Here is a 60,948-nt window from a genome sequence, read left to right on the forward strand (position 1 = left end):
GAGAGGTGGAACAGGATTATCACGATTTTTAAAGACCAGATTAAATCTCTGTAATTCAAACACCTATATCAGAAAGCAGATGCAGAAAGTCACACTTCCCAATGGCTGCGGCCTCCTGGCAGAGGGTGGGTCTACTCAGACCCTCCTGTCTCCACCTCAAATTCTAGTCATACCACAGGCAGAAGGGACCTCAGAAGTTATTCAAAGGGAAGCAGAATGAAAGAAAATTATTTCCCTTTCTCTGCACACTCACAAGGAAAAGGATAACTGTGCTCTACAGCACTGTTAGAACTCTTTGCAGCCAACAACGCCGTTGGACTCGCAGCCCAGCTGGGTGCTGGCCAAGACTGGAGCTGTGGGACCACCCTAAGTCACTTCACTCTCTCAGACAGAAGTCAGGAGCCTAATTCACATTCTCCAGAATATGAACTTTTCAAGTGCAGCACCCTGCTCCCCCACAGCAGCGCCGTGCTCCCCACAGCAGCCCCTGCTCCCCACAGCAGCCCCTGCTCCCCACAGCAGCACTCTGATCCCCCACAGCAGCACTCTGATCCCCCACAGCAGCGCCCTGCTCCCCACAGCAGCGCCTGCTCCCCACAGCAGCACTCTGCTCCCCACAGCAGCACTCTGATCCCCCACAGCAGCGCCTGCTCCCCACAGCAGCACTCTGCTCCCCACAGCAGCACTCTGATCCCCACAGCAGCGCCTGCTCCCCACAGCAGCACTCTGCTCCCCACAGCAGCCCCTGCTCCCCACAGCAGCGCCCTGCTCCCCACAGCAGCACTCTGCTCCCCACAGCAGCACTCTGATCCCCCACAGCAGCACTCTGATCCCCCACAGCAGCACTGTGCTCCCCCACAGCAGCGCCCTGATCCCCACAGCAGCGCCCTGCTCCCCACAGCAGCACTCTGCTCCCCACAGCAGCGCTCTGCTCCCCACAGCAGCACTGTGCTCCCCCACAGCAGCGCTCTGCTCCCCACAGCAGCGCTCTGCTCCCCACAGCAGCCCCTGCTCCCCACAGCAGCCCCCTGCTCCCCACAGCAGCGCTCTGCTCCCCACAGCAGCGCCCTGCTCCCCACAGCAGCCCCTGCTCCCCACAGCAGCCCCTGCTCCCCACAGCAGCGCTCTGATCCCCACAGCAGCCCCCTGCTCCCCACAGCAGCACTCTGATCCCCACCCCAGCCAGGCCCAGCCAGCTCCACCAAGCACATGCGGGAACGTTTTCCATACAGACAATACTCCCTGGAAGCCCCCCACTCACCAGATTCCCCAGAACGGGGAGAGAGGCGTTTGGGGTGCTTTGGAGGCACAGATTTGGAAACTATCAAGAAGTGGAGAACTGATAAAATACCTCAGGGGCTCTCCCCAGTCCCTCCCAACCTGCAGCCCCCCACGGGCCGCCTGGCTGGGCTTTGTTGCTGGGCTGGCTGGCTGGAGAAGCGGCGTGCACGGAGCCTGCCTGTCCCTTTCCACCCAGGACAGGGCTGCACCTGGGCACGCCAGGTAAAAAAGCAAAGGACAGACCTGCTCTCCGGCCTCCTCCGCGCTGGGGAGGCCGCGCTCGTCCTCCCGCTGGGATGCTGGCGGGCCGCTCGCCGTGCTCACCGGCTCCGCATGGAGCTGCCTGCCGGGAGCCTCGCTTGTTTTTTTCTCCTCCCTCCAGCCCTTCTTTTCAGGAGAGACAAAAAAAAAAGGGTGTGGGGGGGAACCTTCCTATTATTATTGTCCTAATATATTCTGGGGGCTTGTGGTTCCTGCAAGCAGGCGGAAGTGAAACCCGTTTTCGCCCCCTCCTCCTTCCGCGATGCTCCGGGGCTGGATGCAGCCCGGCGGCCGCGGGCCTGGGGCCGGGGGTGCGTACGCGGCCCCGGCTGCTCCCGCTCCCCGGGCGGCAGCGGCATCCCGGGCTGCCCCGCTCCCCCGGCCCCAGGCGGGATGGGGAGGCGCTGCCGTTCCCGAGACGAGGCAAAAAAACAGGAGGAAAATGGTTTTCTTCGCGCCGCTGAGGGGGAAATGTGCCCCACGCGGCCGGGAGAGCCGGTGCCTGCGGGCCGGGGGAGCGGGACCGCCCCGGGGCCACCCGAAGAAGCGGTTGCGGGGGGCGGGTGCGTGCGGAGGGCTCGGTGCCCCATGCCCGGGGACAGCCCTCGGAAGGCACCAGCTGGCTGCGGTTCCGTCAGTGCCGGGCAGTCCGGGCTCGTTAGCACGGGAGAAGAGCCACAGAGCTGCTCAACGCAGCGGTGTCTGCCGGCTCCTTAGTGACATCCTGTGGCACAGGGACATACTGCCGAGCTCTGGGCTTTACCAGGGACCCCACAGCGCTGGGGCAAGTCACACCTTGTCCCCTGAGGTGGGTGGGAGCAGCCGCGTCCGAGCAAGGACCTAAATTACTGTCGGTGTTCCCGGTTTAAAGCAGTTTGCTGTGTTTGTTTCCTTGCTGTGTTTCCGCAAGGTAACGGGCTCTCGGTTGCAGTGGGGATTTGTGTTTTATAAATGTGCAGCATCTTCTACAGTCCATTACAGAACGGGGAGCACTCAGATCTAAATGCTACAGTTGGCCTCATGCCTTGACTGAGACAGTAAATGAACATCCAGCGAACTAATGCAAATGTTAACTTCTTAATTCAGCATGTGTCATCGCATTGAAACAGACTTGAAGAACTAAGGCTGAGAGAGTTGGGGTGTACAGGTGGAGAAGAGAAGCTCCAGGGAGACCTTATTGTGGCCTTTCTGTACTTCAAAGGGGCTGATAAGAATGATGGGGACAGACTTTTGAGCAGGGTCTGTTGTGACAGGACAAGGGGTGATGGTTTTAGACTAAAGGATGGAGATTCAGGCTGGACGTGAGGATGAAATTGTTGCCCATGAGGGTGCAGCCAAAACTGCTGGTAACTGCTGGTAACTGTTTGGATGTGTGTGGGTGCTGGTGGTAGATGGGTTGGAGAAGGCTCTCCTAAGCTCTCCCTCAGGAGTAACTCACATCAGATGATGCAGACGTTCACAAGAGACAACTGGGACACTCTTTACTGAGGTCTCTGTTGTCCCCAGAAGCCACCTGCTCACAGCATCACGGTGGAACCTAATCCCTGTAGAATTCTGGTGCTGCCCCTTCTTTATTGTGGGAAAAGTGAAATGATCGATGATTTTGCCTGGTGACATGTTTAGGACCTGCTGTTCTGTATTCTGCAGATTCATCTTGTCCAGGCAGTATTTCTGCACTATGGAACGTATTGTGCCTCGCAGAGATACAAATATCCCAGATCTCAGTGCATGCAGAAGTAAATGCAAAATTTCTCAGCTTCATTTCTTCGCACAAAACCATGCAGAGAATGCTGGTACCCAGCCCAACAAACCTAAGCCCTATAAACTAACCAAGCTATTCCTCTTATGGGCTAGAGACGGAAACAGCTTTTTTCTATTTTAAAATACTTGGGAGGCACACAAGTTCCACAGAGATGGGAACCATCTAAATATATATAAAGACATAGTGAGATAAATGAATCCATCTGTTGTAATCTAGCAGTTTTATAAAACCAATGAAAAAAATTGACAGTTTCATGAAACCACTAAAGCGCTATTGATACTTTCAAGTTTTCAGAATTCCTCTCCAATGTGTATGGATGTAGGAAATCAACCATCCCCTGTTGGATTCCTGAAAGGAATAGAAAAGGAACAAGACTGTGCATGAAGCTGATGTAAACAAATCCACAATGTAATTAAAGCAAATTGCCATTAACAATCTAACACAGACTGTTACAAATCTCTCCTCACACCCCAAAATACGTTTCTGATTTCCATGGTATGGCAGCACACTCATTGCCCACTGCCCTTCTACCGCCCCAGGGATCTCAAAGCATCTCCCAGATGGTGCCTGAATGCAGCCTCGCGGCACCTCCGCTCTGTGTGTCCACGGGGAAGCCCAGAGGCACAGAGATTTGCTTATCGACTGACAGGAAGAATTAAAACACCTGGAAAGACGTAGGTGTCCTATCTGCACATGTGCCTTGCTCTTACCACTAGATAGCCCTTCCAGTGCAAGTCTGCTTGTGATTAGAGAAAGTTGCTCTTTTAAAGACTGCACGGAGCAATCCACTGACGGCTTTACAGGCAGAGAAGGGCAAAGCCAACAGTGTTTTGCTTCATCCCAATGAGTGATGCCTTTTCTCAGCTTTGTGTCTGAAGAGCCACGTGGCAGCTCTGCAACAGCACTCATGAATATACTGTGGATTCACACCAGCTTTTGTTGGTTTCAAATGTTCCTATTTTGGTACAGGCAGGTGACAGCCAAAGTTTGGAAGTGTTTGCCATTAAACGTGCGAGCATGTTCAGCTTCCTCCCTTCCCTCTCCTATACACGCACTCGTTCCATCTTGGTGTGATTTATGGTATGGTCCTGCCATATCTTTCTCTGGGTAAACCTCTGTGTGTGGAGTGCAGGCAGAGGGCGTGAGCCTGAGAAACAGGCAGCACAGGAGATTCATCAGCCTGAGTCCTGAAAAACTTCCTCAGTTAAAGCGCACAGATACCCACAGGCTCAGAGAGCCACCAAAATACACGTGTCCAACACCACCACCCATTGAAAAGGCACCGGCTGCACTACTCGCTGCCTCCAGCTACTCTCCTCCTGGGAGACAAGTAAAACTCGACAACAAACAGTCCCACGGCCCACGGCGCAAAGTCCTGACTTGGTGTTATTGTAGACACAGAGCATTCCCCACGCAACACACAGCTGCCCAGCGGCCATGGCCTTCACGTGCCATACAGTGAAAGAGGCAACAGCTGCTCACTTCTGCAGATGCTGCCTGGGTTCCTATCTTAATGTGCTCTACTATTTTCCTTTTTTTTTGCTTGAGTTTTTCTTCTAGAACTTGGTAACTGATGTCTCACTGCTATTATCAGTATTTCATTAATAATGTCCTGTCAGCGTGTATAAAAATTACATATTTCTCCCCATAAATGCTACAATATGAAAAACCAATCTGCTGTTAATAAAACAGAGGCAAATTCCCAAAAGAAATGAATGCTTTTAAAAACCACAAACTTGAAGTAAAAAAACCTCTCTGCTGCATTTGAGGTAATTACTGGAGAAAAATGACAAAGACTGTTTCTCCTCAAAACTTGGTAATTTTTACATCATGCTACTGATATTCTTAATGAAAAATGGTGCATTTATTCACCGCCGCTTCTTTTACTTTGGCCAATGCTGTAGCCAAACATCTGCTTGTTAAGTTAGCAGATAAATTGATGGTTAGCAACTCCCGAGTTTCCCAAGAAAATCTCCACAGCCATTTCCAAGACAGCCCCTCTCTAAAGCTTCGTGAGGATGCACTTAGGAGGGGAGAAGACTATGAAGAAACACAAAGGTCTAGACAAAGCATCCATGTGAATGTTTGGACCCTAAAAAGCCTCCATGGATGATGTGGGACAAGTTTCCAGCTGACGGCATTGCAGAGCTAAGAGTGGAAGTTCACTCTGAACTTGCCACCAGGGCTGAAGAAATCTGTGAGCGCAGGAAATGAAGTTAAAGCGGTGGGGAGGCAGCAGATACCTCACTGCTCAAAGGATCCATTCCTTCCCCTTCTATCTGTAGAGAAGAATTAATCATGATTATTGTAGTTACACATTCTGAGCCTGTTCCTGCTAAAATGCTGACCCACCTCTATACTGGAAAAATTCTGAGGAGGCAACCCAGCTTCACTCAGTACATCCCAACAGACGGAATCCTGTATACCCAGGATTGAAGAGACACATCCCCAAAGAGCCTCTTGTCCAAGCAGATACAATCCAGGCAATTGTTAGCAAGTCTCCCAGGTTCTTGCCTGATGTTGTCCCTACATACCGTGCCAGGGCAATGGAGAAGTGTCAGACCTTGGGACGCTCCGGGAGCAGGTACAAAAAAGGCCTCGTTATGCAGCCGGACTCCAGCGGCATTCCCGCCCGATGCCCTTCCTTTCATATCATTGACAATCGATTGTCAGACGCCAGGGTTGAGACAAAAAAATGCTACTGGCAAAAAAACTCCCAGCGTATTGACAGAATAATGATTTTTAAAAGCTCTAAAAGAAGCCACACAAATAGATGTGTAAATAGTATCACAGTATCACAGTATCACAGTATGTTTGGGATTGGAAGGGACCTCAAAAGCTCATCCAGTCCAATCCCCCTGCTGGAGCAGGAACACCCAGATGAGGTCGCACAGGAACATGTCCAGGCGGGTTGGAATGTCTGCAGAGAAGGAGACTCCACAACCCCCTGTGCAGCCTGTTCCAGGCTCTGCCACCCTCACTGAGAAGTTTTTTCTCAAATTTAAGCGGAACCTCTTGTGTTCCAGCTTGATCCCATTACCCCTTGTCCTACCATTGTTTGTCACTGAGAAGAGCCTGGCTCCATCCTCATGGCACTCACCCTTTATATATTTATAAACATTAATGAGGTCCCCCCTCAGTCTCCTCTTCTCCAAACTAAAGAGACCCAGCTCCCTCAGCCTTTCTTCATAAGGGAGATGCTCCACTCCCTTAATCATCTTCGTTGCCCTACGCTGGACCCTCTCCAGCAGTTCCCTGTCCTTCTGGAACTGAGGGGCCCAGAACTGGACACAATATTCCAGATGTGGTCTCACCTCACAAGGCAATTGGATCTGTTAGGCTGAGGAGTAGAAAATGACAACTCCTCCTTTTTTAAATGATAATGAGTTTCCTTCAGGCAAACTGCACAGCCTGAGGACAGCACCCTCGGACTGTCGCGGAGCAGGGCGGCGCGGAGGAGCAGCAGCAGGTTTCTGCAGAGCAGTGCCTGAAGCCCAGAAACGCCTCTGGGTGCCGAGACATTCGGGAAAATGGTGTGGTTTTGTCTGCCAGTGACGCACCTGCACGACTTGTTTTCTGCTGCAATAGGAGCTGAAGTGTTCATCATTTTCTTACAGGGTGGGGGTGTCGGACTGGGAGTTCAGCAGCACTGGTGTAAAAGGGAGGAACTCGCTGGGGTACAAGTGATGTTGGGATCAAGTTCTGTATCTTTCAGCGTGTCCTGAAAATAAACCAACTCCGAATACTGCTGGCTTGTTTTTATCAGACACCATTAGTTATTGTACAAAGGAAGGACATAACACAAGGTTTTGCACACTCTGTGCTGCTATTAATTGCTATCAACAAAGACATTCACCACAATGTAAGATAAATAACTGTGCAACTATTTCCTAAGCAATTCTTCCTCACCACCACTAAGGGACAGTGTTTCCTACAGTTCTACTAATGAGAATGACATACCTGCAAGTTCAGTTTTAATGAACAATGGTTGATGCCTCCTTTTAGTGTTTGAAGTGTTTTATATTCTGTGTTGTTTGTTTAATAAGTGACTTCTTCATGACACAGTGCATTACAGGCCCACTTACTGTACTTTCACTACCACCAGCAGGCTGCACTAATAAATCAAAGCAGCCTATTAGTAAAGGTAATTCCTCCTATGAACTGATAAGCCTAAGAGGATGGCTAGTCTAATATAACTGGTTTACAGTCAGGTTTTAATCAAAAGGCACAAAGGGCTTTGCAAAACACATCACTTTCTGCATACTAATTCTCTGCAAAATACACAATTTGTATCTGTGAAAACCTCAGAGACCATCCTCATCTGAGCTGGCAATTCAGTTACCGGTAACTCCGCAACCTGATGCTCTTTGATAGGTACTGATTCTGTCTCCATTTATACCAGAGACACTTCTGCCATTGACTTCACTCAGAGTGAAGATAACATCTGCTGTATTCAGAGGCAAAATTTCCCTAATGGTCCCATTTGTTCAGGCGTATTTTGTGTTCTGAAAAATAGTTTAATCAATTTGAAAGACTCTACCAAGTAACCTTCTTTCGATCTGTGTTTCTGAAAAATATTCTGGAAGCCCCACTCTTACCAGAAAGTAATTAATACACTATATGGCTGTGGCTTATTTTCAACAGGCAAAGGTTTTACAGGGTGGTACAGCAGAGGTACCTGGTTATCCTCACCTTCACACTCATGCAACTAAGAAATGTCCATGAGGTAGTTGCTACAGTGATAATATATGACTGTATCAAGCCCGGTGCCGTATGATTTCAAGACCATAATCCAACATCTCATTTGGTGTCTCAGATATTCAAAGACATTCAGATTTGGTGGCTACAAGATCAGTAGCTGTACAATCAAGCTGATACTGTAGCTGCACAACCAAAATCCGATCTCCCTGGCATCTCTTCAGTGAGAGAAAGCACAAGGTACATCATAACCAATTAATATGAACAATTAAAACATTTATTTTTAAAAATCATGAGTCCAATGAACAGAGGTTGTCCAGATCCAGCACTCTGCTGAATAGTATATCTAACCTTATCGACACGGATAATCAGGCGCAATTAACCCCCATTGGTTCTAGCAAGAAACAGTGGCATAACCAAGCAACAGATATTTTTTCTACCCCCCCCCGATTTCTGCCTGATTAGCTGTTCCAGTTAACGAGAGGCTCCGGACGTGGCTCACGTGGATTCCCTGCCACCCACGGCCTGGTCCTTGTGGCCACGCACAGCAAAGCACGGGTGACACAGAGGACAAGGCGCTGCACACAAACCGGCTCAGCTCCCCGACTCCAGTCACACGTATTGAATGTTTTGGATGTTTGCGCACAAGGGAGCAAAACCTGGCGGTTCCTGTATGGTCATTACCCAAGATATAAAATGTTTGACTTTTAATTAAGGTCTACAATATCAGTGTCACAAAATGAGTCTGAAATTTCAAGAGCAGGAGCTGATGGGATTGTAAAAAGCTCAGCTATTCAGTCGAAGGCCAATGCTCGGTCATAACCAGAGAAAAGTTGAGGTCAGGAGTCCAAGTTCAGGAGTGAAGAAAATAAGAAGCTGAAGGAAACATTATATCCTCCAATAATCCTTGCAGGAGATATGATTTCAGCATGAAAGGATGCGGTCCAGCTTCAAAGTTTCCAGGCAAAAATCATTCTACTATAACTGCAGTGTGAGATAAAAGCAGACATGTGATCTAGTAATACTGGCCCCTTTCACTGCTGTTTGTACTGGTGCTGACCCCCATATTAAAGAAAACAAACACTCTGCTTTTAATATTAAAGATAACTCCAACAGGTCTGCTTTAGAGAACCTTTCTGTATTAATCCACTCCTTGTAATACAGTTCGCTTTGTGTAAATTTGGAAGGTGGCCTGTAAAAGGAAAAGCAAACAGGGGATTGGCTCTATTTAAAACTTCTACCCGGCTTTTGGGGGGTTTGTTTGGGTGTGCTTTTTATTTTTGTTTTAGTATCAGCTTCTTCTCCTTTCTCTGTTAAAGAGTCAGAGTGTAATAGAAGAATAAGTCAGGCTGCAACCTCATACATGGTTCTCCCGTTTCTTAACTGAGGAAGAGGGAAATTTGGATCCTTCTGAGAGCTGAGCTACCTTAAGGCATGCATAAATTCGGGAAAGAGAATGTTTATGGCGTAGAACTATTGTTCAGCCGGCAGCACACCGAGCTGAAACCCAGGAGACAGGGTCTATTGTAATTCTGCTCTGTGCCTGACAGGCACCTCCATACAAAGCATTTCACAGAATCATTTCGGTTGGAAGAGACCCCCAGGATCACCAAGTCTAACCATAACCTGACCAACTCGGCACTAAACCATGTCCCTGAGAACCTCATCTCCACATCTTTTAAACCCCTCCAGGGATGGCGGCTCCAGCACTGCCCTGGGCAGCCTGTTCCAATGCCCCACAGCCCTTTCCATGAAGAATTTTTTCCTAATATCCAATCTAAACCTCCCCTGGCGTAAGTTGAGGCCATTTCCTCTTGTCCTGTCACTTGCTACCTGGGAGAAGAGCCCAACACCCTCCATGCTCCAACCTCCTTCAGGCAGTTGTAGAGAGCTGTGTCTCAGCTTCTCCATTTGTAAAAAAGATAACCTGAAATGTGCACAAGTTTAAAGTTCCTTCAGATAAGGCAGTGCAGTATAACAGCAGCGCCAGCCAGGAAACCACTGGCTGAGCGGTATTGATAGCCCTGGTCAGCAGAGCCCCCTCCCATCAGATGGGGCACAGACCTTTTGGCAGCACAACATACAACACCAAGCAGCTGAACTCCTGCTCCCTTCTCCCTCTTCTTCATGTGGCTGGATTCAAATGGAAAGGACTTTTTAGGATGCTACAACAGTAACAATTTTGCTCTCCCTGTACCTCCAGACAGTCATTTCCTTATACTTCAATCATGCAATAGATACTGTTAAACATCCCTTAAACTAGTTCTGTCAGCTAGTCAGAAACTGTGGCACACAAGAACCATAAAGCCATCAATTGCTGAGGTTAATGAGTTCAAGTAAACCGAAGTGAAATTTTCCTGCCTGCTTCCATTAACCATGCATTTGGCCTGCAAAATGTCTCGTGATCGATCACTGGTATAATATTTATATTTCTGGATGTGCAGAGGAGGGTGGAGCTCTTTGGTGGCTGAATCAGTAGGGAATTCTCCCTCACAAAGCAAAATGAACACAAATCACTTTTGTTATTCATATAATTCTGCTAACAGTTGAGGTTATTGAACATTACAGAATAACAAGCAGAAAACAAGGAAGAACAATAATGGGTACCCATGTCAACCAAAACACGAAGGCGTTTTTGCTGAAACAGAAGTTAGAAACATCTTCCTTTCTCTGTGTGGTGTGTGTTTGTCAGCTGCTGATAGCAATGGACATCATGGTGTACACCACTTCTCCCTGGGGAGCAGCTGGGTGAGCTGGGGTGCAAGGTAGGATGCTGCTGACCTGAGCGTTTCTGTGGCCAAAATAGGTCACACATAACTTTGCAACACTAGTAACGTCCAGATTCCAGTTTTCCACAGTGGAGTCCTCATGAACCGCTGGAGGACAGAGTTCTATGCTATGTATTTGCCCATCATGGCAATAATGTGAGGAGCAAGAAAAGAATTAAAAAATGAAAACACTGAGGGAACCATCTCCTCTCTGGTTCAGAGGACCACAGCTGCTCCCCAAACCATCTCCTCCTGCAGAAGCGAGACATTGGCCTTGGTAATTAGCCAGACATCAAAACCTTTGTCGGGAATTCCTCCTCCTGAGAGGCGCACACAGATCAGAAGAGGCCAGGCTGTCCAAACACCGCCAGCCTCCTCTCCCTCGCTGGGTTATTTTCCTTGTCCCTAGGAGCTCCAGCCAGGGGAAACTCCAGCCTTAGCAGAAGGTGGTTTGGTTTCCTCCCTGTTTTTATAGCAAGAACAAGCTACAAAGGCGTCATTTTGATAACGTCCAGTTCTTCAAAGTCAAGTTCTCTGCAGTACTGAAGCATTTGAAATTTCAGTTCTGCTTTCACTGCAGTTTTATCTAGCTACACTATTTCTAACATACCTGGAAGGCTGGTACCCCAAACTGGAGTGTGCCAGTGTCAAACAGCAAAAGACAACTCATGGCTCTTGATTCTCTGCTCATTCCAAGGAAATGTCGAGATCCTCGCCCACAAACAAGATACCATGTATGTTCAGCAATCAGAGGTGCAACATCAGTGGCCACCACAGACCCAGACTGGGTTTGCCAACTCCAGGAGAGACAGGGACCCAGAGGAATAAAGGTGTCACCTCCAGGAGTTGGGGTGCAGACAGATGGTTGCCAAACTCCTGCCCACTGCCGCTCAGATGCCAGGCCTGAACATACTTATAGGGAAATTGTATCAGCATTAAAAACATCGACACTGGATTATGCTTGGACACATGCTGGCAAAGTATTTGCAATGGGTTCAGAATAGCTGGAGATTGGCCACATCCACATAATATTCCTAAAGTTGGATGTTATAAAATGTAACAGTAGTAAATTAGGAAACTTTGCCAACTCCAAAGCACTGCCTCAAACTTGGGCCAAAACGACGCACTGGCACTCCGACTCTCTAGAGGGATTTCTCCCTCTGCCAAACGCTGTTGATCCGATAAGAGCCGGGCTGCGGAGCACAGGGATGGGGCTGCTGGAGAAGGCTGGGCTTTGGGAAAGAGCCTTTGTGACAAAAACTAAGGAAGCTGCAATTAAAAACTAAAGCTCTTGCAGATCTCTGGACAGAGAGCAAAGCAGCGGGGTGCTGGGGCATCTGCAGGTCTGGGCTGAAGAGCTTTCTGGACAGTGGGTGTTGCTCAGTCTGCTGCTGAGCTCTCCTTACCCACCGCTCTGTATTCCCCACTGACCAATCCACAGAGGAAAACGGGAAACTGAATTGCTATGGTGTGTAAAAATGTTCCTTCCAGAGAGACATTTGGAGCACGATGGAGAGGGGAGGGAGAGGAGACAGAAAGAACAAAACAAGTACTAAAGCGGAGACACAATCTGCTGGCACTTGATCTCCTGTCAGACCTCAGCACTAGTGCCTGTTGAGCTGAACTGTGAAACGTGCATTGATCTCGCAGACTTTGGTGAGGCTGTGGATACACGTTGCCCTGTCTGCCCACTGAGCCCCACGGAACCGCCGCAGCCCCTCTGGAGCAGCCGCAGAACCTCACAAGGACCTTCCCTCTGCTTGGGGATTATTCACCCTGATCTTTAAAAGACTCTCCCCATCTCTTCAAATTGAAGCGGGGGAGGATCTGTCTGATTGTTTCTGTGACCCTGGCAACTCTTCACAAGCAGAGACAGCTGAGTCACTAATATTTAGAAAAATAACATAATTGACTGTATTCAGCCCTGTGGAGGAACCCTGCTGGGTATTCACAGTTAAACATTAGCAACTCGGTCAGTTCTGGCAGCCTTTGTGCAGGGCTGCCAGGGCTGGAGATTCAATTAGATGACCTCCGACAAACCGATTTCCACTGCAAATATCTTAAAAAAAATACATTAAATCCCCAATAAATACAGTGAAATTGGAGGAGACAGCCTTTCCTACCTCATTGAGCGTCCCAAATCACCCTGCAGCCCCAGCTCCAGGTCTCGCCTGGATGTCACGTGTGCACGGGCTCTATTCTCACCACCTCCTAATGTGATTTAGCACTGTCTGCGGATTGTACTCCTTAAATCTGAGAATGTGACAGTGTCGCAGTTGGATGCAGATTAGGATAGAAAATGATGTGGAAAAGCTGAACTATTTGCATGTATCTTTATGTTCCTTTTCATGCGGTGGGGAGGACTATTCTTTCACTACTACTTTTTTATCCTCAGACGGCTTTTTTTCCATTACTAGCCACTGAATTATTTTGATGTAAGAGGAACTAAGACGAATTGCTAGATCTGGTGTTTTGTACTACCCACTACAACACACTGCAGCACTGCATTACACTGAGTTGGAATATTTACTTTCTTCTCAGTAATCCATACCAAAGTGACCAATGTACCACTAAGGCAACTAGAAATGAGATTTTTAAAGGTTGGTTTATGCACAGGGTTTTATGACAAGCCCTAAGACAAAACAACCAATGTGGACACTATTTGTTAACACCATCATAACGGAATCAGCTAACACCTTAATTACACTCTGCAGTTGCTTCTTATAATGTATAAGGCATTTCTAATTCAGCTTTTAAACATGCCAACTGTATAAGTTCCTGCCCGTCTCCTCAGACTACAGGATTTCATTTCAGCCAACATATCCTGCCCTGGTGAATTGGTTCTTAGCTCAACCTTTTGTTTGCTTTTTGCTATCCTAAATAGCTCTGAACGGCTACCAAAGCCTCACCTTTCTTGCACACATCAATGCTTTAGGAAATATCAAGAAACACAGCAGTGCTGGCTTGTCAAGATGACCCTCCAGAGAGAAGCTTAACAAAACTATGTTTTAAAATAATATATCCCATTGTTTGGGTTACAATCAGATATAAACTCAACAGCAAAAAAATTACAACAGGATAAGAGCCATTATGAAATGATTATCCAGAGAGCCATCAACTAGCATTTTCTCAGATGGCATTGTAATTATTCATTGTACATGGTGCAAAATATTATAGTAGGGTATTTACAGAGAGGAAACTTTTCTTTACATATAGTGTAAATTGGTATATGGAACAGAGACACTGCATGGAGTTTAGTCTGATTTTTTTTCTCAATGTTCCCTGCTGAGCAGTGCCACAATTAATCAGGCTTTCTAGGTTTTAGTTAATTGCTGGACCCCAATAAATTGGTTTGTACTGGCGCTGGTCCAGGTCTGATAATTTCACAGCCTTGGAAACTGCTGCTTGTTCACACAAGAACCTTGCGAGCAGGGAGCTGGGATAAAAGGAATAAAAGAAACTCTTGTTCTGTGAGGTTCCATTAATACTTGAAAAGCCAGCCCACTAGCAACAGTGTCTTCACTGTTTGTTTTTCCCCACGTGTTTTACACTGATGTTTTTAATGATGAAAGCAAATCCCCCCTACTTTCCTTATTTTAATTTTTTTTTTTCTGTAGATACTGGCTCTCAAAGAGGCATTTCTAATTTCACACTATCTTCTTGGAAATTTCCACTGTTCCCATTCTCTGCTGAAAATTCATTGTGGCTTTTTGACACAGCTCGGCTACTTTTTCCCTCTTTCTACAATTTTTGCTCATGTGAAAGAATCACCGTCTCCTGGTGAATCAAAGCCAGAGACCGGCTTTATGGACCAGACAAGAGAGACGAGCGGTCGCACAGCCCGGCCCAGCTCGGGGGAGGTCGCCCCACAGCACAACGCGGCTTTTCCCAAGTGCACGGCCTGAATTGCACAGACCAGCCTCACACTTCACAGAACCCCAGAATGTCAGGGGCTGGAAGGGCCCTGGAAAGCTCATCCAGTGCAATCCCCCCATGGAGCAGGAACACCCAGATGAGGTTACACAGGAAGGTGTCCAGGCGGGTTGGAATGTCTGCACAGAAGGAGACTCCACAACCCCCTGGGCAGCCTGGGCCAGGCTCTGCCACCCTCACCAGGAAGACGTTTCTTCTCATATTTAAGTGGAACCTCCTGTGTTCCAGTTTGAACTCACTCCCCCTTGTCCTGTCATTGGTTGTCACCGAGAAGAGCCTGGCTCCATCCTCCTGACACTCACCCTTTACATATTTATAACCATGAATGAGTCTCCTCTCCTCAGTCTCCTCTCATCCAGCTCCCTCAGCCTTTCCTCACACGGGAGATGCTCCACTCCCTTCAGCATCTTGGTGGCTGCGCTGGACTCTCTCCAGCAGTTCCCTGTCCTGCTGGAACTGAGGGGCCACAACTGGACACAAGATTCCAGGTGTGGTCTCCCCAGGGCAGAGCAGAGGGGCAGGAGAACCTCTCTGACCTACTGACCACCCCCTTCTAACCCACCCCAGGTACCATTGGCTTCCTGGCCACAAGGGCCCAGTGCAAGTGCAAGGGCTTCAGTGCAAGTCAACACCTTAGGGTCTGCTCTGAGCAATACACAACATTCTTCTCAATGTGAAAGACAGGTCCACAGCCATTAGTTCGTTTTACAGCTGGGCTCAGCTCCAGGCGGGACGTTGCGCGCTCAGCCCCGGCTGGCAGCGATGGCCCCTGGCAGGCCCCGGCGCCGCTCCGCCACACGTTTGGCTTTGCTCTCCCTGGAGAAGCCTCATTTGGCCGGTTCAGTTTTACTAATGGGTTTCAAAAGCTCTCTCACACCAGCAAGTTTCAGAGCAAAAGAATTACATAAGAGCCAAGGTGTTCGGTAACATTGTTGCTATTGCCTTTGGCTCACCAAGGCGAGATTAGCAGCGCTAATCGCGGGTTTATGAAAGTGCCTTTGAATTGCAATGGGAGCCTCATTGGGTCTGCCCTGGCTCCTGTCACGCCGCGGAGGACAGGACTGACGGGGTGAAGAAACGCCTCGGCAAGTGGATCTTTATCACGGTGTGACCCACCTGCACGACTCGTTACTGCCTTTCTTGTCCAGAGCTTTATCCTCAGCAAGTGCAAATCACGGTGATTCTTTCAAACTCCTGCAGAGTTCTACCAAGTGGGATTCTAGTCAACAATTCCAGTGACAGGGAGGATTGTCTGTTGTTTTTATGTGAACTATTCCACCTTCTGCTGTTTTCAAGAATGTGTGGTACTGGAAAACGAATGAAGGTGAAGCTCCTCCCAGACCTCTGAAAGAATCACTTGTAAGGATTGTTTGATGCTGGTTTTCACTTGCTGAAGATAGTAACTGAGATGCTGTTGCATCCTCTGTAGCATCACACTTTGGTAGAAGCAACTGTATGTTGTGCAGGATTCCTGCCCACAAAATTCTCCCCATACAAGAGTTAGAGGTGAGAGTTTGGACTGATGATTTGGACTTGATATCTCAAGAAAAAGAATGCTTCTTTCAGTCTCCTCAAATATGAGGCATCAGATAGGGATTTAGAGAACTATTTCCGACTACTTCATTGATATTATGTCTCCAACACACATTACATTTCAATACAAGATTAAATAATGCAAAAGAAATTAATTACTACTATTAATCATGGAAAAAGACAAAAAGCCAAATTTAGCACGTCTAAATATTTTTTCAAGGTAAATGAGATGGATTAACATACAAAGGGGATAAATTAGAAATCAGTGGTTTCTGTCAAAGCTTACAGTGCATCACTGACAGTAAGATGTACCTGGTCAAGAATTTCCCAACTGGAAATTCAACTCTCTGGATAAGAAGGCACAAGGAAAGACAGGACAGACAGGGAAATGTTCTGGGAATACCACAATGATCAGCCCTTCCCCAGTTTCTTTGTAGTTTGTGTAGATTCCTCGGGCTCTTTTGGAAGTTTGAGTAATAACTGACTCTACATATCTTGATGATGACACTTCACTGCTGTTTAACTCTCAGTAAACCCCTGAGTCCTGGTGTTTGGACACACCGTGATGAAGCTCACAGAGGTCATGAATATACCAAAAAAATCTGCGTTCCTAAAAATGATCTTGTGGACTTTGTTTGATGTGACGGGTACAAGAGAGAATTATAGGATCATAATTACAGCTGCACACACACTGCGGTGGTGATAGGTATTTTATAAATATCCAGAACGGATTGGATTTAGATTAGATTAGATTAGATTAGATTAGATTAGATTAGGTTAGGTTAGGTTAGATTAGATTCAGAACAGCTGCAGATGAGCACTTTGAAATCAATGCAAAATTCACGAGTGCCTCACCTTTGAGTGCATGTACATCTATTCTATACCTATACATCGATATTCTTGACACCCCACCTAGCAAAGCATCATCTGCTCTAGGATGGAATGAAAAATGGTGTGGTGCCCTTCTCCTGTATTTGCATGTTCACTCCTGGCAGCTCGTGTAACTCTCTTTTTACCTGTGTATTTGGAAGTGACATTTAGCAACACATATTTTACTTGCATTTTCTGAACAATGACAGATTTTCAGCAGAATGTATTGAAATCTCAGATTCACTGTATCCATCTGCCTCACTGCTAAATAAGTCAATTAATTTGTAGTGCTAGAGGACTGAAAGCCCACTGCGGATGAAGTCAGTGCTACAGAATGAAGAGGAGGGTGGAGAATGCTCATGACCATCCTATGCCATAATCACAAAATCACGCACATCTGAAGGCCTTTTTGTTCCACAGTGTATGTGAAGGCTGCTTGATGAACATCCAGACTGTATTCCCAGTCTGACAGTTGGAGGGCTGATCCAAACCACAAGAAGTAATTCAGAGATTTTTATAAAATCCTGGGAATAATATTTAGCATCTTAAGATACATTTTCCAAAGGGCTCTGCTGAATTTATAGGAATGAAACAAACAAACAAATTCTTTAGTTGAAGAACTCCCTTTTGTAGCTTTTCAGAAGTGAAAATTTGACCATAGATATTTTTTTCTTGAAATCAAAGGAAAAAATAAGACAGGGAGGTAAATGAAAGTTGTGTCATGTGTTCTAACATCTTTTAAAGCTCAACGTCTGCTCCAATTAAGAAAACTCCACATGGTGTATAAACCTGTTAGCACTGGCACAGATCTTTTATCCTGTTTTTTTTTCCCTTGCAAGAACTGAGAAATAATAGGATAGCCACGTACTGCCCAGCCACGTACTGCCCAGCCACTGTGCGGCACAGCAAAGCGATGGACTTCTACGGTGCCACAGTTTATTAGCTGCCGAAGTTCCATTGTCTTTAATGGGAATTGCATGGATAAGCCTGTGCTCCTAAAAACTTGGGGCATCCTTGAATCTCTAATGCCAGCTACTGGGAGCAATTCTTTCCTCTCCAGAGAGCAGCAAGCAGAACATGTTCGAGCAGTGAGTTCTGCTCAGCAGCACGAGGGGAATCAACTACGTACTCGATGCTTCTCTGGGGCTCTGTGTGTCACACGTGGGCAGCAGCCCCGAACGCCACAAACTGGAACAGCAAGAGGTCAGACAAGACACAAAGAGCACTGGCTTTAACTTGGACTGGCTCCTCAGTGGTACGTAGGCAGGGTTGGGAAACGAGAAGCAGCTCAGGCATGGGCGCAGCACTAGTGGGACACAAGGGCACTGGCAAAGGCCTGGAGCACAAGTGTGGTGGAGCGGCTGAGGGACCGGGGGGGTTCAGCTGGAGAACAGGAGCTGAGGGGACACCTTCTGATCTCTGAACTGCCTGAAAGGAGCTTGGAGCATGGAGGGTGTTGGGCTCTTCTCCCAAGTAACAAGCGACAGGACAAGAGGAAACAGCCTCAAGTTGCACCAGGGGAGATTTAGATTGGATATTAGGAAAAAATTCTTCCTGGAAAGGGTTGTCAGGCATTGGAACAGGCTGCCCAGGGCAGTGCTGGAGTCACCATCCCTGGAGGGGTTTAAAAGGTGTTTAGATGAGGTTCTTAGGGACATGGTTTAGTGCTAGAGTTGGGTTAAGTTACAGTTGGACTCGATGATCCTGAGGGTCTCTTCCAGCTGAAATGTTTCTATGATTTTCAGCTCACCAAGAGGCCACCTGTGAACATGCCACTCATGCACAATGTCCAGTGTGTGTCACATTATCCCGTGACCTAACAACCGTAACACTTGCTGTGACACCGTGCCACATGCAGATGCATGACAAGAAACAGGACGTACATGATGGAGAAAGAAGCAGACCCTGACAACCGTGAACTACATCAGTGACATCCCAGCAACTGATGCACAGCACAGCCTGAGCAGCAGGATCAGGACTAGGAGTAAGACTAAGGCATCCTGCCCTTGCAAGTCTGGGTTTCCACCATGCTGGGGGAAAAAAAGCCCTCAAACCCCCTCATTTGAGAGAAAGGCTCTTTCAGCCCATTCTCTGCAATCTAAATCTGCCAAAGAGTGGGAAAGGGCTCCATTTTGTGCATTTCTATTTTCAGCAAAGGTCTTACACCTGAACTGGTATCTCCAGAGACTGTCTGACACTGTCATCTTCTGAAACAGCCTCACAGAATGCAGTGGAAACTGCTGGCATCTATAGCAACTTTCCCAAGGCACTCTTCAGGCCAAATAAGGAATTTATTTTCAAAGAATCTCTCTGCAAAAGAATTCAGGTCACAGAGTCTATAGAAAATATTTGATTTCTCATCACTACCACACTGACGATGTGTAACGAGTACTGCACTGATTACTGGTGTCTCTCCCTGCACACACTGGACTTTCTCAGCACACAGAAGGAGACGCGTGTGATGAATGCTGTTAGGGGGTCTGACAGGGGTGGGGAGCTGTGTTGGGTAAGGGGTTCCGGAGGATATCTACACAGTAAAACTCTGCCCAGGCCAAAGCTGCACCCACCAAAGTCATGTAGGTGCTGTAAAATCAAACTCTCAAGCCAGCCTATAAGGACCTATGGATTCTTGTTCAAAATATTTGCAGCCTCTTTGCCTTTCTAACAGAATTACTAATTGTGCATTTGGTTTTGAGTACCACTGAATGGAACAGATACATTTCCCAGGATGCTTAAAGTCTTCTGAAAGTGACACCATACGCATGTTTGCTTTGGCGACTTGTATGTAAAGAGAATACAGCTTCTAATCAACGACATCAACAACAGAACAAAAACCGGGTAGGGACCCAGCGTGGAGAATCCAGCCTTCATCCGGCTGCGGTAACACAGCAACACCCTACTGGGATTTGGACAGCCCACAAGATGCCCCTTTTCTATAAAGAAATGTCATTTTAAAGATGTTACTAATGGCATCTTAATATCTCATTAACTCCTCTGAAATCTGGTGCGGTATCATTTTAGCTCTAACACTGTAGGGAACGGATTGATTTTGATTTGAAAGAAAAACTTGCACATGCAGAGTAACCAGGACAACTTCAGCCTCCTGTAAGGACAGCAGGAGAAAAGTGCAGAGCTTCTTGTAATTGCTGCACTAATTTCAAGAAACATCCCTGATGATGCAGTCTAGTTTAAATTTAGAGCTTTCAAGGGATGTACAAGACCTACGATATCTTGCTGGACTCCTTCAAGTTCAAATTACCATCATATCTCTGATTCAGAGTTACCGTTTGTTTTGCCCATCCCTGTTTCACACAGCGGCTCTTGGCTCCCAACTATCAGCCTGAAGCGGGAGCCACCACGTTCAGGACAAAGAGCTTTAAATGATGAATTTTCCTTAAGAACATGGTTACTGCCTGTGCATAGCGAGGCAAAGAGCGGAGGAGTGACAAAGAAGTGGGCACGGAGCAGTGTTTTCAAAACGCTTCGCTTCAGAATGCAGTTTCATTCTTTTTTCCTTTTTTAATATTAAGAGTTAGAAAGTTACATTTTACTAACACACAGCCCTGGTTACTCATGAAGTAAACCCCTTAGTAAGTCAGCTATTCTTTCCTCATGCTAATATAAGCTTTCACCATACACTGTATTTTCAGTATTTCGTCCCGCTGAATTACAATGGAAGAAATGAAAGTTCTACTCAGTTTTCAGCCTGGGAGGTGTATGACCCCCAAGCAGTGCTCCCCAAACACCCTGGTCCCAAACTAGGGGAAATAGGTTATAATTTGTTTCTCCACATGATCTCTTTTCATACCTCACCCTTTTTCTCAGATCATTTGTCAAGGGTTCACTGATCTCTTCTTATTAGTTACAGGGGCTACAACAAGACAGAAAAAGAATGTTTGACCAAGCATATAATGTCATGAGTCATCGGTTTAATTTAGTTCCACCAGAATTTCAATGTGACCTTGAAACCTTCTAACACAATAAATCAGAGCAGAGGGTATCAGCAGAGGGTGTCTGACAAATCCCAGCGGACGCCAACTCCGCCGGGGCTGCTCGGAGGGCACCCCGCGTGTGAAAACCCATTAAAGAGCCATCTCGGGAGAGTCCCCCCTCTGAGCAAACCGCCCCCCAGGCTCCGTTACCCAGGGGGGAACGGGCAGCTCTGTTGGAAGGCACCGGCGCAAGGCCCGCCCGGTGCGGGTCCTGCGGGCCCGCAGGTGGTTCCCCCACGGCGGGAGGGGAGGCCGGACACCAAGCACCGACCCCCCGGCCCCCCCGGCCCCCAGAGCGGAGCAAACTCCACCCCGGGCCGTGTCAGTCACGCTGCTGTGCCGGGCGGCGGGAGCGGGGCGCGGAGAGGAGAGGAGAGGAGAGGAGGGGGCCGGGGCGGAGGCGACTCCTCCTCCCGCCGCCGCTCCAGTGCCGCGGGGCTGCGGGGCAGGACCCGCCGCCGAGCATCCTCCGGCCGCGGGGCCTCGCTGCGCTCCCCGCCGGGGCAGGAGGCGGCGGCAGGTGTCCCAAGCCGGGCAGCCCGGGACTTTCCGGAGCGCCCGCCCCGCAGCGTCCCGGAGGGTTTAGCGGATTTCTCTCTCCCTGCTCCCGTCCGTCAGTCGGGGGCTGCCGCAGAATTCGTCGGTTCCCTGCTTGCCCCCTCGCCGCCGCCACAGCGGGAGCGAAGGGGAGACCTATAAACCCGGGCGAGTCGCGGGAGAAGATTATGGCAACGTGAGTGAGAAGCGGAGCCGCCTGGCCGGAGCCCGCCCGTACCCCGGCGGAGCGGAGAGCGCGGAGCCGCGGCTCATCCCGCCGAAGCCGCTCTCCGCAGGCAGCGCGCAGGGCCCGCGGCGGAGCGGCCTCCAGCCCTGCCCCAGGTGGGTGAGCTTTTCTTTCCTAGGCAAGACCCGGGGAAGGCGCAGTCCCGCTGTCGGAGCCGCGGGCACTGCCCCGCCGACCGGGGTCGCCGCACGGGCAGCCGGGTGGGGGTACCCGGCGCCTCCCGTACTTTCCGTCCGGCCGCTGTCGCCCAGCCCGCGGCAGGACCGGCCCCTGCCGCCCCCCCGGAGGCACCGCCGGTACCTGGCCGGGCCCCGCCGTGCGCCCCGCGGCTGCGCTCCCGGGAGCCCGGGCAAGTGGCGCGGCGCGCTCCGGGACCCGCCGACGGCACCGCTGCACCTCAGCCTCCCCCGGGCCCGGCGCCCGAGGGACGGCGGTTCTGCCGAGGCGGTGAGAAGCAGGAGCCTCTGGCCACGGCTCACTGGGAGACGCGCCTACTTCAAAACAACCCTTCGACGGTAAAAGCGCAGGCTTGCGGGAATGGAAGCCGCGGGGAAAGCCCGTCCGGGCTGCGCGGCCCCGCCGGCAGAAGGGCCGGTCCCCGGTTCCCCCCATCGCTAGCGGCGGGGAGAACCCCAAGGTTTCCAGCGCTCCCAGCCAGGCTGTGTCCTGCCTTTTATTTGTTTATATATTTTTTGGCCGGACTCTTGCCACTTGTAGTTACTAAACCGGGCTCCTTGGAGGGCGAGGGGTTGAAAACAGACCCCCACGACTTATTTCTGTGAGTAATTCATGTAAGAAGTGCATCACTTTCATTGTTTCGACTAAGCAGAACACACACCAATAATGAACAGGTTAATCCTAACTGAGATTATTTAAATCCAGGAATATTTTTAGGACATTGCCCTTTGGGGAAATAAAGGGAGTGTGCTAACAGTGAAAAGTATGTGTTTATATTTGGAGTAACAACAATACAGAAATGAAAGAGAATTAAGAAAGACATCAAAAGTCCCCATCGCGTTTCTGTTGTTAACTCCTCCATTTCACGGTACTGTGCAGCATTTCTGAGCACAAGCACTCCCAAGTTTTAAAGTGTTCTTCCTTTTGAAGAGCAGACGTGTAAAATGGATGGATTTCTGAGCCGCGCTGTTTGAACTAACCGATCTAGTGAACAGGTAGAGTGCTGCACAAAGGATAATTGTGCTCCGTTTATAAATACTGTTTGCCTAAGCAACCCGCAAGAAAGCCAAAATATTTAAACATTCCCATTCCGCTAGTCCCAGTGATGTGCTGCTGTTGTTCTCAATGCATGCATGATGTCCTGGGACTAAATTATGAAGTTTTAATTTTAAACAAGCTTTTAAAAGATTCTTTGGCTTAAAAATGGCTTATGTGATTTGAACATGTTAAAGACTTAAAACTTCTCTTCTGAAATTGGAATATTATTCTCAGCTTCCAAAATAAATGGAAAGTTATATCTTGTTACTACATCGGGAGCATGCTTTTAAAATAATGTTATTTTTTGGAATGTTTTCAGATGCAATTTGCATTCTTTTGAATGAGCTTACTCGGTATAGCCATAGTGGTTGCATGGATTGGTTGAGTTAAGGAAGATGTCCGCGTTGGTTGTGGTTTGGGAATGCAGAGCAGAGAACCCTTAAACAGTAAAGGCAATAAAAACACTCTGATAAATCAGATCACCCGCCCTTTGTTACAGTATCCTCCACCTCAGCAGTCCTAACAGCAAGATTTCCTTTCTAAGTGCTTGATAACTTATTGTTTAGTTAATTTATCTGAATCATCCACCACTTGGTTTTGAATATACATCTATACATTATTATTTCTGCTTTGGTTATCTGTGAGTCCTAACGTATTCATGTGCAGTTCTGTTATTTACATGAAATCTGAAGAGGTAAAATTAGTTTACAAAGCAGATTGTTTATTTTTCCAATAGTGATTTTATTTTTAGAACTTAACTGTGAATCCACATCAGGACTCTTAAAATCAAACCCAAATCTTTCCAGCACTATCTACTATGGACATGTGTACTCTGGGAAGGTAGTATTTTTGCAATGAATTCTGATAAACAGTAGAGCATCAACATGTTTCTGAATTTAGAACCTTAGGTTGGCTATCAAAAATAAATAAATTCTACTCTAGTTAATTATTATTTTCTCCCTTTTTCATTATTAAAAAAAAAAATCACCTTTTAGAAGCCAGGAAGAGATAATGGTGTATGCAGCAAATACGATACCACCTCTACCCCACAGAGAGATCAAACCTTAGGCACGATTTTGACATGAAAGGTGTAGTGGAATGAAGATGACATGTCATTCCCCCGTTCTTCTTTCAGCTATCCAGGCAACGGAAGGGTTAACTCCAGGAAAATTAATTATACACAATCCCTGAACAATGGTGGTTGGGAGAGGGGAGGAGGGAGCGGGGCTGGAAGCCTCTGAGATGCAGGGAGGGAAATTCCCATCACGGCAGCCGCCGCCATGGACAGGGCCGATACACCACGTGTATATACACCACGTGTACTTACACCACGTGTACATACAGCACGTGTACCCAAGGTTCATTTGATGATGAAAGAAACACATTACAAGCAACACCTGTGCTTCCTAAGTTACATCCAAGCTGCTGCTCTGCAAGAACATCTCCCAAACTAGTTTCTTGTGAAAAAGAACTTCAAGAATTTAGATTGCTTCCTTGCTGGCTTTCTCAGCTTTGGAATAAAATGAGGACTTTATTAGAAGCAACAACTGTTTTTCAGCTCTAATGAACGGCAATGTGCCCCCTTTTCCAAAAATGAGATGATCTGAAGCCAAAGCTGTTTCTGTGAAAGGAAGATCCATCATATAGACGGAGTTTTTGGTTCTGGCAGTTGAGGATTTCTGTGTGTTGGATGAAATCATGTCAGATAATTTAAGTATCTGCCAGGATTTCAGTTTAATTCGTGTAATCTTTTCTTCCCAACAGCTCAACGTTCTGGACTTTGGAGACTCGCTGCTTTCCTTTTGTCGATAAAGATGAGAAAAAAGTGGATATTGGAGGATTTTCACTTTATCTTTTGTGGTGTGCTCTGTCTCCTTTTCATAGATGGAAGTAAACTGGAACAAGTAAAACGTAAGTAGACTTCAAACAAAGCTGTCACATTCACCCAAATTTGACATTTTCCTTCTATTTGACAGATGTGGTTCAGCAAAGAGCTTCAAACAAGAGTGTCCTGAACTGTGGGACTGCATTCAAAACCTAAAATTCTTCCTCCTTCTAATCTTACATGTAGTCGAATCAGGTCACATGCATGTTTGGGGCACATTTTCCTAACGCTGCACAGGTTTCATTGCATCACAGAGAACATAACACATCAATTGGCGAATCTGTTTTATTTCAAATACCCTGAATCGCGAGAGCGCTTAATTCCATTTTAGTGACCTCTGTAAACATCTGACAGATTATCTGGATTTTGTCCCGTGTGTAAGACTATTGTGCTGAAGTTTTCAGCGAGTGTAAAGCTCGTCCAAAACTCCTCTGGTGTGTTCCAAAAACAACCTCATATGAACTATATTAGATACATCCTTTGAGAAAATTAAGAGTCTAAGCACTGTCAAAAACTTGATGAGAAGAATTGAAAAGAATACAAACAAAACAAAGGGGATATTTCTACAAAGCCTGTCATCTGCGGGAGGTGTTAACACATTGCAGAAATCACGGCAAGGAGGGAGGGCTACCCAAATAAGCCCAGGAGTTATTGACTACTCAGCCTTACTCCTGCTCTTTGGAATGCTCTCCCACCTGCACAGCCTGGCTTTGGCCTTCTTCAAAAAGACATCGTTTGCCCTTGAGAAGCAGTTTAAATTGGCAGCCGCAGTATCAGCAGCTTCTGCTTCTAAGGCAGTAGCTTAAAAAAAAGAGTTCCAAAAAGGCCACTTTTTCTGCTGAACTTGGAAGAAAACGATGTGCGGGTATCCCTGTTATCCCTGTTCAGATCCTGCATTTCATTTGTCGTGCTTTTGTGTGACGTGACGCAGATCACTTCCCAGTCGCTACTAACAATCCCGGCCTCTTGCTACCTCCTGTTAGCCCAGGAAATGTGAAGAAATGCCTCTTGCTCGGGTTATTGCTTGGAAGACAGGTATTTTGTTTTACACCCTGAAGTATCATCTACACTGAGGGTGAATTATGCGGAATTTGGATGTCATGAAGATAACAGAAAGGGTTTTGCTCATGGGAACACATGAGAAACACCCTTTTATTAAAGATATTTGAGTTTTCAATGGGAAACCATAATGTGACAGGGAGAGATAGGGCAGTAGTGTCTGACAGGTAGGTGCATATCTGTAAAGCTTCATCTGGAAGATCAGATGTGCTTAATGAACAGCAAGATATTAAAATATTGTGAATGCTGATACACAGGTAAGTCAGCACAAACTGTTCTGACATACTAGGACAAACTTACATTTATTAGGTTGTTAAAATAGGGAGATACTGGGCCTGCAGTCTAAATACAATGCATTTGTCTTCCTTCTGCAGTCTCCTTGCTCAAAATCTCTCTGGTGTACAACCTCAGATTTTCCTCAGTTGAGCCAATTGCTTCAGTTTTGCAGTGGTTTTGTTTCCTATAAACCAGTCTGAGTAATCAAGCCCTTTAATTTTGTTACCTAGCAGGACGTTAGCCTGTGTTTTCGCAGGTGAAAGGATAAACTTGCCCTGTATGAAAGCCATTTTGTCAGCTATTTCTTGAGCTTCAATTTGGGAAGATGGGAGGTCATGTCTTTTACTTTGGTTTGGAAGGTCAGAAACAATAGCACATGAAATTAAGGGCATTTCTATTCTGTGATTCTCCAGGGAAAGAAAAAATAGTAATTCTTTACTAAATTCTATGTATCATCCACAAACGTGGTCTACAGACAACACTGCACACCTAAAAACACTCTGTAAGTATGGAACGGGAACATTCACTCACAGCTCTTTCAATTCTTTACTCTTTTACAGATTCAGATACATACTGTGTGTTTCAAGACAAGAAGTATCGTGTAGGAGAAAGATGGCATCCTTATCTAGAACCCTATGGCCTCGTTTACTGCGTTAATTGTCTTTGCTCAGAGGTAGGACTGCCGAGTTATCGATCGGACTGCAACTACTTGATTAATTGACTAGAATCCTTTATGTTGTACCTACGGTCTGACAAAGCCCAAATGTGTTTTCACTAGTGGGTCCTGATCATGCCGCAGGAAACAGAGGCAGGTGATGCTGGCGAAAGGAAAACGTGAACAGAGAAGGCCAATACTAGCAAAAAATACTTGCATGAGGGAGGCAAAACAACTCCCTAACTAGCCAGAAGCTTTGTTAGTATTGAGCATTACACCGTGAATAATTGGAGGCTGCTACCTGAATATAATCCTTGCAGTTCCATCAATAAGGAGGATTATGCTGAACCTGAATTGGGTACTGTTTGATCTATGTGTGGTGCCCACTTCTTCAGAGGCATTTTCACAGCCAAAGCATCTGCTGCCCTGAAGTGCTGAGGGAACATGCTTGGATATCCCCCTTTGTAAAAATCTGTGAAACAAGAGTGAGATGATGAAAAGTGAGAACAGGGTGTGGGGAGCAGAGGGAGTGGAGCACCTCCCTTATGAAGAAAGGCTGAGGGAGCTGGGGCTCTTTAGTTTGGAGAAGAGGAGACTAAGGGGGGACCTCATGAATGTTTATAAATATATAAAGGGTGAGTGCCATGAGGATGGAGCCAGGCTCTTCTCGGTGGCAAACAATGATAGGACAAGGGGTAATGGGATCAAGCTGGAACACAAGAGGTTCCACTTAAATTTGAGAATAAACTTCTTCTCAGTGAGGGTGGCAGAGCCTGGAACAGGCTGCACAGGGGGGTTGTGGAGTCTCCTTCTCTGCAGACATTCCAACCCGCCTGGACATGTTCCTTTGGGACCTCACCTGGGTGTTCCTGCTCCAGCAGGGGGATTCGACTAGATGAGCTTTTGAGGTCCCTTCCAATCCCAAACATACTGTGATACTGTGATACTGTGATACTGTGATACTGTGAGTTGGGTGGGATGGGAACGGACAGGTCCTTGGCTACTGTCAGTTGGTGCCTGCTATGAAGAGACAGCGGTCATAGATCCCCTAAGTATGTCACATACAGCTGAGGGAGGACAGGAAAATGAGGGCAGAATATGTCCCTTGGAGTACTTTCAAATAGCTAAACAATACGGGATCTTAATCATTAACACACGAGACACTCCAGATGCTGAGTTTTGCCTGCTGGTTTTAATGCAGAATAAAGTTTTCTTGGCTATTTCCCCCCCTGCACGTGTAAAATATTGTGCCCCTGTGCAGCATTTGCTCTGAGGGATCTGCTACGACAATTGAGCGCAGAGATGCGCAACCAGTAGTTCCACGAGCTTGGCTGCATCTCAGATCTGTGCGGCAGAACACATCTGTACGACAACAAGCAACGTCGTACGAAGAAAAGGAAAAATACGTGGTTACAGCAAAAAGGAGTTTCCACTCAGTTCGGTTGATCTATATGCAAAGTCTGTGTGTGGTAAAATACTCATTAAATTGCTGCAAGGCTGTGTCTTGGGTGGGGATGCAATGCACTGGAAACCCTGGAGATCTGCGTACAAATTATTGCTCAGTGATTTTTAGGAAGATGTTAGACAGTCTGAGGAAGGGAAAGTGCATGGTCTGCTCATCTAGAGAACAGCGGTGATCCAGGCATACCCCCGCACTGCAGGGCTCCAACAAATGGGCTATATTGTATTTCTTTCCTTCACACATGGGCATGGAAGAGCAGAGTGGCAGTTCAGGGCAACGAGGTTAGTGAAGATGAACCTGCTGGTGGTAATTATCAGTACATGTGGCTCAGAAGTGGTTCTGGACTCTTATTTCCTTGTTTGCTCTGTTTTACCTTTGTTGTACCTTGAGGGTGCAGAATGTAACTTGGGGTTATTAGAGCAGGGAGGATGCTGAGGGATCTCTGGGATGTGACTCTTGTTGCCAGGAAGGAAGACCCCAAGTAACAACTGCAGCATCCAGCCATTCATTTCAGCTTTGTCCTGACCAAGAGAAATACCCTCACAACACTGACCTACAGTAGAAGCTCCAGATGATCAGGAAACTCTCAATAATTTATAATTTCAACAAAATTAAGACTAGATGACACATTATAAAACATGCCATGACAAAGCACAAGCACAGCCCTTAAACCAAATATTACAGCATAAAAAATGAAACTTGCTATGTGCCACAGAGCAGATGTGTAACGCACCTGTGATTGCCTGGCAGTAAATCCGTCAGACAAAGGACATGTACAGCAACCTGCTCCCTCGCGCTGCAGAGAGAAGCAGAAAAGGCCCCAGGGTTCTTCATCACCAGTGTGACCAGAACTTTTTGCTGGCCTCAGACATCACGATCTGTATGATCCTGCACACGTGGGACCAGCCAGGCAGCAGACTGAGACCTCTGCCCCATCTCCAAAGAACAGTCTGTCTGTCCACTTCCCCAGCACAGACACTCGTCATGTTTAAGAACAAGGAGAGGCAAATTAACTAACTAACCACAGGCCAAATTATTCAGCCTGGAAATCAAACAAACAGCATTGCTGGCTTTGTGTGTATGTAGTATTGTATTTTTACAAGTTATAATTTACATACTTAAACCAGAAAAAAACATAATTCAGAGCTCTCACCCTGTTCCCTGTTTCTTTTACAACCCCCCACTCAATATACAGTGGAGACAATTTACCTACTGTCAAGCAAATTGGAGCACTCACAATCTGTCAGACCATTATTTTGCTCTTTAAAAACACAAGCAGCTTTTTGCTTGTGTTCATAGTCAGATCTGCAGACTGCAGGGGCTGAAACGAATGCTCTCCAGGCTCCACACTGATAACACAGCTCGGGAAGAGAGACGCATCGTTATTCTTTGGGTATCCGGTGCAGAAATGCTATAATAACCGTGGCCCTGACTCACAGAGGCCTAGTCCTGCTCTAGCCTCCCAGATATCGCTGTGAATCTCAGCGTAAGCTCAGCCTTAGCAAGCACAAGCTCAGTTAGAACAGCTCTGTCGTGCTGCAAAGAGTGGAGCGCTGCAGGCAGCCCTCAGAGTCCCCATCCCGCACAGAGGCTACAGCCTGAAGTTTGCTCCTCCTCTATAAAATCAGTATATTTAATTTCAGTCATCATTGGAAACAGATGGTGATATCATTTTTTGTGTCTCTCTCCAAAGCAGATGCGCAAATGTAGTTCGTGGGTAGTAATGATCTAACAGTGTGATTCCAGCCTGCGGTCTGCAGATACTTAGCAGTCAATGGATTATTTTGAAAGAGATGGCTAGAAAAACCCATACATGTGCTATCTGAGGAAGTCTGCACCTCCCCTGGAAACATTTCAGTGCTCCAGAAGGCATATGAAAATGAAGTGGGTTTATTCCTGACACCACCAAAAACTACAGTCGTAGCATAGTATCAGTGTTCATGCTGAAAGATCTTTCTTGCTATAAACATGAGCAACTCAGAGCTAAATGAGGAGGATGAATTATAGATGGGAAATGGGAATTTGAAATGGATAGTCTTTGCTGGTTACAGACACTGGAGAATGAAAATTCCCTGTGTTTTAATTATAAATCAAACTTTGATGTGGTCAAATAGAATATTATGTTAATGACATGAATAATGAACACTATTCCCAAGACTTGCTCATATTTCTTAGAAAAAAAGGCTACTTAGCAGCTAGTGGGTTTTGTCTATTGGGGAACCCATAAAATGAAAACAAAAGACTCTCCACAGTTTTCAGGAACAATTACAGACGCTATTGTCTCTTGTGGTCTTGAACTAACCCTCAGTAGGGGATACCTCAGAGACCTACCATTCATTATCTGTGTCTTAGTTTTGGAAATGCAATTCCTAAGCATAATCTGCTCAAAAGGAAAACACAAATGAAGATTGTTGCAATCCATTTTTAGACACTTCTTCTGATTTTAAGGTTTGTATGGATTTCTGCTACATTCCGAGCAGCATAAATTCAGAGGGAGTGCAAGCAGTGTGGGCTTATCCTGGTGTGAGTGAAATCAGGATGTTGTATAAAGGCTTTTGTTTTTAAAACATGTAGGTGCAGAACAGAGAATCCGGATATCAGTATGACAGTCCATTTCATTAAAGTATTGTATTATGTTCCACCTGCAGAATGGAAATGTACTTTGCAGCAGAATAAGATGCCCAAGTCTACACTGTCCTTCCCCGGTGCACGTACCACAGCTGTGCTGCCCACGATGCCCAGGTAATTCCTGTTAATGACAAGTCCTTTCTGAAATAGTTATTTAATATGATGAGTAACAGCAGAATTAAATGTCTGTGCTGGAAAACTTATGAGAAGTAAAAATCCTTCTATATCCATGTAGGTCATTAAAGGCTTGTCCTTCAGTAAGTTATGGTATTTCTTATGGTAGTTCCTTTGTAGGAAATGGAAAGAATAGATTTAGGAAGGGATCAGGTAAGGTACCAGTCCGGTCCCCTACAATCCAGGCAGGAGGTAGCAGAATTTCCATTGATGGGGCCCGTGGTCTGTCTGCTCCCCACTCCTTATCTCTGAACAGGATCACAACAGAAACCCTACAGACTTCCTAGGTTTCTGCTTTTGGTGCTTTTCATACGAGCAGGCTAAAATACATGGGTATTTGCAATGGTTCTCTGTTAACAAGCAATTCAAAATCGCTGTGGCAAATGTGCATTTGTGTAGTATCACTGTACAACCAGTCTGGTAACATTTGCCTTTTACATCTCAAATCCAGGCATAGCTTCATAATTAGTAGAGACTGTTGTAAATCATAGAAGCAGTGCTGTAGAAGTTTATGACTATATAAATCCAATTGGATACTGTATAGTAAATTCCTCCAGACTGTACATTTATTATATGCTCATTATTAAGAGCCACTGTATGAAAGAGACTAAGCAGGATCTTTCACAAGGCTGTTACAACATTCCCGACATGGCCTAATGGCTGGTGCATTTGACTGGAGCTTTTTCCCTAAATGGCTGTCTTAGTGGCACCCCTCATTTCCATGTATAAAAGAGTATTCATGCAGCATCATAGAAAGGGGTTTTATGTGACTTTCTCCAGAGTTTCATTGTCTGAGGAAAACAGCTGTTCCCTGCCCATAACCTGTGAGCAGCGGGCAGCTGGCGGTGATGGAGGGACACGAGGGAACAAGGCAGTTTGCTGTTCAGCTGGGGTTTGGTGCCTTCCTGGCACGTACTGGAGAATAAATGGCACCCACCCGTCAATTTTTGGTAGGATTCGTCTGTCCTGACAATTATATGTATCTGTCTGTCAGATGTGTATATTGGTACCTGATCTAGGTATCTAGAATTCTTGTTTTAATCAGTGATGAGGAAGAAGCACTTCAAGCATATAACTCATCTGATGCCGTGATGCCACTCTTCTTGTGTCCTGGGATGAGATTCATCCCATGCAACTTTAGATCTGACACTTTGGCATCCAGTTGATGGTGGAGTTTCACCTGTGATGGTCAAATACATAGGAAAGAAAGTTTGTAAGGTAGTATGCTTGATTTGACCAACTAGTACAGTTAGATGCTTGGAACATGAACCCCTTCTCTGTGTTCAGATCAAAAGAAGGATGGGTATGCTGGTGTTTTTCCAGCTAATCTAAACTTCAGTATCTATAGTCTATCTGCTACATATGGTAGGCCATTAAATTACTAGCTGAGCAGCACCTCATTAAAATGAGAGTCCCACTAAAGGTTTATTTTTTTCCCTAATTGAATTTGTAATTCGGATAGTTCTGCACTGATGTTAGGCAAAAGAAGACCAGGGGTCTCCTGTGATTTCAGGGGTTATTTGCATTCTGCTTTCTGCAGTGATTATGTGTATCATATTTGGTGCTCTATCTTCCATGGTAACGTTCATGCCTGATCTGAATATGAATCTCAAGCATTCCTGCACATCCAGCTTTCCTTTCCTATGTGTCTGGCACACAGGTTTCCCTGGTTATTTTTTAATGGAAGGTGCTAGAGCTCTGGCCATTAGCCATCCATTCGAATTACTCCCATAAATGCCCATTATATTCTGTCACGTTTCCCCCCAGTTTCTCAAGCTGTGTGTCAGACATGAGTAGCGCCAGTCACAGAGACTTCGGGCTCTTCCTCCTGCCGTTCTGCTGGCCTCGTGCACTGGAGCTGCCCACATAACCGCCTCCTTATTTCGTGAAGCAGAGGTCATGCCAGCAGGCAGCAGCTTTCAGTGGAAACTGAACTTCAGAAGTACCTAAGTGGGGGAGCTGTTGAAGGGATTCCTTTGAGAAAAGTTGGCACTGCTCTCCCCTTGGAATGAGCGCTCCTGCGTCCGCAGTGACACTGGCCTTCTGACACAAAGAGATGCAGTGTTTTTATCCTCTCTCCCTGGCACCAGCCACCATGAATCTTAAAGGGTTGTCAGACATACGTTATGAAGCATCTTCTACTTTTCAGCAGTGGTTCAATCCTACCAGCTTCTACCACAGATTCACTGCTAGCTTGTTTTTTTAAACCTGTTCTTTCTAGCATTGGCAAAATCCAGACCTTGTGTCTTAAACAGAACTAGATATTCCTCCTTTCTGCAGCTCTGAAAAGTATTTTACTATCTGAATTAGATAGTTAGCATCACACATATGTAACCAAAAATACTAAGTTCACATTCATTGGGACTCTCTTCACCATCCCTGGAGGTGCTTAAAAGACACATAGATGAGGTTCTTAGGGATGTCGTTTAGAGGTGGACGTGGCAGTGCCACATTAATGGTTGGATTCAATCATCTTAAAGGTCTTTGCCAACCAAAACAATTCTATGGTTCTATTAGCGAGACCCAAAAGGACATCACATGCTTCTGAGCTTGAGCTCCATCCTTCCACCTCAGGGTTCTCCAGGAATCATCAGAGGAGAGATGATTTATAGATTCGCAGAGCGAATTCACCATCATTCTTAGAGTTGGATCTGCTCTTGAGCTACAGTGGACTTTGGACCTCCTGCCTTCTGTCATGAAAATAAACTTCATACAAAAGTTCTTCAAGCATTTAGCTGCAGCGGTCTCTTATGACACTAGTATGAAACACTTATTGTAGATTGTGTCATTCTACATGGAACGGTTGTAAATCAAAGCATTTAGAGTCTAGTTAAAGATCTGAAATTTTTGAGAACTCTCTGGAATTCGTAAATCTAAGATGGGAAGCTTACATCACAAGCAAAAATGCACAGTTGCAGGATTTAGAAAGGGTTTCCATATTCCACTTGCTGGTTTGATTTCTCAGCAGATAAGGCTGCACACTGATGTATGAATCAGCCCATCTAGCTCCAGGTTTTTTTAAGCTTGCTGCCCCGACTAAACACACTCGCTTTCAAGAACGTTCATGATTAGCAACACATTGAAGTTTAACCTCCTTTGGTACTGTGATTTTTCTGTATCAAATTCAAACCACTTTTTGGATGTACTTTTCATTGTTCTTTAGATATTGAAATAACAACAACATGCCAGGTGGTACCTATATACATAGGACTAAACACAAAGATGGATCAGATCAGGTATTTCCCAGCACTGGTCTGAGAACATCACAGAACAATAAATGAGGCTGTGTCTGCACAAGAGACTGCAGCATGACTTAGTAATACATGTATCTTTGAACTAGCTATTTTAGATGCAGGAAGCAGCCTAGTTAGGACAGTGCAGAACTCACTGCACCGCAAAACTCATCTTAAGCAGGAAAAACATGCCTGCAATGAGCTCAGCGCTACCTTCTCTCAGTTCCTTCCAGTAACCGAGCGAGCCCAGGTAACACGCCGCACTCTGCAGTGTAGACATGCTTGAGGACTCAGCTGTGCAAGGTGCTGTGTGCACAGCCTCTTAACCTGATCTACATTGTGTACGTAAACGCAGAGGCATGTGCATAACACAATGCATTTTGCACTGAATTAAAACCAAAAACGTCAACGTGGGCAGTTGACTTTCCCCTGCAGAATGCACATGCAAGAAACAATTTGGTGATGAGGTTTTGGGTTGTACCCAGCTCAGGTACCAGAGCTCTTGGGCTCTCAGTTCCAGTCTGCTCACCCGCATTACTTTACCTCAGCGTCTGAAGCTCTTGAGACCTTCAGTGTTTGCTGTTGCGCTGCCCACCTCTGCACTTCTCAGATAACGATAAAGAAATTTAAATTAACCTGTGACCCATAATCTCGGCTGTCAGAGTATGGGAGACTGCGGAATGGGTTTGCCAAAATACACAGCAGCCGATAGTAATAACTGGAGAGCTACTTACTATTATCTGTGGATAAGAGCAGATTGCAAATTTTTCCAGTCTGTGTTTGGTTCCTGTGGAGGAACCACAGAATTACAGAGCTGTGCTTGCTTTACGGTTATTCCACATATACAAACAAGGTGGATATTCATATCTGGAAAGACTCACAGAATGTTACACAGCAACAGAGATTAGTGAGATGCTCTGGTTTTTGTGTAGTCCCAGCAATGGGTAGCTTTCAGATAGTTCAAATTGTTTATTTGGAAGTAAATTTGATTTGGAAATATAATGATATAGGCATTCAGGGGAGATGTCTAATATTTTCCTATTGATGTGCGCTCAGATAATTGAGTTTGTTTTGTGATTTGCCTTTGTTACTGGCTTCGTAAGGAATGTTTGCTATCACAGCCAGATTGGGGTTATCACTTGTTTCCATTCGGCTGTTTTGACCATAAAAATTCAAACAATCTATTTGTAAATCAGCATCCAAAATGAACTCACAAAATATGTATCTTCCCGCATGGATGACAGAATTAGAACTTTCATTCTTTGGACTGACATGATAGGACGGGATAGGCTGCTCAGAATTTTTCCAAGATAACTTCCAAGAGCTTCAAAGTTACTTGAGAGGGGATTCAAAGTGCACCAAAGCTTCAGTCAATTTGTTTCCTTGGCTGGGAGAGTGATCGGTAGATTCATGTAATAGTTCAACCTTAGAGCAGGAATTAAAGTGGAGCAACCTAGAAAGTGTTTTATGACTCCTTTAGAGTTTTGCTGGGCATTTTTTTTATGCCACTATAAAAGAAAACACAGGAAATTAAGCTGCAGAAAATATATTAAAATAATGTGAAGAGCTTGGCTTTAGCTCTAGAAAGCTAAAAAACAACCAACAGCCTTTTGAATGTTTGAACTGAAACTGCATCTTTGCCTTGAATCTGTATGAAAGTTCATACTGTCTAGATAAGGTGCTACTAGTTCCTTCAAGCAATGAGTTTCATACACTTTCCACCGTCTGACCATATTAAGGACTCGCCGTTGCGATTAACTCTGAATTACCTTGGAGTTTTTAGAGCTTAACCTGGTCCTTGAAGTTATTTTAATGTGAAGCATTTTGTGGCTTAATATCTTTGACACCTGCACCTCTGAGGGGCACATATGGATTCTGTTTAGAGCTTGTGGTTGCAGTTTTTGGATACTGAACAACTTTTCAATGCAAATTTATTGTCAGCCTCAGTCACTGCTTTAAAAACAACATCATTACACTGTTTTTGTTGTTTTTTAAAGGGACCTTCACACATCATCTATGTTTCTTTAAATCATAGACTTATTCTAAGTTGGATTGTGATGCATGACTGAGGGAAAAGGCTGAATGCAGATGGACCAAGGGTCGATCCACAGCCTATTGTAGTCAATCAACAGATTTCTATTAGCTTTGATAGTTTTTGTACTAAGCCTTCTATGAAAACAGATGCGGTTATTGGCTGTGATACAGTCCCCTCTGTAGAAATGCTAAGGAGTGTGGTAGAAATATGAGACAGAAGATGAAAGAGGAAACTGCCTTTACGCTGTACCACACAGAGTAGGTGTTTGGGCCAAGTTCCAAATGTCTTTAGTTCAATGGACTTCAGATCAGACCTTGAGGTGACACATTCATGTCGACTGGAAACAAAAGTAGAGGGAAGAAATTAAGCAAAGGAATTTTTAATAGGAAAGAAATCCATTTGCTCTCTTACGCTGTGCTGTAATCCCCCAAGGACCTCCAGCCTCAAAAGTTATTTAAAATAATACTAGGTGATCCCTAGAAGATAACCTTGCACTAAAAGAGTATAATTGGTTTTCTCTGTCTGAGGTTCCTGTATTCTCATGAGATGATGCATCGGGATTTAGTTCTGGTGGTGAAGCAGCTCTAAAGTATTTGTGTTTTTGCTCTCTTGACATGATAGTGGTAAAAACATTCACCCTTTCGGCAGCTGGTGGGTTTGACCTTGCAACAGCCAGTGTGCAGTGGCAGTTTGTCCCACCACGTGCCGATGGCACTCGGGGCTCAGGATAGTTGTCCAGCCCTGACGCCGCACTAGCACAGCAGATATTATTTATGGGATCTTTTTCCCATGTAAACATGAGGATCTTTTTAAAGAATCTTTAAAAAAACACAGTTTGGTTTGAACTCACAGCAATCAGGATCAGTTCAATCAACAGAGTTGTTCCAGATTTTTTCGACGTAACTGTGATCAAAATCTTGCTGTCATTCTCCTAGCAAGCTGCATAATCTCTTTCTTCGCTCACCTCTCCAAGTCTGAGTCTGTTCTGTTTTGAATTTTTAAGGATCAGATTATCAACACATACTCCTCCATTCCAAATACGTGTCTCGTGCGGAATAGCTGTTTCTTCTATATAATAACCGTATTCTATTGGCTTACATGCAGTCGAGGGAAGAGCCTAGCACAGAGGATTTCTGCCTGGAGGCAGACTTCTTTATCCGTTACTTGGAATGATACTTAGATTTTTCCAGGAGTGGGCAGAGCTTTGGCTGCACCCCTTAGAACCAGACACCAAGGCAGCAGGGGTCAAAGGACTCGTTACCGCTTGTTCAGAGCTCTGATTCTTCAGGTGAAAGGAGGCTGGTTGAGGTCGTGTTCATCAGAGCAGCTCCCCGACTGCTCACATCTATACGTGCTTATCTAGCTGTCAAAACGGCCGTTCCAGCAGCAGAAGAGGCACATATCCTTTTAGCTGGGCCTGCTTCAGTGAGATCCAGATTGGAGTCCGTCTCTTGCAATCAGTAGGAGCTGCAAAGGAGCTTCAGATTATCAACTATCATACACGTGTCCTTGGTGACACAGAAGGATAAGTCATGTGAGTTTGTAGGCAGCAAACATGCACAACTACAAAGGAGAGTCCAAACCCGCTGCCAGCCAACGTGATACCGAAATAGCACTGGCTGTTCTTTCCCCGTACGCAGACACCATCCAGAACGCAGCACACCGCTTCATCTGTCAGGACCTTCCTTGTAGTTCAGTTCCTCCTGCATGAGGTGCAAAAGCATTAACTGCTGAAGAGAAATGTTTTGAAGCGAAGCACAGCTCATGTGCTTTGAGTTAATTTTCAATATTGCTGCCCCGAAATTGAAATTAAAACATTACACCTTGTTTACTTAAGACTCCTACTCTGCAGTGTCACTCACTGAGGAGTACATCCTTCTAGAAGCCATTCCCTGGCTTCCCATTTGAAAGAAATGGACTGATCTAGACTGTAGTTTAAAAGACCCTGTTCACCACATGCAAGGTAGGAACTCGGGGTATATCATTACCCTTAAGGAATTCTGCACCCATTGTCATGGGCGTTTGGCAAAAAAAAAGGACAAGAAGTGGTTTTGGTGCTGCCAGTCCCAGCTCCGCTTTCAGAGAGAAGCTGGAAGCTGGAGCGGGAGGCACAGTTTGTTCTGTCCGGCTCAGGACGGCGCTGTGAGTGACAGAACCCAGGTGGGCCAACGCGGGGAAGTCTTGTCCCGTCCACAAACACCAAGGGAATTGCATGCTGAGACAGATGCGCAGCTCCCGTGGGTGACAGCCTGTCCCGTGGTAATCACACGTTTCAGAGGCAGAGGAAAACAGCGTTTCTCACATTGTGCTGGCCCTGGCAGCTGCAGCCTGCATTCTGGGAGCAGCTGAAAGCTGGAGAGGTAACAAGGTGCAAAACATAAAGGAAGCTTCCAACATCTTATCTGCAACTCTTTCCTCCCTTTTATGCCTTTTATGCTCCAGCTCCTGGGATGAACTGCAGGCAGAACCGGTTAGCATTTTATTCTACATTGCTGCCTGGATGTTTTTCTAAATTTCAACCCCACCTGCAGGTTTTTATCCAGAAATGTAATTTTCCACACATGAGTAAGTAACCCCATTACTGTTATTCCAGACTGCTTCAGTTAGTATTTTGGGGCCTCCCAGAATTAATCCTTCACAGTAGAACCTGAAGCCCATTGTGTTAGCTTTTAACATTGCTATGAAAAACATCAGTAAAAGGTTTCAAGAAGCAAGAATGGTCCCTGTATCTCCCCACTGACTCACGTAGAGTTACCTTACAGAATTATTTTGCTTGTAGGGAAAAGAACTGGATTCCACAAAGGAGGAGAATTAAGAGTACATTTTTTTTAACAAGTAGACCTAAGAGTATGTGCAACTCCTACCCAAGCAAACAGTTTTCCAGAAACAGCTGTCAAGTCATCAAAGTGCTGCCTGCTTGTGTCAGACAGTGTGGGTACCTGAGCTGATTCACGTTTCATAACATTTTCTATAAGCAAACCAGGGATTATTGCTCTCACACTCTAGTCATGTTCCTCTTTGGCATTAGAAATGATCATGGTCTGCACATTTCCAAGAGCTGTGTTTTATTTTGACCCTCATAACTGCTCTTCGTGTGTTGCTTCTGGAGAGTTAACCAGCAATTCTTACGGCAATTTTAAATGTCAAGGCATGATGTTATGTTAGGATTTGGGGTGACCTGATGTCTGTACAGAAGCAGCATGTGAGATGAGCAGGTAGCTGGTGTCCAAAGGCAGTTTCCTGCAGCAGGACACAGCCTATAGAGCTTTGAGGTACCTGCTGCAACCTTGCAGTAAGTAGCAAAATCACTGGGAACACAAGGGAATATGCGGGAGAGATGGCAGTGCAAGCAGCTGTCCCGGAATTACAGCAGAATTCACTTCTTTGCCTAGGGGCTCAGGTTCTAAACCAAATCACAGGGGGTTCTAAACCAAATCCTCGGTCTCTTGGTCTGTACACGCTTATGCTCCATGTTGATTCAGAAAACACGTTTCATAAAATCCTCTCTGGATTCAAATTCATAATCTGTCTACTTACAAAAGACCACAGAGACTATCTGCAGAGCAGTTCCCAGTGTGGTAAGCTTCTTAAGGCATTAGACCTCATGATTCATTTCATGTTGTTTAGCACTTGATTGTTTTTATTAGGGTGGTTAATAAAACAGACAAACTGCAAAAAAACAAGCCAGGCCGAGTGCCCAGTGTTTCTGCTTGACGTTAAAAGCCCATCCTTTTCAGTAAATGACACTAGGTGATTCTGAATGTTGCAGTTTAAAAATAGTTTCTAAGTCAGCAAGCCAAGAGTCTGTAGGATTTTTAAAATATGATCTTTGCCAGATGTTCTGATACTAAAATAAGCAATAGTGAGAGTGTTAAGTACTAACAAGTATGGCCAGAATACTGTACAAGAAAGGATCTTGTAGGGATAGCAGTAAAACCCCACGGACCCGTCCTGAGGTGGGGGGTCCCAGCAGATCCTGTGGAGAGGTGGGCAGCACACGGACCTGCCCTGCGCCCCTGTTTGTGTGAGCTGTGCAACCCCTGTTTCGGGAGTACACCCGATTCCCTGCAACCTGGGACGGGCAGAGCAGCCACCCTCAGCCCAGGGACACTCAGAAAGCCAAGACGCTTGGTCTCACCGTCCACGATGATGAGACCACCCAAAAGCAACTGATGTTCTTGTCTTGAAGGTCAGATGTCTCATCAGGAATACTTTGCTGGTCATCATGCCATGACTGTACTGATTCTCAGGTGGTTTTGACAGTCTGTTAGCGGCCTAAAGTTGTTTGCTGGCAATTGTAGCTGTACCCCCTGACTTTAGCCAGCAGGATCCAAGTTCAAAGCTTATTTGACTGTAGTGAGGCCTGGATCCTAAAGCCCTTCCTCAAGTAAGTCACCCTACAGTAACGTTTCCCAAAAGCCCGGTTTGCTCACAGCCAATTATTGCTTTTCACTCTGCACATAAATATTTTTACAGAAGTTACCACTGTTTCAAACACCAGGAACTGCCCGTGGAATTTGTCTAAGCTATTCAAGGGATTAGCTGCAGATATCTGATGCTCTTCTGCTTCATATCCAAGTAAGGGTAAAGCATCTCAGGGCCAAGCTTTTATAAGAATCCTGGAAGGAATAGTTGTAAACAGAAAAAGCTAAAAGATGGTATTTCCCAAACTGACTGTGATCCATGTGACACAGCGTCTGTTTCTCCCAGGAGACTGGAAAGCCCCAGCAGCCAGGAAGCCCTGGTCTGTGTGTGGTGTGGCTGCCCTCAAACCTCGGCCCTTGGCAACCTTGGGTGACCATGAGGAGCCCAGCAGGGTCCCATGAAAAATCTGTGACTGGACTAAATTCCACTGAAGCAGAAAATGCCCATAAAATATCTGCGGTTTATCCATTCCTAGCTAACTCTGGTTTGTCAGACTGTGAGGGAAGCACTGGTGCTGCACTGCCCACCAGGCCAGCATCCCTTCATGGCAAACCTTCTGCCATACGTTTCTTCACACGCCCTGTCAAATGGACGATAGTTCATGGAATACGTGAACTGGACCTACACGCAGTTCTAGTTCCTAGTGAATCGGGCTGTACTGCAGACCTGAACTGATACAAATCTTGTTTGTATAGATCAACAGTTCCTCCCAGTTCATGCATCCATCTCAAACATTATCTTAAAACCAGCATTCAAGCAAGGACCTAGGCTGAATCCTGAAGGCAAACTTTCTGTTGGCTTCATTAAGACCAGGACTTAGTGTGTTTGGAAGAGAGGAATGCTTGGATATAAGAATTCAAGCAGAGCCACCATAGTCTCCAATTGCTTAAAAAACAACGTTTTGAAGCTAATCAGCTTTTGATACAGTTGTTTTCTGTTGCCTGTTTGTAAAACCTGAAAGATTTCTTCAGCCAGGTTCAACCTTTAAAGCTACTTACAGGATAATTTCAAATCCATATCAAGGCAAATGAAGCTTAGGTCGCACATCTTAGCCCCCTGCCTTTACCTAATGCTAATGTTGGCAATAAATCAGTGCTATCCATATTGCTAACTCATGGGCTTATCTTGATCCCACTAAAATCCCAGGCAAATACAAGCCTAGCCTGTCAACTTCTATAGTGACGTCTGAGCCTTTAGAGAATAAATGCCAACCACAGAAACAAAGATACTTCCTTTTCAATTGATGCTATAATATCTTTACCCTGCATGTTTTAGATTGCTTCTACTGAATGCCAGAAAGAAAAGCTCAGATGGAACCCAGTTAATTAAAAGGATTCACACAGATGGTTTGCCTGGTACTTTACACAGGCAGCTAATTAAAGCAATGTTAGTCAGCACCATTAAAATGCCTGATAAAGCTTTGTGAACCATCTTGATTAAGAAGCAAGGTTTACAAATAGAGCTTTGAGCAATGCAGTATATTTGCACTTAATTAATCTAATTCTGACATATCTGAACTAAGGCACAGAATAACGCATGCTGATATCAGTATTAAAGCCAAGATTTTTCAAAGCTCAAACCTGGCACTTATTAAAACAACCCACAATGACTCTAATTTCATATTCTGCAGAACACGATATCATGAGGGAGTCTGAACTCCTCTAATTAGCCATGATTTAAAGAGCACTAGAAAAGAAACCAAGGCAAGTCCTAGTAGTAGAAGTCAGTCACACACTAGCAAAGATAGAGAAACGGCACCAGAGCGAAGTTATATTTAGATGTGCAATATAAACAAACCTTCCTCGCAGTTTTACACAGATGCTGTGTTTGGAGAGGATCAGTGGCACTCTCCAGTATGCTGTCTCCGATATATGTCCATATATATTTATATAGATATTTTTTGCAATAACAGTAATGTGGTCTTGACCTGAAAACTTCTTCTCAACCTTATTTTGTGCAACCAAATAGCCTCATTCATCTAATATGCTAAAAGACATGCACAGGTATCTGCAGCACAGGACTGAAACCATGGTCTTATGCAATTAAAACTGACTTTTCTTATAATTGTTTCAACAAATAAGACTTCAAAATAGCAATAGAATTTCATCCCATATTCCAAAGATAGGCAGATGTATATGCATTTTGGGCTGCATATTATGATTTAGCTGTTATAGACCTAACTTCTGTGGTCAACTTAAAAGAGATACAGATGAAAACAATTACCTACTGCAACTGTTCACTGTTGTTTTCCAAGCAATAAAAACTTCACTATCTTTCTTCCCTTATTTAGAAAAGTTTAAAGGCATTTGGTGATTTCATAGCGATCTGAACAATGTGGCATATACCAAGGGAAATCTGCGGTAAAATTGGCGCTCTTCATCCAATACTCTGAAGAGTCACAGTGAGTCCCTCAGGTATTGCAGATGTCAGACCACAGTCCCTGGGCACAGCCACGTCCCGCAGAGCCTGCGTGAACATTTCGCCTTTCATTTTCATTTCTTTCCAGTTCTGCTGCAAGGGGATAACTCAGGGTCTGGCAGCCGCTCTTTCTGCTTTCTATGAGAACACTCCCAGAAAGCGCAAGAAACTACGGTGACCCAAGTTTCAGGAGGCAGCACAATCCTGAGAAGCGCCTCTTGATTTGTGTCTTCCAGTATTTGTGCCTAATGGGACAGTAGCTGAATTTGTCACTCGGATTTTTTGCTGATGACATTCAAAGGACGTGTCTCAATGAGAGCACGCATCTTGCCATTCCGGCATGTGTATTACCAGCAAACCATACAGCAAGTGCCAAAAGCCCCGCACTTCTGTGCCAAGCACAGGTGGTGTTAAAGCTCTGAACTACTAAGACTTTGGAAAGGTATCATTAGACACCCTTGATTGCACTGAAATAATGATGTATTTGGTGCTTCAAAGGAAGAGGTGCAAATACCATGTCTGTCTCTTGAAGAGAAATGAAATGTTAGGCAGGGAACCCAAAATGCATCATTTCTGCCATTCTCCTGCAGAAGGTTCTTTGCTGACCCGCTAGACTCTCAGATACTGTAGTACATGTATGTTCCATAGCCAGATTTGATGCTTACCATTCAAAATGTCATTAATTTTTATGGCCCAATACAGCTAAATATGTGCTTTTATGGAAAACTCTGAATGTCAGTGTTTAATGCCAGGGCATAACAGCAGAAAACTGTTCTTTCACTTGAGCTCTCAGCCGAAAAATGTGTATTCTGTAATGGCACAAAAATCTCTGCAGGTTTATCTGATAGATAATGAAAGGGGCTACAGCAAGAGCTGAATTTTCAGGTCAGGTTTCTTTTACATGAAAACCCAAACTCATTGAATGAAATTTCAGCTGCATTCCTAGAAATCTGCAGTGACTCAGGCACCAGAGAACAAACACCCCACTGTTACTTCCATAGAGCTCTTGTTCAAAATGCCTCTTCCCGTTCATGTGAATGTAAATGTATAGTGCCAGAGTCGCTGCCCAATAGGTATCAAGTGACTTACATTTCATAGGTGAAGTCTAATCCCTTGGAACAGTATTTCAGCTACTAATAGTTAAAAAATCTAGGGGATGTTTTAAGGTAAGATATGGATAGCTTTATCATAGAAGAAAATTTAACCCATGTGGCGCAGAACTCCGTATGATCTTGTATTGAAACAGGAGGTTTTGGGGTTGAATTGACACTGAATCCTGTGCTTTCGTCATACGCACCGAGTTCTGCAAACAAAATGTACTCGTTTGCATGTCTGACATTTAAAGGCATGTAAGAGAAAAATCAGCTTTTGGGTGGCTTTTGAAGTCTGCCTTTGACAAGTGAGAACAACAGCAGCAATGAATTGTGAAAGCCGCTAGGAACAAAGCACTTAGATAGTATATAGTTCTCTCCTGACACATTTCCATCATCGGAATCACTGCTCCTCTCCCAGAGGGTTTGTGCCTGTGGATGGCACGGAAGCAGCGTCACACATGCCCTGTGGCGCAACCTGCTGCCCTCCAACTGTGTCTTCTACGTGCAATGATACTACACATCATTAATAAAATTATACCGGTACTAACAAGGGGGAAATCACGCTAGAACGGTGCTATTGACAGTGGGATTCTGTGTGTATACAGGACCTAATGGCTTCTACATTAAAGCATGAAAAAGCCAAGTGAATACAACATGTGGGCACATAACTGCACCTATGTATCCTGATACCAAGTGCTACAGCAGACAGAGCAAGAGAAAATGCAGCAGCATGAGACGTGGCCATCAGTGTTGGCATCCCAGTTGATCAGCAGCATCCTAAGATTAACTGGGACAGTCAGCTCAAAGTGTGAATTATCAAAATTCAGCAAAAGAGCAGCATGAGAATATCACTTATACTTTGTGGCATGACAAAACTTGTCTTTATATAATAAAGAGAAATGAGGGAGAAGGGAAGCTTTTCCTCCCCTGTATTTGTGATACTGCAAGTTGTCAAGAACATTTGCATGAAGTGTTCCTTTCCCATTGCTTCTAGAAGACTCCCTTTTCTCAGTAAGCAGCAAAATCACCGGGAAATCCTGTGAATACAACGGCACCACCTACCATCATGGCGAAATGTTTGTGGCAGAGGGGCTTTTCCAAAACAGGCAAGCGAACCAGTGTGCCCAGTGCAGCTGCTCAGTGAGTACCAGGATTTCACAGAGCCTTGCTCTGTCTATGCTTCATTTCTCCTTTCCAGAAGACATGACACTGAAATATAAGCAATACATAGCAAAGGCTGGGGATTGAGATTTAATGCTGAAGCTCTTGAGAGTGCTCAGAGCCAGTCTGCAGCAGCTGGTAAATGCCAGGCTGCCTCTTACTCAAACACAGGGGACAAAGCTTACCCTGTCAGGCATCTGCTCTAAGTGAGCTCACAGCACAGAGGCAGCAGGTAAATATTGCTCCTTGGCATATATAGAGTATTTCACTTCAACCTGACTGGAAAATATAGCGCTAAGCCAGTGACTGAAAGTGAATTCATTTGGGCTGAGCTGATAAGTTAAGAGCCCCCCAGACTGGGAGAGGACACCTCTGTAAACTGGCACTGGGCCACAGAGCCCAGTTTATACTGAGTCACCCAGCGACCCTTCAGAGCCAGTGTCTGAGCCGAAACATCCCTCTCAATCCAGCCAGCTCTTCAGTATTGCGTATTGGCAACTCTGGACCTCCTCTGATCAAATCATCACCAGATTCTACACTAACTACACATTTAACAGGCCATGTACTGAAAAGACGTTATGACTTTTAGTTACTGCTAAGCTCTTCCTCCACTTCAGTGGTGAGACACAACAGGGGGAGAGCAGAGGCGAGAATTTACACTGGGGGATTTTATTACCAACTATGTCAGGTACATTTTCAGCCTACAATAATTATAGTTCTGCTCCCCACACACTTTCACTTCTTTCCCCCTTGTTTTTTTTAAAGAAGGGGACCTTCCTCTGGTCTAATATTCTGCTTTTGCATGCTGGAGTGGCATTTATGTAAACACACCTACTAAACTGAAACATGTTCATAGAAAATGCATCTATAACACCAGACAAATTGATGACTCCTTCTAAATTCTCCTTGTGTTTTACTGGCAGGAGGGAAACGTGTACTGTGGGTTGAAGACTTGTCCCAAATTAACTTGCTCTTTCCCAGTTTCTGTTCCGGAGTCCTGCTGCCCGGTTTGCAGAGGTAAGCTCAAGCCCAGCCACAGAAGGACGGGCTCTGGATTTACTCCTTCCCCTGTCAGCCCTGGCTGTGCCACCAGCAGCGTCACTCAGGACGCGACCTGCAAGTGTCCCCTGTACTTACAGTCCAATGCACGGTGGGAAGTGAAACCTCAAATTCCAGCAGGGGGATGTTGCTGCCTTTGTTTTCCTAAATCAAAAGGAGGAGAGAATGCACTGATAATAAACTTGCATCCTCATAATGAGGGAAATCAAGGCTTCAGATGATGTATTGAAATTGCTCTGGGTAGAAAAACTTAGCAATAAAAGACAAGCTTCTATCTGACAGTTACCAGACCTGCTCAGGTTCTGCAAGACACAAGAATTTCAATTCAGAGGGTAAGGCAAATTACTCCAATTTAAATTGGGTGTCAATCTATACTCAAGTGACTTCAGTATTTTACTAGCAATTACATTTTAGATCTTTTACACATAGGGAATTTCATTCTAGGGGCCTTCACAGTCATCCTGAATGTATTTAATCTCACTATTGGTGTTGTGGCATTTGAATCACCACTTCTAGGGTATATAAGCACCTGTGGCCAGTTCTCAAAGATGCAGATAAGCACCTAAAGGTACCTACGCTTTTCAAAAGTGCCACTCTATTGATATTGGTGATGCCACGTTGCCTTGAAAAACTCTCCTGCTTGCACCTTTGTGCACTTACACCCTTTGGAGATTCTGCTTGTTGAAGTCAGTGCTATTGCACGGTAAAAATAAGGGGTGTTATATTGTCAGTTGAATAGTTTTGCCCATAGCGCTGGAGTTGTGAAGCACCAGCTACCACAGTCGCCCAGTCCGTGTCCTAAGGAGTTTACTGAGTACACAGGCTGGAGCAAAAGCTCGGAGCAGTGTAGGGACCGAGCCAGAAAGAGGGTCCTTTGGGTGCACCGGTGCTCAATGAGGCAGCACGATGCAGGGACGGTACCACACACTGGGAAGGAACGAGTTCCCGGCTGGAAGCTGTGCGGTCATGTCGGTGTGGGGAGCTCTCTAAGCTACTGAACTGGCGGAGATGCAGCCGTAAATGAACGTTGGTGGGACACCATGCAGGACCTGGGCTCATCTCTCAGCAGGGCAGCGCTGTGTGCTGCATAAATCCATCAGCTCCGGCAGAGCAAGGATGTGGATCTCTGTGCACGGCAGCTGTTCTGCCATGTTGTTCCACAGGATCTTTACAGATCATGTTGCCAGGAAAACTGCTTATAAAGCTTTCTGATCTCAAGCAGGCAAGGTGATAGTCCTGGCTTCCTACGGTGACATTTAGTGATACTCTATTGTAATATATGGACAGTTAATTAAAGTAAATCCTTGCTAATCATATGATTCCTGGTATCTGTTCCCTGATAGTTATTTGAAACCAACCTCTTCCAGTTACAAAAATTAAAATGACTTTCAAACTATGAAGTATCAGACCTAGTTATGCTGTAAATTAGCCCTATGCTGGAGAATCAGTCACTTCAGCCAGAGAGAATAATGAGAAACAAGTTCATAAGAATTTCTATAGGAGAGGTGAGATTAAATTGGATTATGCAGTAGAGATGACCCAGTGTCTCCACTGATGCAGGTTTTCCTACTTATTTTAAAATGTTAAAATGATAGTTTATCTCGTAATCAACTCTGTCCTTTTCAGTATACGTGTTCATGGAGTTTGCAGTCCTGAGGGCTGTGGGACAGGTAAAGACTAAAGTCAGGACCCTGAAGTTTAGGGAAGTCAGCTTCCAGCTCTTCAAGGAGTATGACACCTAAATAAGAGGGAAATAAACAACCATACAGATATGGAGACAGGGATTTTGCAGGACAAAATATGGCTTACTTTTTCTTGATATATATCATATGATATTTATTAATGGCTACATTTCAGAGCTGACTACAAAATGTAATTCAGGATTCAATTCGCAGTCAGGTTACATTTCAGTTGAGCAACAATAACTGTGCTGGTGGGTTCTCTCAGCCCACAGGGGAAGGAATGTCCCACACTGAGCCTCTCTCTGTGAGCTAAACTGAGTCATGTCCCCTCCCCTTTGCCTGAGATCACACAGCAAATGGTTGCTGGAAGTCACCTTGCCCATAGCATCTTGTTAAGCTGCATAAATCTGAGAGTAAATCTTCATCCTGAGTTTGCATAATGTTTGGGAAGGGATCTTCCTTTTGGCCTCTACAGAATCTAGTACAGCCAAGTCACACTACAGACTGACACCTCTACACACGGATGCAACATCCACCCTAATTTAGTGGTAAAGCTGAATGAGGCTTTTCCCCTGAGTGTCTCCCAGGGTGTTGCGCAATTACTCCCCTAACTGATACCGCTCTGCTTCCCATACAGGAGATGGAGAATTATCATGGGAACACTCCGACGGAGACATCTTCCGGCAGCCAGCCAACAGGGAAGCTGTAAGTGTGACCTACAATTTAAAGCTGCATTTTCCTGCTGCGCTGTGCATGCCGGTACATTGGGGAAAAGAGAAAAGGATGAGAACAGGTCTGAATATCTACTGCTTCATCCTGGGTTCTGTGAATCTAGCCCAAAATAGGTTTCTTTCACTTCTGCAAACCCCCTAATCAACTCAACCTGAATTCATGAATAACTCTGGATTATAAACTCCCACGAGCTCCTGCAGACTCTGGATTTGGTCTTTGTTGTATATGGTCTATAAGAAATTCACCAGTGTTTTGTTTGCTATGCAAGCATCACTTTTAAATCATAATTGCAAACCGTTGTTTCCCAGTTGATATATACACACGTATAAGTTTGCTTTTGGGAGCTTCACTATATCTGGGCCTGAGAGTATCCATTAACAACTTACTCATCAAGAGATTATTTTTATAACAGCATTTGGAGAGAATATGAAGAGCTTTTAAGCATTAGGTGCGCTACCTAAATACATGAAACAACAGGTCTTTGGATTAGTGAGAATAATCATGCCTTATAAAATAACTGCTATACTATGTATTATGCCTTTATGCCCGTGGATCTTTTGGAAAATAATTCTCAGAAAACAACCAGTGTTTTTGCTCTAAAGAACACGCTGCACACTACCACAACTACTGCTTTCCTTTGCAAATAAAATGAGGCTTCCCAGTTTGTAAGACAGATTGTAGAAAGGTTTTGTTCAGCGTGCGCAAGGTTGGCTGACCCTGGCGGTGCAGGAGAGTTCAGAGCTGCACGCAAACGAAGCTGCACGGTCATTCTGGACGTGCTCTGCCACTGCAGCCCCCACAGAAAGCAATTTTGATGAGGAAAACTAGACAGGCTTACAATTCCTCTCATCTAATCTTAAACAAGAGTAGATACCTGGCTCTGAATACCATTTTTAATACAAGCAGCACAACAGGCATTTTCAGGTTGTGATTCATCTCCTTATGATACAGAGATCTACAGCAGCTCAAGTTCTAAAATTGCCTCTGTGTCCATTGACTTGATTAGGGACTTGGGATGACCACCTTCACACACCACAGGTACAGACACCTAAACTGACATATACAGCCTGGTGAGATGAGTTACAACTGCGTATGTGTAGATGACCTCATTACCATGTTAACTATTACATCCGCAAAACCTGAATGGCCTTTCTTTAGAATGGTGCCATTCATTACATGTAATGATGTCTGATGACGGTGGCAACTCTCTCGTTGCCTGTGTTAAGCTTTTTCCCATGATCGTTGGAATGAGACATTTACTTTCCTGCTCTCTTTCTGCGTCCAGAGACACTCGTACCATCACTCCCACTACGACCTGTCGCCCGGCTCCGCGAGGCAGGTTGTCAACATTCCACGATTTCCCAGTGCCAGGAGTAACCGCGGAGTCCTGCCGGATCCCCAGCAAGCCTCGGGAACAATAGTGCAAATCGTCATCAACAACAAGCATAAGCATGGACGAGGTAAAGACAAGTTATTATAGTATTACTCTGGGTCAGGAATCAATCACATATCGCTCAAAAAGACTTCTCAAAATATACAGCAGAATCTTGGGAATTCCCATGGGTATCCAGAGACCCAATGCGAATCACATTTGTTAACTGGTTCGCACAGTGACTTGTCCAGTAGGAAATGATTCGTGGTCATTTTCTTGACACTCTCTTATTTTGGATCTAACAAATGATGTTTAAACTGCTGCACAAATCTCAGACCATAAAGCTTTTTCATAGTATCAAGAGGCAAACCTTATCCAAACATGACTAAGCCATATTCCTGCTGCATTAGAGGGGGGGCAAAAATAGAGGGAAAATATCAGTTCTCCAGTTCGTGGGATAGCGGGGTTTGTACAATAGAAAGGGTGGGATGCTCGGTTCCCACGGTGGGTGTATCACAGTGAACAAAGGTCTGCAGGAACAGCCCTAAGAGCCGTAAAAAGCTGTAAAAATGCATGTTCAGAAAAGCATCTACCCACAAATATCAGTCAGTGTGCACTTAGAAGCTGCCCCCAAAGAGTTAAAAGCCCTTGTATTAGGGCCAACTAATCTTTTAAGGTATTAACTAACAGAAGGAATGTTGGCCATAGGATCTTTATTATCCACCTGAACAAGCATGAAAAAACATTCAGATCATGCCAGTGTTTTCTGCTGAATCTATGAGCAGTGCAATATCTTTGACATGTAATTCACACATGAAGACATCACCAAAGCAATTTCTAACTGATTTGTTTCAGCAAGCAGAGAGAATACAGACGAATAGCATAGTTCTGGATGCAGTGCAGAGTACGTGCCACAACTTCAGACACTCGCAGCCTGGGGAGCGCCTGAGAGATCCCCATGATGGAAATGGGAATGCTGACCATGGATTTTCTTTTGTTCTCACGCAGTTAACAAGTGTTCTATTAATTAATGCCCATGCCCCTTGAGACGCATTTCGACAAGTTGAAAAATAAACACAAACAGTTCTGACATGCAAATACTGTGCAGTTGCATGGATACAGATTTACCATTCTAAATATGAAGAGCACTAAAAACAGGTCATCGGGGAACTAGAAGTTAATTGCCATATTTTGGCTTCTACTGGAGGCTTCATCTGCTACCTCAGAGTAATTATTTAACTGTTCTGTGCTAAACAAACCCTTAAAACAGAAAGAATATGTATCTACACAGTGTCATGTATTATCCCCTCCCCTGCCAGGGAGAAGTAATGAAATATTTGTATCCATAAAGGATCTGCAGAACTCTAGCAGGGAAAAACATACCCATATAAGCATAAATATAACTAATAATATAGTATTTAAGTGTGCAAGAAGCCTGCTGAGCAGCCAAGTACTTACCAGTTTTCTCATTTGTAGTTTTTGCTCCCATGTTCTTAGGATACAGACAACACTTTGCTTTTATTTGAGAAAAAAAACCACAACTGTTTCCTACCTCTAAAATAAAAACATGTCTTAAGAAAGAGTTAAAGAGTAGCAAATTATAAACCAAATGATAGCAAAACCCCCTGAAAGACAATACTTTGCAAAGAACGCTCCCCATAAATCTCAGTAACTCAGCAAAGTATAACCAGTTGGTCACATCTGTTACCAGTTAGATGTAAATTTCAGATTACAGATAAAAATTAAATTGCTTTTGAAAGTTACAGGCAAAATAGGAACATATTTTACAAATAAAGGCATTAATAAAAATGATGGCATATTAGAAGAATTGGAAATATTTACAACATATCCCAGGTTCACTTTAGCTGCTTTCAGAAATCAGGCGGTGCCCTTTCGTTCACCTTGTTAGGATTAGTTTGCATTTTTCTTTGTGTTTATAAAATATTTTAAAAGAAAGATGTAAGGTTTATAGGACAAATGCAAACATGGTGTAAAGTGATATAATTCCCATTAACTGCCGGGTGACCCAAACTGGCTCCCACCAGGCATGGATTTTTCCACTCTCCTTGTGTCAGCTCTATTTCTCTGTCTCCCAAGGGCACTGACAAATAAATATTCTGAGGTGCTTCGATGCTATTGGAATGACATTTCAGCCCCTTTCACGTTACTGTTTTCCTGTGATTCCAAAAGCCAAACGTCTCTATATAACTTTAGACATAGATATTCCCACAAAGGACATTAAACATTAATTTTGCAACATTCCCTTGCTTTGTTCTGTGTGTTGTGTAGCAGGAGGTCTCACGCAAAAGCAATTCTTATTGCAGGTGGCCCCAGTCCCTCCTGCCGATAGCGTGGCTCTCCCCGCAAAAGCCACGTTCAGCTAATGGTAGGAAGGTTGTGTAGATGCTGCAGTAGCAAATGTCATGATCCTGTCATCTGCAGATTCAATTCTAGAAGCCAGAGCCAATGTAAACAGGCTGTGTCCTGGGCGTGGAGTGAGATCAGGAGGGGAAGGAGTGAGTTTTATAAGGTGGTTAATGATGCAGAACTGAAATGTGTGCATTGGGGAGGAGCTGTTATAGTCAAAGACTCAGCAACCTCCAGTGTTCTCCTCAAAATAGTGTCAGCAGAGTTGGAGTCAAGGCAGCAAAACTGCTCAGGAAAGGGTGACCACAGGCTCAGATTCATTTTAAGTAGCAAAACTCCAAGTTAAAGTTCACAAGCAGAGAAATGGGCCAGAGACGCCAACAAATTATGTATAGAGACCCTGCTTTAAACAAAAGTGCATGAATCAAATGGCTGTTCATAGAGAGGTAGCCAGTGAACATACCTTTTCCAGTTGTACTTTTTCTCTTCTTCCATAGTTTGTGTTTCGAACGGCAAAACATACTCACACGGTGAATCTTGGCATCCTAATCTGCGGGCCTTTGGAATCGTAGAGTGTGTGTTGTGCACCTGCAACATCACCAAACAAGAATGTAAGAAAATTCACTGTCCAGAACAATATCCCTGCAAATACCCTCAGAAAGTAGAAGGAAAATGCTGTAAAGTCTGTCCAGGTAAAACAAAGTTGATCACAGACGCCTTTTCTTTGTGCATGTTAAGGGGCTCGGCTCAAGCCTTCTGGTCAGCAGAAGATGTGATGAAAGCGGCAGTAGCTGTGCCCGCGGTTCTCCTGGGGGTGCAGAGACCTCCAGGGGGGACAGGCGGAGCTGCCCATCGCTCTCTGCCTGTCTCTACCTTTCCACGACTGATGGACACTCATTTCCAAAGAGAATATTACAGAAACCTACCCAGAAAGTACATTACTGTCAAAAGACTCTCCCACCCTTTCCCCACCGCAGTGCCCTCAGAAGCTTCAAATCATGTTCTAGCTTGTGAAAATTTGCATGGAGATAGTATAGTTTCTGCTTTTTAAAATGTACCAGAAGGACTCAAAACCCCCGATTATAAATTGATTGGTGTCAGTTATGTAACTTAATCCTTAAATACTAACTTTTCACAAATTTAGCATTGTTTCTATGCCGCACTAATGATTAAAATTACATAGACGTTACTTACTAAAATCAATGCCTACAACTAGTGAAAAATCTGCTAACATGAATCTGCTGACAGTCTGCCAAATGCCCAGCCATGTTGTGTAGGATATAAAGGGTAAAGGAGTGTCCAGTTCCCTTCTGTGCCTTTAAACTTCTTTTCGAGTCTGCACGGCCCATTTCTGTGTTTGTTCGGTGACGCTCTGGGCAGAAGTGCTCTGAGGAAATGAGTTGTGGAGTCGTACACAGAAATCACTCGAGAACGCACGCCTCCCGTCTCTGGCTGGCCGTGCTCGCTGGGAGAACCGCGGTGGCCGTGGGCAGGCGGGGGTGTTTATCGACACCCTTTTGGACACTTACGGATCCACAGCTTTTATTTGGCTCATTTTTGATTAGAACAGTCAGCAAAACCCGGCTAAAAGACTTCAACAGAAAATTTAATAGCAAAAAGAAAGTTGCTGTCTCTTTCTTTGAGATTCTATGTGCCGATTTTTAAGAAAGCCGAACCTCTTCCTGCAGTCTGCCCTGTATGTGTGGAGATGTATTAATTATTAGGGTTTTTTTCCACAAACAGGAGCCTGAGTTTCTGAGTTGCATCATCTCCCTTACATTCTTGTCCAGCTTCCAATTACCAACAGAATAATTACAATTTCTGCGTATCTGCTCGGTGACTTTAGCAGATGCGGCCTGCTCAGGCCTGCGCTGCCCAGCTGGCTGCTGCCCGCCAAAATGCAAACCTTGGAGGTTCTGCCCGCCCTTTTCCTCAGCAAAGCGTGATTTCTGGTCTCTTCACCCCATCCAGCCACCAATTTTCATGTAGTTATTTTACTTCTTCTGAGACTTCCGCCATTATTGCAAATCTGCTCAAAAATTGGACAACAGGTTCAAAACTTGCGAGGAGTCTCACAGGCCACGTGGTTTTACACAGCTCGTTTCCTTATGAAACTGGATTATAAAAGTGAATACTGTCTTGCCACCACAGACAGGCCATCAGAACCTAGCAGAACACAACACTGTTAAATGGCTGGGGGTTAGCTGGAGATGGGTTTGAGTGGCCATGCAAGTGAAAATTCTACTTTTAAACTAAACCTGCTTGGCTTTTGGTACCAAGTAAGTTCTGGAGGACTTGATTACAGCTGCAATATGTGTTTTGGGCTTCTTTTAAACAGAAGAAGTGCCAAGTCAAACCTTTGACAACAAAGATTACTTCTGTGGGAAGGAGACATTTCCCGTCTATGAATCCGTTTTCACAGAGGAAGGGGAAACCATCAGAAAAATTGCCGTAGAGACTGAAAAACCACCTCAAGTAGAAATACATGTGTGGACAATTAGAAAAGGTGAGTGGAGCAAGTTCTTTCTTTAAACAGTGTATCATCTTCCATTAAAATCCCAGAACAATTTACAAACCCAAGCATCTTGAGACTGCTGTTCTGGCAATCCGGGATATCGCCATTTCCAACATACTCAGGTTTCACTGCACAAAAACCATTAGGAACACAAAAAGCCCAAGTTCTGCAAGTTCTCACCATTGACTGTGAGCAAACGCGCAGTGACAGACGGTTGTGAGCAAAAACCTGTGTAATTTATTGCAGAGAAATGGGTAGTAGGGTTTGAACCAAGTGCGTGGAGGTTCTTATTTAGGATGGACCAAAATGCTTTCCATTGAAATGAGTCTGCCCTGTCTGCCTTAGTGATGCTGCACCCATGATGGTCTGGAATACAGGCAAAAATGTGGTAAGGATGGAAACAATATCTTTTACTAGACAAACTGGTAAAATTAGAAAAAAAATAGAAAAGCATTCAGAAGCCCAAGCATTTCTGAAAATCCTTAACTTGTAGTATAATAACAATTATTGGCAGCCTCCTAAAAAATCCTGTCCACTTGAAGCAAAAAGCAAGTGATCCCCATAGGAATTGGACTAGATGATCTTTTGAGGTCCCTTCCAGTCCCAACCATACTGTGATACTGTGAAACCCACATATAGCGCATCTCTTCACAGAGATGGTACATTTCTAGAAAGCACTTTAAAGCACAAAGCCAAGCCCAAAGTGTGAGCAGGAGAACGTCGCTCAGGGTGGGGCGGTTAATAATGACCGTGTGTGTGCAAGAAGCCACAGAGCCTTGTGATGATTTGACAGTGCTGCTGCCCGCTAGCTCATGACAGGCAAAATGGTACCTGACTGCAAAATGATGACGGTTTTACTCCAAGACGCTGGGGTTTTGGCTTCTGTTGTAATCCTACATTTACTCACACCAAGGAAGGGTTCACACTATAGGTAAGGGATTATTTCAGAACGTGACTGGACTGGACAGTAACGCTACACAGGGGCAGGACAGCAACTCAGTTTAGAACAGGCACGTTTCCAGTAACACACATTTCTCATTCCTTTGCTGAAGGGATTCTGCGTCACTTCTACGTTGAAAAAGTGTCCAAGAGAGAATTTGAAGAACTTCCTTACTTCAAGCAGATAACAAGGACAACCCCTAGTAAGTAAACTTGTGACCTCTTCAGGTTTCTATTCCACATATAATCATAGCCTTGAAAAACATTCTCTCTTACTCAGCACAAACAGCTCTACTAATTTTTCCATCAGCACATGGCTCCAATCTTTTCTAAGTTTAGATTTAAATAATCAAAACACAGCAATTTAAAATATAGATACATATAATAGCAGTTTATGTCCATGCTGTATTTGGATAAAATGCAAGATGGGCTGTTTTCTGCCCATACTGCCGTAAGTCTGAAATACGACTGATGTCAGTACAGCAGCACAATTTGTATTTATTTAAGTAACATGATAAGATGCCCCAATTTTTTAGAAGGGAAAAAATTCAGAGTTGATTCAAGGAGTTCTCCTATATACATATAAGTTACATTTGAAAGAAACCTTTCCATGTTCTTAGCAATATCTTCTGTATTAAAATCTGTCTTTTGAAGGGACCTGTAATTCTTTTGTCACTCTTGATTCCATTTTTTTTTTGTATTTCATCCAGCTTGGGCCATGATACTTAATTTCATAGCTCAATTAAGGTATAGACATGTTTAGTTCCCAGTTCCTTTGCATTACAAGTTGTCATTTTTCTCTGAGGTCTCTCAATAGGCAATGAAGTATTTTCCGCAGGAATGATGTATTCTTGATTACACAGGATTGGTGAGAAGCAGACACCTTTTCATATCAAAAGTTTCCTAATTGTTTGCTGTCAACCGTCCATAAGTTTGTCATTGTTATCTGTAGTACGGTGTTCTGGTTACTAGAACAGCGGACATTTCTATTAACATCATCAAAAATACATAGAAATATTAATATCCAGCAAACACAGTTTGCATTACACACAGGCCGAGTCCACAGTGCTTGAAGCACTTAATACTTGTTGCTTCCCAACTCTTAAATACTTCGGTTTACCATCAGTTAGATTTTCACATACTCTTGTCATAAAGCAGAGTATCCAACGTCATAAATGGCTGGAAAAAGAGGGTCAGCTCACAGTACTACTTCATTAAAGAAAGGAATAATATTCGGTCCTTGTTTATGATTTTTAACAAAGTTATTTTGCATGGAATATGTTACGTGATTGTAAGATACTCTGCATATTTTCCATGGGAGGATTGGACATTCTCCCTTTGATCACTGTGAATCAGCTGCTCTGGAGAGAGCTTGTAAATGTCTTCAGAGTTCCCGGTGCCCTTTTCTAAGTCAGTATCTGTCTTCTTTGTGTTTTTGTTTTCAGGCCAGTGGAAAATATTTAGCGAGGGAGAAGCTCAGATCAGCCAAATGTGTGAAAGCAGAGTGTGCAGGACTGAGCTGGAGGATTTGGTGAAGGTTTTGTACCTTGAGAAGTCTGAAAAGGGTCACTGTTAAGGGAGACAGCACTGGAGGGAGAAACACAAGAAAACTTATGAAAACTTGGATCTGCAGCTGGACTGCAGGCTTATTTTGCTTAAGTCAACAGTTGCCCTAAAAACCGAAACTATAATGCAGTAATTATTCACATCATGCACAGCAAATTTGCTGCTTTATGTGTAGTGGTCTGTGTCAACCGTTCAAATATCTCCTTCAAGAGACCAGGAGGCTCTGTGCTCCTGGGGGAAGGAGAAAGAGAGACTGTACTTTCCCAGAGTTGCAGTTCTTTGCAAGTTAAAAAGAGAAAACAGAACATTTGTATTATTATTATTTGGCAAGTTATTCGAACTAATGAAAAGAAGGACACCTAATAAATGTGCAGGAGCTACGGAGAGCATTATTTCCTGTGCTGAATTGACACCATTTCTGGTGTTGGAATGACTCACGTTTTTGGTTTGGTTTGGTTTTTTTTGGTGTTTTGTTTTTTGGGTGTTTTTTTTAGTAGTGGAGGAAAAATACAAGTGATAAGAATACTTGTGTTGGAGACTTTACAAACAGATTTAAACTAACAAACTCCTAAGCAGCCTGCCTTTGGGATGATGTCTTGTAGCTGAGCAAACCCAGTCCATAAACCAAACAGCAGGTGTTAGTGGCAATCACTGTATTTTTGTAGCAATTTGAGCAAATGGTCGCTTTTAAGTGGTTTTCACTGTTTCCTCCACCCACTTCTCTGAAAAATGTGAAGTGTTAGCTCTATCATAGCCCTAATAACTTCATTCTTCTGGGCCCTATTAACACATGGTCTCGGCTGGCAAACTGCTTTCTAAAGTGACGGGGCAGAAAGTGGTGAGGTACTTGCAGTACTTGCAAAACACCTAGAGGGTTAAACCTCCCAATTAATAACTCCTTAGGAGTTGCAACAGTGCTTAATTTATGCGTTCTGATCTGTTACAAACCTAATCTTCTGCATTTTTCTGAGGGTGGCCTCTCAATTCTCACGCTCCAAGGACAGCTCTGTCCCATGACAAACACCGAACAGCTCCAGCGGGCCTTTAGAAGGCGACAGCTCTGTTATCTTTGTGAAAAACAAATCTGAGAGATTGTTAAATTTAGTATAGCATGTTTACAGGCTGTTTGAGAAAGGTGGCTCTCATCTGCTGAAAAAAGTGGAATTTTAAAAATGTTTTCTCTGAAGAGTCACCGAAATAGTGCACGGCCGCACGGCTGCCGTGTTAAGCTGGAAGAAGCCTTGTTGTGTTGGTGACTCTGCCTTTGCTCCCATTTTCTACTCTCCAAGCAGACAGGAATAGTGCTGGTCAAACACATGCAAACGAAGCTTTATGAAAACACTCAGAGCCAGGGGCCGTGAAATCAACAGGGAGAGCGAGGATTTTGATTTTGCCAGCAGCCTCGAGAGAGCACGATGCTGCTCAGAGAGAGCCAGGGAGGAGAACAGACACACAGCTGAAGAAAGGCTGAAGGAATTGGAAGAACATGGATAGGGTGATCTCAGGTCCTTAGCGATCCTGCCTGTATGTAACCACATTGTTGTCCCTAAGCCTGGGCAGAGAGCAGATAATATTTAGGAATGCTTCCCTCCCTACCAAGCACTCGACACAGTCCACCGTGTAACAGGAAGACACGCTCAAAAGGGAGCTCCTCCAGCAACCGCATGGATTTGGAAGAACAAAATACTTTGACCTGGAATCAGTAAGAACCACGGGGTTCTCTTTCCAAGCCCCCATGGGCTGCAGGGACGTCCCCCCTGGTCCCTCCATGGCCACAGGGGAGTCTCTGCTGGGCCCTGCAGTGTCTCCTCCCCCCCTGCCCGGTGTCCCTGTCCCGGGGCTGTTTCTCACACTTTGTCCCTCACCACCAGGCAGCGTTTTGCCCTTTCCCGACAGCACCGATACGGTGCTGCGGTGCCCAGTCTGAACCGCCACAAGGCCATTACAGGTCCCATGTCACTGATCGTTAAAAGGAGAGCAAAGTGAGCTGATGTCCCACCGCCCTTCCACGGGACCGCAGCCTCCGCCTCCCTAAATCCCGTCCTGGTGTTTGGAAGGGTGCAGCGTGTCCTAACTGAGGGCCTAAGACCAGAGGTTACTACAGTGCAACTGTAGAAGAAGCAGGTTGGCATCAGCAACACCCTCTGCATGTAGCGTCTACAGGGTTGAAATGTGCTGCAGACATGCAAAATTTTATTATAAATCTTCTAATAAGTCATGAATTAACCTTCTAGTTCTTTTGGTGAAGACATTGTAAGGAAGAGGTTGTGAGGAACTCCAGTGATCTGCAGTTCACTCTTCACCTCACGGGCGTTGTCTGTTTGTAGCAGTAGCTGGTGAAAAGAGACTAAGTGGAAAGTGTACAGCGTTTGTAATTTTCTTTTAAGAAGAAGAAGGCAACCTGCTTTCTGTGTTTGTGACAGGACAGGTGGAATCCAGATTGTGTATTTATTTTATAATAAACACTTTTTAAGAAAGGCAAAAAAAAAAAAATCCTAAGCATCATTTAGTAAAATGCAGTGTTGCATTTTTCCAGTTTCTGATCACATAAGACAACAAAATACACAGTGCCATGTTCTTCATTCTCTTCATGGGATGTACGTCTGTTACGGTACTTATTTATGTACTTGTTGTATCACTTTGACCTGGTTTTATAAATTAATAAACTCTGACGTTGATAATAAAAGATGGTGTGTACGATGCTGTTTGATCAAGACGTTTGGTTCCAGTTTGCTGGTGCTGCTGCCCCCTCGGAGGCCGCCTGGCCCAGCCGGGTGCTGTGCATGGGCTCAGGACCTGAGCTGTGGGAGGGTCAGGTTCAAGACTTAGGCTGCCGGGCAGGGTGCAAAGTGAGGCTTCAGCACCCACCCGTGTCCTCCACACCTCACGTGGGAGCTTGAGCCATGGGGATTTCAGCGTTGCACCCAAGATGCCAGTTTATGGAAAACCTGAGATATTGGTAGGTTCTGAGCAGTTCTGACTTGCTGTCACTTAGAACCAGGCCTGAGCAGTTCTGTGCGGTGCACTCACCAGAGTCCCAGGGAACTCATCAGGATTGTGTGGCCCCTCCACAGTCAAGTTCACCTCAATTTATTACCTGTTGCAATACATTTA

At 44.9% G+C, this 60,948-nt stretch overlaps 1 protein-coding gene across 3 annotated transcripts; it reads left to right on the forward strand.

Annotated features, from left to right (window-relative positions):
* Positions 1 to 21,443: 21,443 nt before the first annotated feature.
* CHRDL1 (chordin like 1) lies at positions 21,444 to 60,520 on the forward strand. Of its 3 annotated transcripts, none has more exons than XM_065077254.1 (12): positions 21,444 to 21,977; positions 24,862 to 25,008; positions 26,878 to 26,990; positions 31,083 to 31,176; positions 45,436 to 45,581; positions 46,526 to 46,619; positions 48,981 to 49,048; positions 50,361 to 50,535; positions 53,312 to 53,506; positions 55,156 to 55,320; positions 56,382 to 56,471; positions 57,714 to 60,520. In XM_065077254.1, the coding sequence occupies exons 2-12, from the start codon at positions 24,912 to 24,914 to the stop codon at positions 57,842 to 57,844; spliced, it is 1,368 nt and encodes a 455-aa protein (XP_064933326.1). In that variant the 5' UTR covers positions 21,444 to 21,977; positions 24,862 to 24,911; the 3' UTR covers positions 57,845 to 60,520. The 3 variants fall into 3 exon arrangements, with proteins under 3 accessions (XP_064933326.1, XP_064933327.1, XP_064933325.1); XM_065077255.1 differs by having other exon boundaries at positions 21,446 to 21,977; positions 45,439 to 45,581; positions 55,153 to 55,320; XM_065077253.1 differs by having other exon boundaries at positions 21,450 to 21,977; positions 55,153 to 55,320.
* Positions 60,521 to 60,948: the final 428 nt, after the last annotated feature.

The sequence above is a fragment of the Columba livia genome, chromosome 12 (assembly GCF_036013475.1).
Source record: "Columba livia isolate bColLiv1 breed racing homer chromosome 12, bColLiv1.pat.W.v2, whole genome shotgun sequence".
Classification (NCBI taxonomy): domain Eukaryota; kingdom Metazoa; phylum Chordata; class Aves; order Columbiformes; family Columbidae; genus Columba; species Columba livia.

What these genes read in the sequence shown, in the direction of transcription:
- CHRDL1 (XM_065077253.1), top strand. Translation starts at nt 24,912, where the DNA reads ATGAGAAAAAAGTGGATATTGGAGGATTTTCACTTTATCTTTTGTGGT. An exon ending in TTAATTGTCTTTGCTCAGAG is followed by an intron (nt 26,991 to 31,082) that starts GTAGGACTGCCG and finishes TTCCACCTGCAG; the next exon opens with AATGGAAATGTACTTTGCAG. An exon ending in CAAGCATAAGCATGGACGAG is followed by an intron (nt 50,536 to 53,311) that starts GTAAAGACAAGT and finishes CTTCTTCCATAG; the next exon opens with TTTGTGTTTCGAACGGCAAA.